Here is a 65,707-nt window from a genome sequence, read left to right on the forward strand (position 1 = left end):
TATGGTGCTGAACATTTATTTTTGTCTTTGCTTATTCTGTAGGTTACATATGGCTGAAGTACCGCTAAAAGAAAGAATATTTTATAGCCGTACTAAGAAAGCTGCGACTGTATGTGAAGTTAACTCAAAAAATCGCCCACCCTCATATACAAGCATTGGGATTTGAAAACCGTAAGCACTGCTTGTTCAGCTATTAGAAATGGTACGTTGAGTCAACGACGTGCTGCTGAAGAATATGGTATTCCTAGGTCCACACTGGGCGATTACTATCGAGGAAGCACTCTTCCTGGTGCCAAAAGTGGCCCAAACAAGTATCTCTCTGATGCAGAAGAAGCAGAACTGACCAGGTTCTTGATTAGATGTGCCTCTGTTGGCTTTCTTAAAACCAGAAGTAATGTAATTGCAATTGTGCAAAGAGTGTGCGACCGTAAAGGAGTCAAGACAGTCACTCATGGTTGGTATGAAAGCTTCACAAAGCGACACTCAGAACTAGTTTTGCGAATTCCTGCTAAATTGTCTGTAGCAAGAGCAAAAGCCACGGATCCAGAAGTTATTTCGAGTTACTTTGACATGTTGGAGAAGGTTCTAGTAGAGTATGACCTTCTAGACACACCAGCACATATTTTTAATGTTGACGAGACAGGCATGCCTCTGGACCACCATCCTCCAAAAGTTGTTTGCAAAAAAAAGGAATGAAAAATCCTTCATGTATCACGAGTGGAAAAAAGACCCAAATAACTGTAGTTGCATGTGTCAGTGCTGCTGGTTACTGTACCCCCGATGGTTATCTGGAATGGGAAGTCCATGCACCCTGACATGGCAGCTGGTGAAGTTCATGGGACGTTGCATGCTTTCTCTGATAATGGGTGGATTGACACTGAGCTTTTCGACGTCTGGTTTAATAACTTATTTCTACGTTATGCCCCTGCTGTTCGTCGCTATTGATGGATGGACACAGCACACACTATTCACCTGAAACCATCCGTATTGCAGCAAAGCAAAAAGTTATTCTCTTTATTCTTCCCCCTAATACTACGCACCTGTTGCAGCCACTTGATAGGGGATTTTCGGTCCCCTTAAAATTCGCTATAGTCATAAATATTTGGCCCAAAATCCAGGCAAGGTGCTCAGCAGATTCCCGTTTAGCAGTCTGTTTAAGAAGGCGTGGGTTCAGGCACTAACAATGGTAAATGTTCAGTCCGGATTTGAAACAACAGGAGTGTATCCACTTGACAGGAGTAAAATCATGCCACCTGAGTATCTTGAGGAAAGCGTTTTGGAAGAAGATGTGGATGGGTTGCCATTTCTGCCATTGTTGACTCCGTCACGAAAGTCGTACTCCCGAAAAGAAACTGATGTTCCTAGAAAAGAAACTGATGCTTCCAGAAACTACACATATCCAACTGCTGGAAGACCCCTTAAAGAAATTTTAACTTACCCTGAGCCAAGCTTCCAACAATCAAGCCGAGAAAGACATCTAGAGTGGCAACATCTTCAGAAGAAAGACAAAAAATGGAATTAAAGGAAGTGGATAAAACAAGAGAAATTCCGAAAAAAGCAAAATAAGTACATCAGAGAATTAAAGAAAAGTAAGTCCGAATATTACACGTAGATATATTATTATGATTGCTGTCACAATACAAATTGTCGTGTTCCTTTATACGTCATGCAGTCGTGTACATGTACATAGATCCTCCGGATAACTGGTCAGATACCCTATGTGATACGTATACATTCAGTGGCGGTGGTTTTGAGAGTTCTCCTCTTAGTACATGTGAGTTGTCACAATGTATACATGTATATCTACACATGTGGATTGACCTTCTCAATTAATTAGTCCAAGCTCACCCAGTGAAAAGCAGTGGAAAAAGTTCTACAACCACCATCAAATCTACACCGTTTAGGACACATGCTGGTGAGTAATGTGCATGTGCATGTACATGTATATGTGTGAGTCTCATTGTTGTGTTACTACGTGATTCTGGTGTGCATTTATAGGAGTGAGTGTTCAGACTGGGAGAAAGAAGACAGGTTTGTATTGTGTACATGCATGTATTGTACTTACTGTGTAAAATGCAGCTCCAGACGACCAAGCTCCTGTCGTTGTCGTTGACCCTAAGAGCCTATAGTGAAAAGCAGTGAGAAAAATGCTACAAGGAACGTAAAATGTATGCGCGTTGAGATACCTACTGGTGAGTGATGCACATGTATGTGTCTCATTGTTGTATTATTACGTGAAAAGAAGGCAGGATTGTATTGTGTACATACATGTTATTGCACCAATAAAATGCAGCTCCAGACGACCAAGCTCCTGTCGTTGTCGTTGACCCTAAGAGCCCAGTGAAAAGCAGCAGGGAAAGTGCTACATGTACAAGGAATGTCAAATCTACGCGCTCTAGAACACGTGCTGGTGAGTAATGTGCATGTGCATGTACTTGTATATGTGTGGGTCTCATTGTTTTGTTACCACGTGATTCTGGTGTGCATTTATAGGAGTGAGTGTTCAGACTGGGAGAAAGAAGACAGGTTTGTATTGTGTACATGCATGTATTGTACTGACTGTATAAAATGCAGCTCCAGACGACCAAGCTCCTGTTGTTGTCATTGATCCTGAGAGCCCAGTGAAAAGCAGCGGGGAAAGTGCTGCAAGGAATGTCAAATCTACGCCCTTTAGTACACGTGCTGGTGACTCAAAGGCATATAAGGTAAATAATGTATTACTTGTGCAGTTACACTCCAGAGGATAATATCATAGAGTTGTATATCATACAGCGGGTAATTTTCGTGGGGTAAGATATTTGTTATGATCGATGCTCTATGAGCATCTTGTTATGTATGTCATTGTATCTGTAGGTACACTTTCAAGTATCCAATGAATCATTGCTTGATGACTCAGAAACAAATCCGTGCATTGGGTTAGTGATCTTGGTCTCTCTCTTTATGCCCTTCAACGTAATGCTTGGCTGTCAGCAAATCATATTTCTGCTGCAAATATGCTGCTCAGAAGAGAATTCCCTCATCAAAACGGACTTCAAGATACTATGTACTTGCTCGAAAATCTCCAGTGGAGATCGTCAGCTCATGAATTTGTGCAAATAATTCATATTGAAGGATTTCATTGGCCGTGCTTATCAAATAAATTATCATCTGATGCAAGTGAAATACAGCTGTATGACAGTCTTCACATAGAACCTGGCCCTACCATTATTGAACAGTCTTGCACGATTCTCCATTGTATGAAAGACCTTTTCACAATCCAAGTTGTGAATGTTCAACTTCAGTATACTGGTGATTCTTGTGGTTTGTTTGCCATCGCTATGGCTTATGATTTATGTTCTGGTCGAAACCCTTTGAAAATCAGCTACGATGATGAGAGTTCATCTGGAGCGTTGCTTCAACAATCGTGAACTGTCACGCTTCCCACGAGCTGCAAAAAAAGGGATTGCCCCAAGACAATAGTCGCAAAACGCAGGTTCCTGTATACTGTAGTTGCCGATATTCTGATGTGGAAGTCACATCGAGGTTTGGGGATATGGCGTCATGTGACAGTTGCAGTAAATGGTACCACCAGGATTGCTCAAAAAACATGGTTTTGTATGTCGTGAGCCAGTAGTAATAATATATTGTTTTTATGTTCTTTTTGTAGTCTATTTTGTCTATTTTGTCTGTGTTACCATATAATCGTTGAGGATTAATTGCTCTTATAATAGTTGGAGCGGTTTGGAATCGAGGCTAATGATGTTGTAACCTGCAATGGGGCGTGGCCGAATTTCAATCCGGTAGATTTGTGAGAAAAAAGCGTGGCTAGAAGCGGAAGAGCTGCACCACAGAGTTTCATATTTTGCATGCAGCTATAGTAGACATAGCGCTAGTTAGCTACTACTAGAAGTTAATCTTAGCTGGATCGTGCCTCCATACTCTAGAGAAGATCGTTGTGCCGGAAATACATGCAATTGGCTGAATATATGTACTTTCGGCAGCGCTGGAAAGTTAACTCTAACTCCGGAACACAACGTTGGTTGCAAGTCTTGTTTGGCTCATAGGAACATCACATCAAGAGCTCTATATAGTAGCAAAAATAAATCAATTTGCAAGTGCTGTGTTGGCGTACAAGCGGCCGATTTATCATGGTGGCTGATCTTCAGTGGTTTACTCTAGCAGTGTAAAACGTGTGCACTGCTTCATAATATATAATGCTCTAGCTAGTATAGATCTAGTATGGATAATTATCAAGTAATGGTTAGGACTAGGGCCTAGGGGGGGACAAGTTTAAATCGTGGGAGCATCAGTCTATTATTAGTAACCCCTCTCCACTTCTGAATCTAGTCTCGCGAGCCACGTCTGCTCGGAGACTACACTTAATCATAGATACTATAAATTCTATGACTTAATTAATCCTCCGACAGGGGTTATAAAAGTTTTTGCAAACAGTGGCCTAAGTATAGGATAGACTACACCTAAGAGTAGAATAATTATGCGTCTATGTAACCTCCGCGGTTGCGGTTAGCCCGAGGCGCATGGTCTATCTAACTTTTTTTTTTTTTTTTTTTTTTTTTTTTTTTTTGGTAAGTATTATAATACTTATTGCAAGTGAGAAGATAAAAGACAAAAGACAAAACAAAAAAACAAACCAAGAAAAAACAACAAAAACATGTGACATAATTTTATAAAGTTCCTGGGTGAAAACACATGTTTCAGACCGATAGCACCCGGCCTTCTTGAGTTGCTAGGTCAATAGTGCCAGTGTCTAAGGCCTTCCATGGTGTGGTGGTGGTGAATGACTTCCTAGAGCCTCTGATGCACATAATCTCTGATCTTATGAGGGAGAAATTTAGCCTACATCTCATCCAATTCAGAGTTGTGCTGTATGTTTTGTCCTGTTTCTCTGCCAGCATTGAAGCTAGTTTCTTGTAGACAATATGTGGTCTATCTAACTTGGACTTCTGCGCATGCGCGAGGCGTGGTTATAAAAAGCCAGGTTTGGTGCGTAGCAACAGAAATTGAATTTGTGCGAGCTGGACGAGCTGGAGAGCTGTGAGAGACACCAGTTGACAGAAAAAGACAAGAAGACGGCTTCAAAACAACGAAAAAACTTAGTAGAGCTTGTGAAACGCTTGTTGAAGATACTGGAAAGAACAGACAAGTAAAAAGAACCTAGAACTGACTGCAACACTACAAGAAGAAGAATGAAGCTCTGTGGTGGAGTGGAGGGGGGTATAGAGCAGACTGGACCGGCATGGAACCTTAAAAAAAACTCAATAAAAAGTGTCAAGTGATTGCTGAAGTGTTTTTGATGCTTCCTGGCCCCCCTTGCCCATGCCCAACTGGAAAAAGCAATACAAAGCAACAGTGGACATGGAAAGAATGGATATTGACTGAACAAACTATTGCATTCTGTGTTTTTTATAATGTTTTTGTCATCTTCTTGTCACTTTCACTAAAAATGTCATTCCAACTTTTGAGAACTTCCTGCAAATTATTTGTCACTTCCTGTAGAATATGCGCCCATTTCCTGTAGAATTGGCGCCCATTTCCTGTAGAAATGTAATCTAATGTTTTTAGCCAATCAGACCAATTACAGATGATGTAATGTAGTCTAATATTAGATGTGCTAGACTTATGTGTAGACCTACGTCTCCAGCTAGCTAGTGCAGTCAATCTAGTATTAAAGATGGTGCCGGTGGTAAGTGGCCTATTTTGGGCTAAAATTCGTATAGATTATTTAATGTTCCACAGGTAATCACCTACTTACTGTTCATGTTAGGGACATTCTTCCTCGTTCTACAGCCAGGTATGTTGGATGCTGTTTGTGTGTGGTGGTATCAAATTTCATGGTGATCAGCATAAGCAACTGCCTTTTTTGTATAGAATCTGTCTAGTTTATAGGCTGAAGTAGCGTTATCCCTAGGCCGAGTTGTATCAAAATAACGCTAGGTCGCCAACTAGGCGCTAGGTGTGGGGAAGGTTGTATCTTGGCATGGTTGGAATTCGCTCTTTTTTGCTTTTTTGGCGATTTCTAATCGCCAGTAAAATGAACGTGGTGTACGTGTGGATATTTCTCCGTAATCTACCGTAAGCACAAATAGCTGTGTGTATAATAATAATACTTGTAGAAAGCTAGCTAGCTAGTAGCCTCGGTCCCAGGCCGATTTTTTTTAATAGAACAAAGTTGAAAAATACGGCCTGGTATTGATTGTATCTGGGCGTGGCAGGAACCGGAAACCAAAGCAAAGATTCTTCATACTTTGTTTCCTGTCATATTTCCCCGTATAAGTTTAATACCGTAATTTTGCTCCGCGTATGCTCTTAAGTAACTGAAATCTAGCCATCGATTATCTAGCTAGCTAGCTACTGCAAGTTTAAGTTATTCAGATTAACGTATACATTGTCTGCTTCACAAGAAGGCCCCACTCTCATTACAGAACAGGCCCAGCTCTTGTCAGAAGGAAGAAACGTCTTTGCCATGGTTTTCAACACGGTATGGCAAGTCTCTTGCTTTCACTCACTGCCCTTTGTGATGGACTACAAACTAGTAGGTAGACCAACACTGCCGGCCCTTGTTGACAGGTGTGTTGTTCTTGCAAATCTCTCTGCTTCTTGTTTTTTGGTTCCTAACCACGCCCAGATACAATCAACACCAGGCCTAGTTGTCAGCCTAGCTAGAAACAACTCGGTCTGGAATCGAGGCTAGCTAGCTAGGTACTTAGATCTAGGCGGTAACTATCAAACAAGAAGGCCTCCCTCAATGAGCATCGACTCCTTCAATACAGCCTCGTGGAATGGCTACTATTACTCTACATTACCAAGAGTAGGTACGAAGAGAAGATCAATAGCTGTACACAAACACAATCGCACGTGATAAAGTATTGTGCTAGTAAATGTTGTTTTTAGGGGTTTGGGAATTGATAGTTGCGAACAATGACATCATGAGGCTAGCTAGTCGTTCGCGTTTGGCGTTCAAAGTTGCTCACTGCCCACTGATAGCAGGGGACATTACTTCAATCTAATCACAACGATTACAAATAGTCGAGTTGATCCTCTTCACTTGCACTCTTTACTCACAGTATAGATTTTTATGTACAGCTATCTGTAGTTAGACACTCTTCTCTTATCAGACGATACAGTCATACTGGTGAATTAAAAGCCAAATATTTGCTAAACCAAAAATTTTAATTTCCTACATTGTCTCGCAACCGTAGTATTCAATATGTGAAGTGAAATGGTGGTTGGAGTCTTTCAATTCACATATCTCTAATTTACATGAAACCAGGTGAAGGTACCTTAGTGCTCCCCACCCTCCCCATTGGAAGAGAGTGTTTCTGTCCTGGGGATGTGGAGACGTACACTTGTACTGTATCTGGTGGAGGAATCACTGAATGGACAGGGACTAGCTTTGACTGTCCAGCAAATGGAGGTATTGTTACATTGACCCACAGTCGCTTTACATCCATAAGATCCTGTAACAATGGAGCTATAGAAGGTGTTGGTACTTTAGTGAACACCAGTGTTACCCCAAACTGTTTTACATCTCAGTTGTCAATTAATATCAGCTCGACCATGAATGGTCAAACTGTTCAATGTTTCAGAGATGGTCCGCTTGATACGATTGGAAACCATACATTAAGAGTAGCAGGTAAACAGTGTTACTATACATAATAACAGGAGTGCATGAATATTCATGCACTCGAGTCCTGATAATAATTATGTACATGTAATCCCTATTAGTTGCCTAACTTGCGGTACACACACACCCCCACAGATCCGCCCCCTCCCCCCACTAGCCTGGTAGTAACTGACGTTGGTTTGTCCACATTCACTTTAACCTGGGAGAAGCCAACTAGCGACTGTGGAACCTCCTTCTCATATGATGTCGTCTCAGATTGTGGAGGCTCTTGTTCCAGCATGTCAGGAGTGTGCTCTGATTGGACTGCCGCTGGACAAAACTGCTCCGTTATGGTGAGGGCTGCCTTGTGTACTGGACAACCTGGAAGCTTCAGCACTCCCGTCATGCTAAGTTTAACAGGTGAGTAAGGGCTATATATAATTATGGGATGAGTGTGGCATTGTGACTCTCCAGAACCACCCCCCCCTCTTGCTAGTGATGTCAGTGGACAGGTAGTGTATTCTGGTGACAGCCTCGACTCTCTTACTATCACATTCCCAACAGTGGTAAGTGATTGTCAAACCCCATGCGACTATATAGGATTTTAAGTACTTGAGAACCCCTCCCCACATGCAGAGTCCTGTCGATGTTGCTCCTGCTTTGTCTCCTGTAGTTACTTACTTTGTACAAACCGTCGGTGATCCACAAGGGGTCAGCTGTAATGCCACCCTGTGTCAGTACCAGACTATCTTCGCACGTGATAGTCTTCCCAGCAATGACTTAAACGTGACTGTGACAGTTTCCAACGGAATAGGAAGTGGACGATCTGTGACACCCTTCAAATGTGAGTTGGATTGTTTTGAAACAAAAAATAATTGTTGTTTTGTTTTTATAGTGCCAGCCAGTATTTCTTCGTTGGTGACTGTGACAGTTGTTATAGTGGGCTCTAATGCTAGTGTGTCCGCTCATCTCCCGGACCCTAGTAGTTTCCAAGATCTGGCTGTGACCGCAGGAGTTTGTAACACCAGCACTTGGATGTCAGCTAATGGTATGGCTAGAGATACTCTGACAGTTACACTAACGTCCATACAGCCTGAAACCAATTATTGTTATTCTATTCATTTCAACCAAGGAGGGCTAACATTTGATGTGATGGGAACGTTCCGCTCAAGTGAGTTATGTATATCAGGAGTGCATGATTGCACTCCTGTGTATATGTATCCGACTAGAAAAACATTTGCAATGTGAAAAATTGCTAGGATTGGCCAGGGGTAGGGCTGGTAGATGAATCTGGAACACAGTCTATACTATGTATTGTACATGTTCATGACGTTGTAACGGACACTGCACAAACGTTATGTAACCAAGGTTACCAGGTCTCATCCACCTCCTTTCCATCCCGAGTATGTCAGAGCGACAGTAGCTGGAGTGGAACTATTGTTGAGTGTATAGATTACCCCCGTCAGTGTATAAGTTTATTAAATGATTATGTTCTCTCGGGTGTACTTGTATAATTATATTAATTGTTACTCCATGTCTTGTAGCCCTTATAGTTCCGACTTGGGTTATTGTTGTCACTGTATGTGTGGTTATCTTCTTTGCTGTTGGAATTATCGTGGGAATTTTGCTTACTCTATTCTGTCGGATTTGTGTACATGGAATTCAACAAAGTAAGTTTGTTTGGTAGTCCTACAGACTGCAAGAGTTAAACTACATGGTGATTATTCATTGCAGGAAAGTGCGGCACTCTACTGCTGGTTATTCTTCTTATAATCGTGTTTGGCCTTGGAATTGGTATTCTCATTGGCTACTGCTGTGTGAAGAACAAGAAAGGTACATTGTGTACCCATACAACTGGTCTGCCTAGCTACTACTCAGAGAAAGATGGCAAGGAGCACTTGGAGTCTCAAGAAATAAAGTGAGTAACTATATTTTTCTTACTCCTTCAATTTTTGTTACTATAGTCCACCTCCCGTCGACTCCCTGTATGCCGACCCCAACACCATTGAGCATCAGTCAGCCCCGGGCACTGAGGACCAGTACGCCATGGTCGATAGAAAGGTCAAAAAGAACACAAAGCCAAAACCAACTCCACCAGAGGCTCTGTATCAGGTACTACTGTTTGCAGTATAAAATGCATGCACTTGCTGTACCTTCTAGTTGTAGACTGATGTGTTTGTGTTCATCCTAAAATGTAAATTACCTGATGCTACCCTTAGTGCCTTGACTCTGTACAGCACTAACATGTACCAACATGTACCAGCCTCACAGCACCAGTATTATGTGTTCCGATGCTTGCTTCGGTCACTACTATTGTATATTATGCACTACTGTTTTGTCTTCCTTATCTAGGACCCTAACAAGATTGAGCACGAGACCGCTGCCTCCGGAGATACTTACGCTGTGGTGGACAAGGCCAAGAAGTCCTCCAAGAAAGAAGGAGGGCCGGACGTGGTTCCACCAGCCAGCGAAGGGGTGAGTAGAGATGGTCTTGTCTGGTATGCAGTTGCTATTTCTATTGTAATGTGCATGTACCTTGAATGTGTATGTGTCTAGGAAAGATTAGAGTAGTATGTACATGTAGCTTTCTGTATCCTTTGCATTGTGTGTACATGTAATTGCATGGATAGATTATTTTTCTCTTTGTCAACTTACATGTACACACATGGGATGAAGTATCATTAGAGTAAAACTTAAAGAGTTCAAGTACTTGTGAGTACTAGTTGAGTCAGCTGTGTACTATTGTAACAGCACGACTGTTCCCAGTACCTCTTTAGAGGTCAACAGAAGCCTTACTAAACACAATACTGTGATTATTACCCGAGGCCGTGCCGCGGCCAGCGGGTATAGTAGTCTGTTGGTTTGTTTGTTTGTTTGTTTGTTTGTGATGGGGTTTTCTACTCACCTGGATGCCATAGCGCTGCGTTTGCAGCATAGATAGCCTTCACACAACAATATCTTGATTTAAATAGTGGCAGATTTTGATGTTAAAGTTTCTTTGTCGAATAAAAGCGAGCAAAAGCTAAACTTGCCCGTTGGCAGCTGCTAACTACACGCGGCCTTTATTCGAGATACCCTATGTTACATTGTGATTTTTCCACATGGGTTACTTACAGCTGACGTGATCCTGTACCAGAAACAATGGAACAGGGTCACTAAAGTAGAAAGCTAGAATTACTACCTCTGCTGACTAGGTATTTGCAGCTGATTGATCCCGTAACATGAATAAGGGCCAAGAAAGTAGAATTGTGACTGGTTGTTGACTGACTCTGGATCCTATACTCTAGCCTGGAAGGAGCCATACTTCTCTTAGTCTAAGACTCAAGGCTTCTTTGCTGTGATCCCAGTCCACAGTGCATGTCTCATGTGACATACTCAATGTTTCAGCATCCCTACAGTCTGGTTTAGTTTTATTGCTCTTGAGTTGCTATGCTAGTCATACATGCTACATGCACTGCATTATCACTCTTCTGGTTTCTTTATTATCATGTCACCAGCCGAGGGTTTGCACTTTAGTGCTCTAGTGAACATAGTACTGCCCTTTGCAGCTCACTTGGAAGTTTAGGGCAAATAGTAAATTGCAAAAAACCACTTAAGATAAGTGTAACAGTTTACGTAAGTAAACCACAATACTATAGAGCAAGGGACCAAGTTTGGAATAGACCAGATCTTTATGTTTTGTTGTTGTAGTTTTTCACGCTATTTGTTATAGCTCACGTAAGCTCACGTGAAGTTTTGGCAAATAGTATTACAAAAAACCACTTGAGGTACTAAGTGTAACAGTTTACAGCTAAACCACAACTTGGCCAAATCTCTATCTATAAGTACTAAGTTTGGGCTGTAGGAGTAGCTTGATTACGACATAACTACCTGTTCGTCTAGCTATTTTTAAAATTGTTGACTGAGAAACAGCCTGCTGCTGAACCAGTCTCCAATTCTCTGCCACAATGACATAGTACGCCACTTAACTCCTCTTGATAAGGATTAGTTTTTCATGGTTACCCAACTAGTAGTTTATGCTGAATACTGTACTAGGTATAGCTAGATCTATATATCCACATAGAGATCTGAATCTTCTGTTCCAAAATTTAAACTTGGTCCCTTGCTCTATAGTATTGTGGTTTACTTGTGTAAACTGTTACACTTGTCTCAAGTGGTTTTTTGCAATTTACTATTTGCTCCAAACTTCCAAGTGAGCTGCAAAGGGCAGTACTGTACATGTACACAATACAAACGTGCATGTTATCAGTGACCTTATCTTCCCCAATGCTCATATTGGTGTACGTGTTTAGGAAGGAAGGGAAACCATAGTTTTTCTCTGGGTACTATGTTATGGTTAGAACATGGGCATGAGGTATCTATGTATTATAGTGTCCCAAAGCTCGAGGGCTTTAGCCCGAGGGATGAGGGACACTATAACCATAGATACCGAATGCACATGTTCTAACTGATTTAGATCCCAAAACCTATTGGCTACTAGAAATGCACTAGCTTAGCAACAGTCAACCTATATAAACAGCCAACCTAGCAACTGCATCATTATTCTTTTGAAAACTAATATCTGAAGTTGGCATCTCTGTGTCTCTACTAAATCTGTGGTCTCTATTCAAGTCAACCGGCCTGTTCCTTCACCTAAGTTTGCAGGATGGACAAAATTATAGTCCTAGCTCCACCCACAAAACTTAAACATCCAGCTCCTCCCCCAGTTTTGCAGCAAACAAGCCCAGCACACTTCCCAAGAAACGAGCGGCTCGTACTACTCGAAAGGAAGACACCTAAGCTATAATTTGCAGCAAACAAGCCCAGCAAACGAGCGGCTCCTATACTACTCTTGAACAAACCGAAAGGAACTTTAGGAAGAAGCCAAAGCTGAATCCCAGCACTTCCATACATCCAGCTCCTCCCCCATGCAGCCTTGCAGCAAAAAAGCACAGCACACTGCCCAAAAAACGAGCGTCTCCTACTACTCTCGAACAAAGTCAAAAAAAGAAACTAGAGCTTCTCTCTTTCATTCTAGTTCTGTTATTATATTACTAGACAAAGCATCTAGCTACAATAATTTTTATGTTATTACATGTATCTTCTTGTAAATCACAATACAATGTGCAATGTTGTAGTTGTAGTTTGTAGCCCAGAGCAATCTATAGTACCGGTACTATAGCTCATAGTTCCCTGCTAAATACCCTCAAATGGGATCTAATAATTTTGGTAGTTTATATTCAATAAGTTTATTGCCATCTTGTGAATGCTCATGTGCTAGGAAAACATGGCATGCCCAGCACAAAGTTACCATTTATAGCCAGCTAGTGCGGTATAGCAACTGTTCCTAATAAGTAACTCTCTGATCATACAACTCTTTCCCTATTGATTGTGCACGTGCCCCTTTCAAAGAATATTCATTCTCAATCTAATGACATGGTGTTTGTCTTGACCACTGTCTAATGGATGAATGTTTGTGTGTTCATGAGAGGATCCAGTAGCACAAACAGTGCGACTAGAGTCACTTTCACTTTCCTGCTGTTGAATACAGCTGTTTTCTTGTTAGCAACACCACTGTGAATTGAGATACACGGTTACCATTGAGTGAATTTCCCGCCTAGCTGACCTTAATACAATTAACCTATTGTCATAATGACGTGCTTTCTCACCTGCCAATTGCGGGTGTGTGTGTGTGTGTGTGTGTGTGTCTATTGCCTTAGTAGCGTTTGTTTTTTATTGTGAATTTACGTTAATAATAGTACACGTAAGACATTCCTCTATGGCGCATAGTATTGGTTGCTAATCAGCCCTGTTAGTAAGTGTGTGTCCTCTTGTGCGTTGTCTGCCGCTCTCTTTTTGCATTAGGTTGCATAGAATACCTTCAGTTTCAGTGATAGTGGCTCTGGTGTTCCCTGGTGTGCATGTTTGTTGTCATGTAAACAGCTTTATTCATAGAATGTACTCATAAATCCACCCCTAATGTTTGTGTGTACATGATTTAGGGGTAGATTTAAGAGAACGTGATAAAACCTTCCGTTGCTCCTTGATAGCGGTACCATTGTGAATTGCAGTTGTCATAACTAGCCTCTGACCTTCATTTCCAAAGAAAGTGATCATGCTTTCTGGTTTTTGATACAACACTGATTTCTCTGTATACATGTACATGACTTAGATAGTGAAAAGTTAGCGTAATAGAACCATAAATTGAAGCATCAACTCATAATTATGATTTAACACATTTTTGCTAAAAGGTGACTATGAGTGGTTACTTGCCAACCATTTGACACTACTGTGAGATGTATAAACACCCACTTTAGTAGTGGTACCCTAAGTACTTGGTTGTCATGTGCAATTGTTAATCATGGGTCAGCAGTTATTTACTAGCACCTTTACTGTATCGTATACAATGTGTACTGCGTGCCATTCACATGTACATTGTACAGTACTACCCCAGCCCACGTTAGTCAGCACACAGCTGTGGTAATATCCCTGCTTTCTTATAGTTATGGTCATGAATCAGGTATCATATTTCATGTGCAAATGTGTAGGGTGTGGCTGGCCAATATTCATAGCCATATAGAGCTGACCTTTGACAATAACACTCTTACAGTGCTTTTCAATCACAGTTGAATGTTGAAATGAGTACTCACAATACAAGCCACTAAACCATAAAGCTGTGACAGCCACACCTAGACTCATGCAGCTTTGTGGTTTAGTGGCTTGTCATAGAGTGTACTCATTTCAACATAGAATGATCTTCAACCTACTTGAATACATAACATTCATACACACATGTGTTGCACCCAATAGCCAGCCAGTGGCTGTGCAATGTTCCTTACCGTATAGCGGGTAATTTTCAGGGGACAAAATATTCGTGGTTCAGCAATATTGAGACATTTCGTGGGTAATATTTCCGTGGTTGCTGCTTGCACTACAGGTAAAGGTAGGCAAGGTCGCTTCATTCGTGGGTAAAATATTTGTGGTCAGACCTCCAACCACGAAAACAACGAATATTTTGTCCCACGAAAATGACACGCTATAATTATGTAGTTTAATGCAATTAAACGTAGTTAACGCCAAGTATGAGCCGCGGGTTAAGTCGAGTGTTGAGCATGCACGTGGTGGACCACGTGGTAGTATCAGTCGCATGTGTCAGAAAAGAAGGCAAACTGATATTTCCCGCCCACCCGCCCCTTTAGTTGAGTGTTTATAGTGTGCTTTAAGTTTTCCTCCGGCTAGGTCTCCTAGCCATGATCAGCGTTCTTCCGCAGGGGGGGATTAATTAAGGGGAGCTGTTATGAATACCCAGCTTCCTTGTGATCACCCTATACATAGCTATGAATAAGATTTGCCCTAAACAGGGTAAACATGAATAACCATCTGTCTACTTATGTTCATGTTTTCATTTCTTATGCTGAAAGCTAACATTCAAGTTTGCTTAACAGATGTCCATTGTCTAAATAGCAATGGTAAACAAGTTCTGTTATTATGTCTGATCATAATAACATTCATTCTGACATTATACAGCTACCATTACACTAATCATTACACTGTAGTGTACTGTATAGTAAAGGGCCACACTTGAAATATCTATGTATAGCTGGGTATCCAACTTCTGCGCTTTTACAATAGTTATCGTTGTTAATGGACTTGCTAATGTGTTTATGCAAAAAAATTATTGTATAAACCATTATTTTACTATAATTATTGCCTATGCACACACACACATACACATTCACCACTTAGCTGACCTATGCTCTGAGCAGCAAACGTCCAAAGCCAGGCAGTGGTCGACAGGCACCCCAACAACCCGGAGAATATCCAAAAGAACATCCTGTGGAGTATTGAAGCGTGGATCATGGCAACACCTCTCAGCTGTAAACAAGAGAACATCGATTTAAGAAACGAACAAAAGAGTAACTCTGTTGCTAGGTTATATTTGACTTGATTGTAGGTGTGTATAGTGTAGCTAGTTAGCGTTGTAGTAATAAGCACGAGATGCTGAAAATAAAATTACGTGTGAACACAGTCATCCCCTACCCCTAACCCTCCTTTATAACCTCTCATTACTAGTATGGGTGTTTTTGTACCGTCATGCAGAGTAGACAATTTATTTACTGATTTATAACAGTCCTGGGGGACATTAAAAATGTTATTGAATGTCAATTTCCGTGGATCATAGCATGCTGGGTTGAGGATAGGCATGGCTTTACTAGAATATTATATGTTATAGGTAAAGATCATTCAGAGTCAAAGTCAAATTATTGTAGCAGGTATTAATGGGTAAAGATCAACATTGTTAGATGCTCCTATTAAATGATCATGAGCACATGCACCAGCATGCATGCTCTTTTCATGCAGCATCACATCCATAAGTGTTATATAGTGTGGTGAGTTGTTCTGTACACATTTATATATATACACTTGTATGTACATAATTATATATCCCTCAATCATGATGCAACTTTACATGTATACGCTGATACTGGCATGACTCAGGTTAAGGTGTTGTTGTGATGATGGGATGAAAAGAACAACCTAAAAAAAGCTAGCCAGATTTCGTCGTGATCACGATGAAAAACAACAAACGTCTATACCTGCTTAGCTAGCGCCAGGCCTCTGCACCCTACCATGCATTGGGATATTTGATTGAGGTGAGTGATTATCAATTGTAATGGATGCTTTGTGTCAATTGTAAATTCAGAGGTGATAATCGAGATACATGATCTTCAGTAAGACAGATTCCCTGCATGTCATTCAACATTTCCCGGACCCCCTTGTCACTATCCCTAAATCGACATGTATAGGCATTGGCGGATTATGCTAGCATAATTATTATTTAAATATATACTCCTGAGCATTGAGAATAATGCTCGGCTTTAACGAGAAAAACGAGAAGTTTGAAAGCAAAAAACTGCCAAAAGTTTTGTTTTATCAACAGATCGAATATTGTAGAAGACTTGCCTGTACAGCTGGCTGCTATGTAATACAATTAGTGAACATAACATATTGACGATGTAACTAATCATACATGCTTAGTTTTTTGTGTACTTCATTAATTCCTGAAATTCTGTTTTATATGCTGTGACTCTGACTCTTCATTAGACTCCTAAACTCAATGTGAATTACTTCATGCAGAATCAATCTATACATTGAGGAGAATAACTAAAGAATATAAATACGTAGGTCACCACCAATTCAGCAAGGCCTATCGATGTGCATACCCATCTACAGTACAACCTCGATTATCCGGCCCTCCATTATCCGGAACCTCGATTATCCGGCTTGGCAGTTTTATTTTTATCAGATTAGAAAATGGGCGTGTCCCTTAAATGCGCATGCGCGTTACAGCTGTTACCATGGAGACATGCCTGCTTATCTTCTACGCATGCGCAGATATAACCATGTGGCACTGCTGTTTATTAATAAAGTGGGTGGATCAAGGCGTGGTTTATCTATTCGATTATCCGACATATTCACTTATCCGGCCTGCTTCTGGAACCAAGGTGTCCGGATAATCAAGGTTCTACAGTACTAAACTTTATTGTAAAGTAATCAAAACACTTACAGTGGAATCCATATTGCTTACACAAATTCCAAAACACTGAAAAATTAACTTAGCATTGAATCATTAATTTAAAATCATTTTCCTATAATTTTAGTGCCTACGGTATATAAAGGTTTTATTTGCCTTTTATAAGCTATAAGGTGAACAGGTTAAGAAAATACATGCTCCCGCGGCAAAAATGTAATGTACCTAGCAAGAACATTTTTAATAACCGACAGTTGAATGCATAATTATAGTCTTTACAGAAAGACTCCAGCCAGCTGCTCAAGGATTACTTAAGGGCTTCCATTGGTTTCTAGTGCAAAATACAGATTGTGGTGAAAATAATGACTCACAAGCTGGAAATACCAGGCACGTATAAATTTCCAACCAAAGTTGTCTCATTGCTAATAATTATTCTACCAATTTTGAGCATTATGGACGTGGCCTAATTTTAGTCGTCCTCACTTAATGATGATTGCAACGTAGTGCGCAGTGTAGTAATTATAATTATGCACTTTTATGAGCTAAAAGTTAATACTTGCACCAGCACACAGCAAGTATATTTATCACTGAATGATAAATGGACCCATTAAATGCAACTTTAAGTACAAATGCATTGTACAGAATCAGCCTAACACATATGAGGGGTGAGTAGTGCCAAAAGGAGGATGTTTTTAGGAGGGGGGTGTTTGTTTGGTGGCGGCGGCTTAACCTCGAAGGTGTCGGCGGGTGTTTACTTGCTGGCGGCGGCTTAATTTCGAAGGTGGCGGCGGGTATTTAATAGGTGGCGGCAGCTTAACCTCGAATGTGGCGGAGGCTGTTTCCTTCTTCTATCTATGGTGGCGGCATGGAGTGTAGAGACTCTATCTACGGTGGCGGCGGCTTAACCTCGAGGTTACGTCGGGTTTTACTTGGTGGAGGCGGCTTAGCCTCGAATATATTAATGTGGATGTGAATAAGATAATGTTGGACCACTTGACCTTTAACTAATTAAAGTTATCTTGGCAGACTACTTCTCAAGCTTGTTTTTAGTGTCTGGGAGGGATTGTGGAGTGGTCAAGACCAGTCCAGACAGTTGCTCTAGCGCTGACCTGATATCAGGCTGCTCATGGTCTCGAGGCTAGCTAGCACAGGAGCAACCCTCTGTTTCTCTATTAGCTAAGGTCAAGTGGTTCTAACCTCATCTATATTCACGGCTGGCCTTTACATTTTCGAGGCTAAGCCGCCGCCACCAACCACATTGCCGTCACCAACTGACACTCGCCGCCACCCTGGAGGTTAAGCCGCCGCCAACAACTGACACCTGCCGCCACCCTCGAGGTTAAGCCGCCACCACCAAGTAAACACCGCCGCCTCCTAATGCACCTATCAATGTCAAGCCCCACCCCTGACATACGGGCAGTATAGGGGCATTAGTAGGGGGTTATACTGCTTTTAGCACTCACTTTCCCCCCAACACAGGGGCTTTTGCATCAACATTTTTCCCAGCAATTTTGAGGGCGGGGCCAATGTTTGCGCATGCGCATCATAAAGTTGCCATGTGTTAGATTAGCTGACAAAAAAATCTAAATCCCCTGTTAATCCCCAGTGTACCCCCACCATATATACAAGGGATTGATAGGGGATTATACACATGAGGAACCCCCACCCATTGGGCATTCATTAATTGAAAATGTATAATCCCCACCCAATCCCCTATACTGCCCGTATATCAGGGGTGGGGCTTGACATTGATAGGTGCATAACACAGCAAATTCGTTTTCTTTTGGCACTATTCACCTCTCATAAACACATAGCTCACAATCATGTACATATACCTAACCAACCTTTGCAGTCTGTGAACTCTCAGTATTCTGGCTAGGCCTTATCTTGTCACTCTTTGTTATGATGTGCAAATCCCAATTTTTGTTAATTGTTTGCGGCCCCAATTTTATATACATAATACTCCGGAAGTGAATTTATGGCTGTGGTTACCAAATTATACCACAATACTATTTATTGTTATAGTAGCCTCAATAATTTTCGTGGGAAGAGATTATATGCATGGTTGCATTTAGCAGCCAGGTTGTGTATTGATTGATAAGACGAATTCTTATAATTATTGTGTCTACATGCATGCATGTCTGTTCTTCATAATTAAAGAGAGTAACAAGCACTAAGGTTGTGTATGCGCAAGTAAGGTATACGGTTAGTGTGTTTGTGTAGAATTGCTATACAGCTGCTCCAGGGTCAATGAAGTGAAAGTAAGAGCTTTTATTGGCTTCTAGTAATTATGTTTTCAATTTTGTGGGTTTGCAAAATACAGCTTCGTTCTTAATACTTTGAGGCCATTGCAGTCTTTTCAGAGTTGTGCGTAGCAAAATCTGTTGCCTAAGTAGGCTTGCACTAGCGAAATAGCTAGGGCAGAGTAGTAGCTGCAAGAGTGGGCGGAATTGACTTAGCCCACTAATTAGCGTTTCTTTCAAGGATACAATCCAAAAGTGAGAGAGAGAGTATCGAAAAAGTAGATTACACTTGGATTGGTGAGTGTGCAAATTCCAAGCCCATGACAGATACAGGAAGTCACGTTGCTCTCTGCATACATCTGATGCACAGTACGCCTACGTTCGATATACTCTTGATACATCTCAATGCTGTAGTGCGCACTTCGTCTTGTGATAAGTAAGACGCATGGAATGCAATAAAATTAATGCATATGCAAAATGTTACAGTAGGTCCGGCTCTCTGAAAAATCAGTCACCTCGACATACCGGTTGTTTCGTTTGGCACTGATTGCTAGCTTGATCTTTACTGCACAAAACTCGCTCGGCCACTCGCTAGCTCCTTCGTATAGGTAATTTTACATGTTTATTACGGCCGGATATGACGTTTTGGGTGTGATTTGGCAGATAAATTGGATTGCACTTTAAATAAGGAGCATTAGATTCAGGGTAGGGTCATTTTTTAACTGTGGCTATTTTCTGAAAAGCAGCCACCTCGCTATTGCAACCAAACTGCACTGTCCCAATTGCAAGGGTTACCATGCAGAGTAGCAAGTGTCTACTATATTATAAGATACCAATTTATAAGCCTGAAGAGTCAAAATGTCTCGTGTTAAAGTGACTTTTATCACACTGCACTGGTATAGCCGTCATGAGATAGGCCATTCTTTTTTCTCCCCATTATATTGTATTCTTGAAACATGTACCGTAAATATCCGATTATTCTCATCAAATATCCGACATAATAATTTAAGACGTAAACACAACACAAACTGACACAAAACTAGTGACTCTCAGTGTTATTTTGCTGACTTGGTAATATTCTCCTTCAGCCATTGTCTTGCTGTGAGGACGTCGTTATGCAATTAAAATACGGCCAAAAATCGACATTGATGCCTACTATTAATTCCCACTTATTCTAAAATTATTCCCGCACAATTGATCAGGGCCTAGTATGGGTTATTCAATTGTTCTCACCTGTCCATAAACATTTATATCACCTGTGTTTCCAAAGCCTGCCTATTATTCTCGTGATAGATATAGCATGAGACAGAGTAATTTATGAAATATGCAGGCACAAGCACAATTGAGGGTGAAGCCCCTGATGAATTATGCTCGGAATAATTTTAAATAGCATAATAGGAATGATATTCATTTTGGTAAAGATCATTACATTAAGTTTTGCATAACGACGTTTTCATGACAAAAATTCTGAAGGTCAATATTCAGTTCAAGCATGGATAAAAAAAACATATAGGGGGAAGCTTCCTTCTCAAACTGCTCAGTTTCCCCTAAGCGAAAAAAATGACATTATTAGAAGCTGTTAGTTTTCTTCGCATTGCAACCGTTGAGCAGTTATAGCTGGAAAACACAGACACACAGCTTTACCATATCCCTCGTGCGGCTACACCTCGGGGCATAATTATGAATACCATAATTATGCTTACATACATGTATAATTATATATGCATCCACTTTGTTGTTACGATTGATATATGCTGTTAGTCCTTTAGCATGTGGAAGAAATGCTGTTCCCGGTATTATAAGAATGGGTGACAGGTGCATGTGCTGAGAAAACGTGACCTAAATTCTGCATGACTTCCTGTTATAACAGGTGGAACAAATTCACAATGCAAAGTGCGCAATAGATTGCTGTTGTGTTATTTAATCTGATTCATAAGGCTGTGTGCTTTGTGGAGACCATTCACCATTATACTAACTATTCACCAGTACTATAAGTGTGTGTATATTCTAGCTATGAAGTAATGCACATAATTATATAGCTGACCATGCACATTAATTGTATATAAGGCATGTTATAATGCGTATGAAATATTGCCTATATAATAGTAATTATTTTTTATCCTTATCAGTGTTTATCTCTCATTGGAGCTCAATTAATTGGACTACTTCTATAATGGGTATGTTTCTTCTTATGTTGTATAACTGTTGCATGCGCTACATGTATGTAATAGCATAGATTGATTGGCGTGGTATAGTAGATTGTGGTCAAGGGCCGTTATAAATAGGCCTGAGATCACTACAAGGGCCAATATAAGCTGACCATACAATCTATAATAGTCGATCATAATTTCTCCTTTTAATCTGCTGAAAAGCATTGAAGCACATAATTATATATATTCTTTCTCATTCAGCATATTCTTTTTATCCCTGTTATAACTTGATTATCGTGCATGTCTAATTGTGCTCAGTGACTACTATTTGATTATAACGTAATAGTGTAGTGCATGCATGCATGCACTACACTGCATGGCTGTACATGTGCCCAGAGGAGTTGGACTGGGTCAAAAGGTCACTGAATTAATCACTGAGCTTATGTTTTGGCAGTAATTTGCAAGTGTGACTGCTTGTCGCACCCTGATTCTTGTGATAAATTAGCCTTTTCATGTTACTGCTGCTGCAAATTAGTTAACTTTTAGCTACTGCGCCCCTACAAGAGAAAGCGTGCAGTCTAGGGGTGACCTCACACAAAGGTCGTTGTTCTGTCATGTCAAACTTGTAGTATTATTAGACAGTTTACAGTAAGCTTATGTAATAGATAGCTCATGTGATGTATGATGTCATTATTGATTTTACCCATGCATGTGTTGAATAGTAAAAACTAGCTAATCTTATCTAGATACATCGAAGCTCTAGATCATAAGAACCACACATTACAAAACTAACCTCTGACCTTTAGAAAGTAAAGAGCTACAGCGGTTTTCAGAGTTATTGCATCTCTATTGAAGCCCATTAGGGCAATTCACTTCCTAGGTAAAGGTCACCACTAAGTCGGAAGTGAGGCCTCGTGGAAGTATCGAAGTGAAGGCGATCGGGAATCCATATCTATATGTATCTTGTTCCCAGAATGAAAAGGTGGCCTGCTAGCTAGAAAAGAGCTTGGTAAATAGGTTCAAGGTTCAAGTATTTCTTAATAAAGGCTTCGTGACCAACCTCCTCTGGGCTGTGTCTTTGGGACACCAGCACATGGTATTTTGTATCGCCATGCATTTTGAATTAAAAGGCTCACCATAGTGTCAGTCTGTACACAGCTGCATGCACGTTGATCCTCCACATGCATGCAGGGTCTGGAGGCAGTTCATCAAGAAGCTATATTAGTGTAAATTTCCTGGTATATGGTGGCTGTGCTTTAATTATACGAACAACGTATTTATGTATATAACTATTATGCATTCACTTTGGTGATACGAGATTGATGCTGTTAGAATCGTTTAGCATGCATGCATGGGGAAGAAATGCTGTTCCTAGTGTCAACATAAGAATGTGTGCGTATAATTATACTGAGAAAACTTAACCTAAATTCTGCATGACTTCCTGCTATAAACAGGTGTGACAAATCTACAATGCAAAGTGCGCAATAATAGATACTGTTGTGTTAGTTAATCTGATTCATAGAAACATGTCTGTACAGACTGGAAGCGACTTGGCCTATCCAAGTTTTCGCTGGATAATAGGCCCATGGCCATCTGTTAGTGTGTGTAATTAGTTTGAATCAGTCTCCTTGTTTGTTCATGCGTTACACACCCTTTTACCTGACGCACTTTGATGTCTGACGGAGTTCGGCGACTTACTATATATACATATAGCTATAATTATTACATGGCTAATATAAACATGCAGTTTATAGACTGGAAACCACGTTCCTTTCTTTTGGGAATTCGAAAGAGGACTGGCCAGCTAGGTGACTATCAATGACTCGTCCCAAAGGAATGTTTGGAATGTAACTACCGTGACACAGGAAACCACACCCTTTTCACTGGACCACTTCCGCAAAATTTAGTACAAAGAAGAGTTGTTGATAGTCACCTGGCCAGTTCGCTTTCCGAAAATAAATGGGCGTGGTTTTCAGTCTACGCTATTCAGTCTATTTATTGGCCCGGTATAGTAGCAAAGGTCATTATGCCAGAGATCACTATCTACTAAAAGGGTTGATACCAGGAGCACATGATGGGAAGGAGCATTCAACTGTGTAGAATAGCTTGTTGTCTAAGTGACCAAATAATTAGTTAATGCCCAGCCAGAGTGCAATATATGGCATGTTGCACGAGGGCGCCTGCAATAACTATAGCTTGTTGCCCAATGACGTTAAACTCGTCTGACTGGTCATATAAATCGTAATAAAAGACATGTGTTTTGAAGGAATTTAGTGTATTCATTATAGTTTGCTGAATTCCATAGTAAATTTTTAGGTTTTCTTACCACTTCTAGTTTTACTAGTGTTCAAGCTGGCGCTGTGCTAATGCCTCTCGCCATGTTTTTGCTTTCGCTGAAAAGTATTAGAGTGTTATATTAGTTTCTATAATGAATTTTATATTAAAGTTAGCTTATCTATATAAAGTCACTGAGAAGAAAAGACTTATTTACATGCATCTATTGTTGTATTATGTGGCTTACCAGGACCTCAAGAAAGAAGAAAATTGATTCTTCCAGGATCTGTGTAGTTCAGTGTATATAATATCTAAGAAGAAAAGACCTGTGCACATGCATATTGTTATCTATATTGTTATATGGTAGTGTTTTGTGGCTTACCAGGCCTTCAAGACAAAGATGATTCTGCCAGGAGGTCTTGGATATTATTTCTCACACATGGGGAATGAGCGCGCATGCGCATTACATCCACAGGAATAATTAAAGGGTGTGTCCAAAGAGATCAATTTTCACAATTAATGGCTACTGCTAGCTAGCTGTTTTAACAGATATTTTCTGAGTATTGTAGCTAACAAAAAGCTAGCGCTTTAGTGCAAGGCTAACTCATATGTTGAATAGAAAGTTTTTGCCGACAGATGATGCTATGAAAGATTCTGAAGAGACTGCAACAGCCTTCAATGTGAGTCAAACTAGCCATAACTCGAGAAAGAAGCTTTAGTTTGCTAATCCACGAATCAAAATCCAAGAGAACGTGGCTAGAAGCCTATAGAAGCTGTTAGCTTTCGTCGCATTGCAACCGTTGAGCAGTTACAGCTGGAACAGACACACACACAGACACACACACACTCAGCTTGTATCCCTCGTGCGGCTACGCCTCGAGGCATAAAAAGTAGTAACCTATAAAAGGGACCAAATGAGTTATTGGGTGGGATGGTGGCAAAAACGAAAAGCAATTTGGCCTGGAATGTCATTAAAAGGTCATAATTAGGGAAAGTTCAAGTGATGTCCGACCTCCTCTGGGATGGTGGGGCATAAGTCCCAAATGGACATCTACTGCATTTACACACAGTGCAAGTGCATATAATAGCAATATATGGTTGCCATGGTAGTGATGCAACATGCCATATACTGAGCACTGGATTGCTTTGATCTGCCCACTCACTATAGTTACATGTAGTTGTAAACTATGAATATATTATTGCCAATATACTTACATTCAGAGAAATGCTGCTGTGTTGTCAGCTTAATTGTTGTTACTACACCGCTTAGACAACAGCTATTCTGAGTAACTGTCGATACATAGCATGCATGTTTGTGTGTTCTTTATCAATTTCCATATAAATGGCTAAATTTTTGTAATTATATCTATTCAGTTATACCTTAATTGATTGTCTCTAATCGTGTTCAGTGACTACATGTAATTATGATTATAACGTAATAGATAAATGTAGTGCAGGCACCTATACACTGCATACCATGGTTGCATGTGTCTGTCCACGTATACTGCACATTGATCCCTCCATGCATGCAGGAATCTCATCAAGCGCACCAAATGGAAAAACGATACTTCTTGATATGGCATTGTGGGATATTTGGAAAGACTACTCCGGGAAACTTGAAGGCTACATCTACACAGGAAAAAATCACCACAAGGGTATTTGCATCCGAAAAATGGGAGAAATGAACAACGAAAATATTCTCAACTTTGATCTTTCCGTGAATAACAAGGCTAAATGGGAAGTAAAGGTGACTTCTAGATCTAGTGACTTGTGGAATCCAACAGATGACCATACTTTTAAAACTACCAACACTTGGGCATTGACACTACTAGTACTGGCCTTGATTAAGTTTGGGAATTCTTTTGGTGGTTGGCATCTTTGCTGTAACAATTGCCGCAAATGGTCCAGTGGCTTTGTCGAGTTTATTCAAGACCCTAAAGAGTACAAACACTTGAATCTAGAAAACCCTCCAACTGGGAATATGATTGAATTTAAGGAGTACTATAAAGAAAAGCATAATTGCTCCATACTATTTTCTTGATCAAAAACAACTGGAATGTGTTGATGAACTATGAACTATGAACTATATAATTACGTATGAATATAATCATGTGTTATCCGGAAGTACATCCGGTAGCTTGAGTTGTGCTAATTACTGTCCCGTGTCTGATGATTCTTAACTGAACATTGAGCTAGCTAGTCACTACAGAATTAATTGTGTTCTAATTATACAAGTACAAAAAACATTTTGAAAAAATGAAGAAAGAACAAAACAAGATTGTGGGTTGCTATATAGGTTCCAACTAGTTGGTTTGCCATTTGGGTCCAGCACTATATACTTCTCGTTATGTCTTTCTTTATGCGAGATACTCGATCCGGCCCCTATTATTTTGATTTGACCATCAACCTGCATGTGTATACTGTTCCTATAGAATGATTCATTCAAAAATGGTGTTTTACATAATTTTTTATATGTATAGTTTTTAAGGTATACACTGTTGGGTTCGTCTTGAACCAACCATGCGAAAGAGTATAATTATAGCTAAATAGCTGGACTATTTGTTTCAAGTTCAAAGATTGATTGACAAATTAATATCATTCTTACTTCAATAAAATAATATAGCAAATTCACAGTAAGGCAAACTGTAAACTATTATATATGGCAATAACTAAAAGAGTAATGAATGGACAACTATATATAGGAGTCAGATCCCAGGGGGCTGATCCAAAATAATCCAGAAAGAAGGCATGATATATCGTGAGAATAATCGAACCAAAGGAAAACTGTCACAATCATAGATATAGGTACAACAAATGTAATAATAATTATCATATCGACAACACATCAGTACACGTATACCAACATACTGCCGGCCGGCCAAGACCTTTCAAAACAGTTACTTGCATGTGAGCTCATTGTTGTTGTTCTTCACTCGAAGCTTATTAATCGGGCATTTGAGGTTAGCCCATACTTTTCCGAACATTTCGCGTAATACAATTAGAGAGAGCAAACCCTCGGCTGTTAACATGAATTAAAGATCTATAACAGCCAAAAAATTGTTATAACAATAAAATTTAATGCTGGCAATAGCAAAATGTACGCCCTAGATCTAGCAGGGTGCATGGGATTTGTACCCCTGGAGTATCCTGAGAGATATTCCTTAGTGTCAGAGCACATCATGGTACAAATACTTATGAATGTCAATACCTGCATGTAGCCAGGATCATGCACACTCTAGAACGAACTGAAGCTATAATATAGAAAAAGCAGTATATGTGGCAGCTTTCTTTCTACACCGGGTGTCTCAATTTACAAGTTGTAAATATGGTTTGTCAAGCAAGCACATGCACACAATGTTGCAGAGCAACTATACAATGCCGTAGCATAAGCTAGTTCAAGAACTTTAAGTTGCATCAAAAGAAAAATGCACCAGACTAAAAAACATGTGACAGAACAGAACCATTATATAGAATAAGACACTAAACATATACCTAAACATGGTCACCTATACAGTTATGTCTATAGCACACCATAAATAGTACAGGCACAGTTCTATTAAATTTAATTAGTATAGGTACAGATACAGTTCCATTAAGATAAAGCGTAGTATATATAGTTCCAAAAACAACAACATTCCTCCTCGCTTTAATCAAAATGTTCAGGTATGATTCTATGTCCCTGCCATGTTTCAGCTGTAAACAAGAGAACATCGATTTAAAAAACGAACAAAGAGTAACTCTGTTGCTATTGTAGGTGTGTATAGTGTAGCTAGTTAGCGTTGTAGTAATGAGCACGAGATGCTGAAAATAATAATACGTGTGAACACAGTCACCCTCTCATCACTAGAATGGTTTTTGTACTGTCATGCAGAGTAGACAATTTATTATTGTTATGATTATAGTCCTGTGGGACATTAAAATGTTATCGAATGTCAATTTCCGTGGATCATTTCTGCATGCATGCTGGTTGAGGACATGGCTTTACTAGAATAATAATTATGTCATAGGTAAAGATCATTGAGAGTCAAAGTCAAATTATTGTATTAATGGGTAAAGATCAACATTGCTAGATGCTCCTATTAAATGCATGTTCTTTTCTAGCCTCGAATCCATGCCGTTAATCGGCGTGGATTCGAGGCTAGTTCTTTTCATGTAGTTTAAAGACGTTAATAGCTATAGTATTACATGGCTAATGGCTATAAGTTAGCCTATATTAACTTACAGTGATCTAGATTTAGCAGTAGTACCCATGCCAAAAGCACAATCTAGTGATGTTAAAGAAAGTCATTAGCATTCTATTATAACTTTTAACTCACAACTTTATTTTTCAGCTTAGTAGACATAGTTTAAAACCATAGATCAGTAGTGCTATACACGTTGCAATAAGTTTAAAGCCATACAAGTCTGGCACATGTTGTGCCACAAATCCGAAAAGAAGGTGTGGCCATACATTCCATTGTTAACTGCATGTAAAGGCAAAGGCACCGGTGATGGATCGACCTAGTTGGGCGGAGCCCGACCGTCCCTGACGGGAGGTCGAGGGACACGCTTATATAGGATTTGTACTTGTGTGTTATGTAATACTGCTTGGAGCATCATGAATATAATCATTTTAAGTGGGTGTTAAACGCAATATGCACCGCACTGCACCACACTGGCTGGCACTGAACAACATGACTGTGCTACTAAATTAGTATTGAGCAAGAATGGCCCAAGTGCTACAATGTTTTGGATGTGGGGATGAGCTATCAAGGCCTGGTGATAGGAGAGCTCTTGATGTTCCAGCTGGAAAGGAAGTGTTGGACCTGTGGACAATGCTACTGGAGAATGAGGAAGAACAGATGTGTGCTGATGTCGACATTAACAGTATTGTAAATGGCAGTGATAAAAACAGATTGCCCAAAATGTGCAGGAAATGTTTCGGTAGATATAGCAGCTTTCTTGAAGCACAGGTAATAATGAAAATAAAAATTGTAATTAGCTGAAAGAAGTAACAAATAACCTAAGTCTTAGGTCCACTGTCCACATAAACATGACTTAGAACAAATATCACAGCACAAGCAATTGAAACCGAGATCAAAATGTTTGTAATTGTCAATATTTCGGAAAAGACTATCCCTTCTACAATCTGTAGTGTTTGAAGCATATTCATTATCAACTTGATGGTAAATTATTGCCTTCAAAAGGGTTACATGCACGTGATGGTTTACCATCTCGACCTGCTCTACCAGTCTCTTGTACATAGCTACTGATATCGTCTGGCAGGCCAACATGAATGATTTGCCGAATGTTGGGACAATCAACACCCATGCCAAATGCCATAGTAGCTACAACAATGCGAAGATTGCCATCACCCTTAAATAAACGAATGATTTAAGATTTATGGGCTGGATCAGTGACACTTGTAAACATGTCCACGAGGTGAAATTCAGGAAGATCAGGAAACTTGTTTCTCTCGATTACCAATTTCTGGGCCAAGTTTTGGAATGTCTCTGGTATACTTTTGAACAATCCAACAGCATACATCAAATTTGGGATTACTGGGACTCTCGTAATGACAAATGGGTTTCTTAGGCCAACAATACGAGAAATGAATGAAATGTCACTTCGGGTAGCTGTTGCTGTTAGCGGCATCACATGAGCTGATGTTGGAATGAGGCTGCGCACTTCTCCAATTCTCAACAGCATTTGCCTGAAAGTCTCACCCCTGCAATAATATTATTGGTATAAAAAACGATGAGTCAAATACATAGTGATACCATTTCTTCACACAATGAGCTTCATCGATTATCAAAGCCTTGAGTCTATTAGCATACACATCTCCCCCCAGAAGTCTTCTCCAATGCTTCTTGCTGATGATCATTTCAGGTGTAAAGAATACTAGCTGGTACTTTCCGTGGAAGATCGCATCCATTGTAGCTGCATCAGACATCTCGCCCGAGACATAATTATGTGCTAGAGATGCCTTTAGAACAATAGATGGCTACCTATATATAGAATAAAAGCATCCAGTTTAGTTACGTGTAAACAGCTCATATGCACATGTACGTATAATTATATGTATGTTCTATCTAGCCTTACATACCTGATCATGAATGATGGCCAGCAGAGGAGTGACTACTACTACAATAGAATGACCTTTCTCCTTCTCCAATATTTTGTCAAATGCTGCAGGCAAACAAGAGCAAAGGCTCTTTCCAAATCCAGTAGGCAATACAGCAAAGACATCTCTGCCTCTCAGAAAAGAAGTGACTACTTCCAAGCTCCTTAGCAGCTTCTGTGACAGCTTGTGTAACTTTCTCCATTTTGCTCAAGGCAGCTCTGCCCAGCTAACGTTGCATGGCTGCACACCCACCTAGCTAAGTGGGTGTTAACCAACCACTTGCAATACTGCAATCTGATTGGGCTGCACTCCTCAGTGCAGCAGTACAAATCCTATATAAACGTGTCACCTGGCCACCCGTTGGGAACGGGTGCCGGGCTCCGCCCAGCTAGGATCGACCCACCAGGTACGTCACTGTTATCCACTCTAAATATACCTTTGACCTACCTATTTGCATTGTTTGTTGTTTTTAGAGTGTCTTTATCACAATGCTCATTCCCTGAATCCTACCTGCCGACTAAACAGAAAATGAATATCCATCAAGTTTATCACCTTTCGTGCAACAATTACTTGTTTTGCAATGGTTTGGTGCTTACAGAGGAGGCCGCTGGTAGCACTGAAGCACAGCCAAATGAGAGGGAGGTGAGTCAGAGTTTGCAGGAAGGTGAAGTGAAGGAGGCAGAGGATAGACTTGATCGTAAACATGAGGTGAGCAGAACGATATATATCGTAAGTTTTGAATGTGTATAGTTAATCATTTCGAATGACACTATACAAGTCTGATTGCACTAAACTATTGCATATGCCCTCATCTTATCATGCATACCCTTGAAGTTGTTTTACGCTCTAAGGTACTTACTATAGTGCATATCCTCCCCCAATAGTTCTATGCATAATTGGTGCAATACACATAAAGTTGTACCAAGGGCGTATAAAAGAAGAGAGGGCATGCAACTCCTATATGAGCAGGTTCAAACGTGGGCGGATGAATGTGCAATGACTGTGCATGAAATGCTAAAAATAGAAATTTCTATTTTTAGCACTTCATGTAAATGCACACATTCCTCCGCCCACGTTTGAACTCTGCTAGCTACGTGTACTGATAGTGGAGTTGCATGCCCTCTCTTCTTTTATACGCCCTTGGTCAGGGGCATAGGCAGGAATTTGAGGAAGGGGGGGGCTGAGCTGAAAGGGTGTGAAGCACCTGGTTTCTGGCGCGGAGCGCCGGAAATTTTTGTCGACAGGAAACCATACCTCCTAATTAATGACTCATTTCCGGGAATAGTTGTTGTACCAGGCGTGTCTGGTTGTACTTAACGATTTATGATGTTACAATTTTGTTGTACTTGTACAATTAATATGCATGAAACAATAATTATATGCTATGCTAAACTACATGTACAATGTTGTATATGATAATGTAGCTGATCAGTTACTTTGCTGGCTCTTTCATCAGTACTCAGGCTGGCAGTACTAGAGCTTGGCAAGTTGGCACTAGATCTTGGCCTTGACTCACGCTTGAGAAATAATGTTTCTGCGACATAGTTGCTGCTCTCAATCAACCTCTGTGGTAGCCTCGATTTAAGGCCGCTTTAGAAGCGGCCTGGTATACCTTGTATGCGCATGCGCTTACATTACCCCAAAAAGGGGGTAATCCGTGTATTTGTGGATACTGTCAGTAAAATAAACACGTATACTATTTTGTATTCTAATTTTAGTGGTCCGTGTTACACACTTTACATATAGCAAAGATGACTAGCTCGACTGACACTGAGTTCTCTTCCGCTTTGGCTTATGCCCTTTCTTGTGTGAAGAGAAGTCATTTAGTTCTGAGGGATAAACAGCTTGACACTCTACGGATGCTGTTGGATATGGAAAGTCTATCTGCTACCAAACTTTGCCTTTTTTATTCGACAAGAAGCTGGATAGAATTAGTTCTCCTCCTAGTGAGCGTAGTATTGTGTTAGTTGTGTCTCCCCTAGTGTCTCTAATGGTAGATCAAGTGACTAGTCTACATGATCGTGGTGTTCCTGCTGGTATACTCAGTGGAAACAAAGGGGTCGATAAGAAGTTCCTTGCTAACGAGAAAGATGTGCTTGAAGGAAAATGTTGCCTCTTGTATAGTGCTCCTGAAGCAATTGTTGGTAGCCATCGTTGGAAACAACTTTTACTGGTCCCTCCGTTGTGTACATCGATGGTGGCTGTGGCAGTGGATGAGGCCCATTGTGTGCATAAGTGGTAGGTATTAATTGTGACTGTTTGATATATATGATTGCATTAACACTGAGTATTTGTTGTAGGAGTGCAGACTTTCGACCATGTTATGGTCGTATCAACGAATTACGTGCCTTCCTTCCTGCTGGACTGCCGATGTTATAGCATCAACTGCCACCGTTACTGACGTTATGCGACAAGAAGTGATTGAGAAGCTTGAGATGGAAGGCTGTAAGATTGTAACTGTATCTCCAAACAAGCCGAATATTTTTTATTCCGTTCAAAAACGTTCCGGTGATATAGAACACGATCTTTCTTTCATAGTTGATGATATAGCGACTCATTCCATCAAGGCCAGGCGTGTGATTGTTTACTGCCGTTCCCTAGATATGTGTGCAGATTTATACGCTCATTTTTTGTTCACCCTTGGAGATATGGCGTATTACCCCACTGGTGCTAAGGAAGTAAGTGACAATAGAACATTTGGTATGTATCATTCGAAAACAGACGATCACAATAAGCATGTTATTATGCAAGGTATGGCAAAGACTGATGGAACGATCCAAGTTGTGTTTGCAACTATGGCCCTTGGAATGGGAGTGAACTTTATAGGCCTTACCAGTACGATACACTACGGTGCTCCTAGATGTATTGATGACTACTTCCAGGAAAGCGGCCGAGCTGGAAGAGGAGGTGAATTGTGTACTTCGACTATCTTCTGGCGTCCATCTGATGCCCCTGTGCGGAAAGACCTGAATAACCCTCGTAATGCTGAAATAGTTGCAGTTAGAAGGTATATTGAGAACTGTTCAGACTGTCGCCGCTATCTTTTGCTGAAATATTTTGATTTGACTATAGCTGCTAATCTAAAAAGGTGTGACCCTTTGTTGTGTTGTGACAATTGCGTAAGTGCATAAGGCTGCTGAGTAAGGCAAAGTGGAAAAGTTAGTCAGAAGGTAAGTATTTTTTTATACTAAATAGCGGGTAATTTTCGTGTTGTAAAAATTATTATTATTCGTGGGCAAGCTGACCTATAGGAAAACTTTCTCCGCGCGTGGTTTACAGGAACGCTAGCAGTACTTGCAGCGCACGTAAATAAATCAAGGAAAATAATCACTCTATGTAATACATGAAAATTAGCTATTGTCATAATCTGCTTTAGAGATTCAATTACCATACGGGTAGAAAATTTCGAGGTGTTTTTAATTTCGCGTCTTTCGTGGGTGGCTGCAGAACACGAAAATTAAAACCCGCGAAAGGCTTTGTTTATGCCATGCGAGATAGTGACACACCCTAACTCCACGAAATTTACTACCCGCGAAATTTTCCAAATAAGACAGAATATTGAATTGCACGAAAATTTACACCCTCGAAATTTTCTACCCGTACGGTATTTACATCAATCTCTTCAGTTTTCATCATCAGAAGCTTCTTGATCAGATGTGTTTCCTTCTGTTAACTGTCTATGCTTTTCATGTTGTTTAATTTTCTCCTTTATCCACAGATGAAGTTTCTCTCTATCCAAAGCCTTAAGAGGATTGCCTGACATTTCTGGGAACTTTCTGTAACATCGTCCTTCTTGAATCGTGTGTGGTTTAACTTGTTGCAGCACTTCCATAACACGGTTAACGTCATTTTCGTCGGACTTTGCGAGTGTGCTGATAGCTCAGGATGTATACCAGTTTCATGATCAAACTTCTTCGACATTTTCTCGAGAGTGGTCACAGATCGTGCAGCTCGTGTACTTGATTCAGGTGTAAAGTTTGCTCCCATGTTACCAACCATCTCTTTGAACAGCCGATTGATGTGTTCATTGTGCAGATCGCATGGGATGTTACGGCCAGGTCCTCCATGTGTATTGACGAACCTACCCCAAGTCAGCTGATGAACTAGATCCGGTGGGAGTGATGCAAGCTGGAACTGCAACACTAATGCCTCGAGTGAGTACTTTGTTCGTCTTTCAGCGTGGAAATGAAGCATGAAAATCTTCCAACATCTCAGTATCCGTGGCCCGTCTCCCTCATATATATAATAGTTATAGACTGAGTCCAAGGTCTCTATGGGGTTTTGAGACCTGAAGGCCCGAGGCTGTAGCATCTCGAGCGTAGCGAGGGTGCTACTAAGGGCCTGAGGGTCTCAAAACTCCATAGTGACCGTTGACGAGGCCTATAACTGGTTTAGAATAGTGCTAAGCAAGCTAGGCTATATTAACACAAAGAAGACTCTGAAACCAAGAGTTTTCTACAAGCCTCAAGCAACGTTAAAGCTTTGCTCTGGCTAGTCTACATAAAAAAACTCACATTGATGAAGGCAGTTTCTGTTTCTTGAGAATCACGCATTGCAAATAAAAAGTTGCTATTGTCATAGTAGTTAGCTCTGCACTAGAGCACTAGCTATTGTAGCTGCAAGAGAGAGATAAAAGCTGCAAAGCGGCACTGCAGAACGCAAAACTTTAAAAAAAATTAATTTTTAATGATGCACTGTATCATCGTTACTATGACTTCAACATAAACTGTGTGATGTTGCCATGTTCCATACAAGTTAATCTTGACATCATCTTGCCTGTAGGCATAATCAGTATAATAGACCTACTTAGAAGACCTCAGGTCCATAAGTGAAATAATGGACCTCTCAGTGACCTATCAGATTGCAGTATTACTACAAGTATTTTCTAAACCAAGCATCTGTGAACTCTGTTACCAGTGCGGCATAGTGACACAGAACTCTAGTGTAGTTGTACACACCATCCTTGCTATCCTCAAGTGGCTCTCCAAGAATTGCTTCTGACACTATAGTGTGCTGTTTCACTATCTTCCTTGCTAATTCCGACACATCTATACTCTTGCGTTGGCCATCTTCTTGTGTTGGCATATCTACATCCAATCCAAGTTCCTTGCGTGCTATCGTGATGACATGAGCCTTAAACACCACGCGAAGAGCATCGAGACAAGCATGAAGGTCTTTCTTCGGGATTCTGGCTTGAGATAGTCTGCCAATCTGTGTGAAGAGATGTGCCAGTGAGCCAGGGTCCTTCGAGTATGGGGTGTAGAGTCGCTTCCATATGATCTGCAAAAGAATAAAAGGTTAGTTAGTACTTAACGTTTTAATGGGCTTTTCACAGAATATTGTACATAATTATATCACATGCATGTTTGTTTAGATTTTTAGCCAAACATGTACATAAAATATTATGTCCAAGTGAGTGCTTCACCTACCCCCAGAATACTCATAAGGCAGTGCCAGTCCTCTATACAAGGCTCTAACTGCTCCAATCGTCCACTGCGAGTGTCCGCATCTCGCATATGTTTTTTGCTACATCGCTGTCTTTCACATGTCATCTGATCGCCACCTGACATAACAGTAAGTTCAATAGAATCTTTCAAGTATGAATGTTTCTCGATCATTATGTCTATCATGTCTGCGGCCTTTGCCTCATTCTTGTGTAGAACATCAAGGACTACAACCTCAGATTTTTTGGCCATCTCTGTGCTGTGGGGGTGCTTAATGTGACTGACAACACACCGTTTGTACCGTTGGAGGGGCTTGATGTACTCGCACAGTATTCGACCGACTAGAACGACCAAATTTTCTTGGATGCCCTCAATGTCGGTCTTTGTAGGAAGGAAGTGAGTTATTTTTAGGGAACCCAGGTTAGGGGGGGAAAAGGTTGAGACTGGAGATGGTCCTTTCACACGACCCTTCACTGCCAACAAACTGTACATTTGCACTAGCTCACCATGATGGTCACTACGTATGTCTCTAACGCCCTTTGTTTTAGCAACGTTGTCCCCCACGAACTTGAAACATGCACCCTCATCAATCCAGGCATCGATAGGACGTTGGTGCAGCTTGCTGATTTTCGTGACCAACTTCAACACGGCACAGTAACTGATAGTGACACTAAGATGATTCAGCCTGGAGTATACCTGTGAGTAATTCAATGTAATCATAATTATATAAGAGGAGATGGATTGAAAACGGAGGTAGCATCGCGTTACATTAATTTTTAAATCTGTGTACGGTTGTGCAGCACTTGGGGAAACGATGTTTCTGGAATTAAGACCACTGCAATTAATGCATTCAAAGCCCCCCTAAAACAACATGCATTCTCATGCCCTCTATAATGGTGAGCATCCTTTGGAAAAAATACGTTTTTCAAAATAGCTACAAAGAGTGTCATGCTCTGAGATCTTTATGAGTATGCTTCTAGCTAATGGTAATACTTAATTATCAGTGTACTGCACGTGTCAATCCATACGTTCCTCAGGTGACAGTTGGGAGTATACTGCAGGCACTATCTAGTCTAGATTTTACTAACGTTACAATCATACATACATTTTGTAGCCTCGATTAAACCCTGGCCTAACGCGGCAAGGTAACTTCCGTTTCCAATCCCTCTCTGTGATATAATAATTATACCTGTATCTGAAAATACGTAGTGGACACACATCATACATGTACATGTACATGTACAAACCTTTTTATTTACTCTACAGTTGAAGAGTACGAGAGACAGAAACGACTGAATACCACACATTCTTGTGTTATGCTCTTTCAAGAGAATTGCTGTGGCCATACACATCCCAGGGTAGTGACTCTCTCCGCGTTTATGCAAGTTCCTATCATCTGAACGTCCTACGATCGTCTGGATAAGCCTAAATAGAATCGGAGACTTTCGCTGTAGTTCAGACACAGCCTGTTTCCACGATAACGCTTCCACATTGTCAATTGGAACCCGGTGAAATAGAGAGACAAACTCCCCAGAGTTACGACATAGAGTGGAACATTCGTCGTCAAGAATTTTCATCACACCCTCTACCAATTGGTCCTTCAGTGAAGGGCAAGAAAATGCTGCCTTGGCAATAGACTGAATGTTGCCACTATTCAGTGCCTGGCGTAATTTCTGGAGACTTTCATCTACTTCCGCAGTCACTGTACTGGGTGAGCTCACTGTGATCTGTATATTGTTTAATTAATTAGTGTGATTTTGGTGTGTTTACAGTATCAGATCTGTTATCCTCACCATAACTGTTTCAGTCGAACCAGGCTTGGAAATATCTCTTGCAACACCTTCTGAACCTTTAAGTTAATGGCTATATATTAATTTACGTTCATTTCGTTTGTAGGTGGTTTAACATACCGTCAACAGGAAGAAAACTGCTCGAGATTGGTCAATTCTAACAGCGGTGGCTGACGAGGACAGTCTGTGTGCGCTATGAAAAAGAGATGATTCCTGTATTCTACATATATGATTTGTTGCAATCAACCTACGTTCCTCCCTGGTTGAGAAAGCAAGCCTTCTTCCAGGTGCTCCTACTGTTAGACGTTTTGCTAGAGGTCTAGCATGGACAGTGTGAGGTGATGCTTCAAGCCCACTGGTGTCTTTAGTTCTCTTCCTACCTGATACCATAGGACTACAGATGGAAGCCTTATTTCGACCCTGCTCAAAACCACACTTAGCCATACTTCTAAAGGCTTTAAGTTTAGACTCCAGAGACTGGAATTTGTTTGTGCAAGCTCTACAAATGTATGAAGATAGCCCATCACACTCACTAATTGGCAGCTCTAGCAGTTTGCCAAGTCTGTCTGGAAGGCATCTTTGAACAGACTCTTTGCTGAACAGAGCTGAGCAGCGAGTAGAAGTAACAATGTTGCAGCACAATCTGCATATTCTGGTGGCTGCCATTGCATTGTGGGCTTGAACTAGCTGGGCGGAGCCCGGCACCCGTTCCCAACGGGTGGCCGGGTGACACGCTTATATAGGATTTGTACTGCTGCACTGAGGAGTGCAGCCCAATCAGATTGCAGTATTGCAAGTGGTTGGTTAACACCCACTTAGCTAGGTGGGTGTGCAGCTGGGCGGAGCTGCCATGAGCAAAATGGAGAAAGTTACACAAGCTGTCACAGAAGCTGCTAAGGAGCTTGGAAGTAGTCACTTCTTTTCTGAGAGGCAGAGATGTCTTGCTGTATTGCCTACTGGATTTGGAAAGAGCCTTTGCTATGCTTGTTTGCCTGCAGCATTTGACAAAATATTAGAGAAGGATCTATTGTAGTAAGTAGTCACTCCTCTGCTGGCCATCATTCATGATCAGGTATGTAAGGCTAGATAGAACATACATATAATTATACGTACATGTGAATATGAGCTGTTTACACGTAACTAGATCATTCTAAGCTGGATGCTTTATTCTATATATAGGTAGCCATCTATTGTTCTAAAGGCATCTAGCACATATGTCTCGGGCGAGATGTCTGATGCAGCTACAATGGATGCGATCTTCCATGGAAAGTATCAGCTAGTATTCTTTACACCTGAAATGATCATCAGCAAGAAGCATTGGAGAAGACTTCTGGGGGGAGATGTGTATGCTAATAGACTCAAGGCTTTGATAATCGATGAAGTTCATTGTGTGAAGAAATGGTATGTATTTGACTCATTGTTTTTTATTAACATGTGTACCAATAATATTATTGCAGGGGTGAGACTTTCAGGCAAATGCTGTTGAGAATTAGAGAAGTGCGCAGCCTCATTCCAACATCAGTTCATGTGATGGCGCTAACAGCAACAGCTACCCGAAGTGACATTTCATTCATTTCTCGTATTGTTGGCCTAAGAAACCCATTTGTCATTACGAGAGTCCCAGTAATCCCAAATTTGATTTATGCTGTTGGATTGTTCAAAAGTATACCAGAGACATTCCAAAACTTGGCCCAGAAATTGGTAATCGAGAGAAACAAGTTTCCCAAAACAATCATATATGGACGTTCTTTTGGAGTGTGTGGTGACATGTACCTCTTCTTTAAGGATTACCTTGGAGCTGCATTCACAAATCCTGATGATGCACCTGATCTTCCTGAATTTCACCTCGTGGACATGTTTACAAGTGTCACTGATCCAGCCCATAAATCTGAAATCATTCGTTTATTTAAGGGTGATGGCAATCTTCGCATTGTTGTAGCTACTATGGCATTTGGTATGGGTGTTGATTGTCCCAACATTCGGTAAATCATTCATGTTGGCCTGTCAGACGATATCAGTAGCTATGTGCAAGAGACTGGTAGAGCAGGTCGAGATGGTAAACCATCACGTGTAACCCTTTTAAAGGCAAGAATTTACCATCAAGTTAATAATGAGATTAAAGAATATGCTTCAAACTTCAACACTACAGATTGTAGAAGGGATAGTCTTTTCCGAAATATTGACAATTACAAACATGTTGATCTCGGTTTCAATTGCTTGTGCTGTGATATTTGTTCTAAGTCATGTTTATGTGGACAGTGTGACCTAAGACTTAGTTACTTCTTTCAGCTAATTACAAATTTTATTTTCATTATTACCTGTGCTTCAAGAAAGCTGCTATATCTACCGAAACATTTCCTGCACATTTTGGGCAATCTGTTTTTATCACTGCCATTTACAATACTGTTAATGTCGACATCAGTTCTTCCTCATTTTCCAGTAGCATTGTCCACAGGTCCAACACTTCCTTTCCAGCTGGACCATCAAGAGCTCTCCTGTTACCAAGCCTTGATAGCTCATCCCCACATCCAAAACATTGTAGCACTTGGGCCATTCTTGCTCTTTTAATTTAGTAGCAAAGTCATGTTGTTTTCAGTGCCAGCCAGTGTGTTGCAGTGCGGTGCATATTGCGTTTAACACCCACTTAAAATGATTATATTCATGATGCTCCAAGCAGTATTACATAATACACAAGTACAAATCCCGTCAGGGACGGTCGGGCTCCGCCCAACTAGGCTTGAACATTCTACCATCAACCACGCGGTCTTACGTATTTTTCCTTTGTGTACTTTGTCTGATTTTATCACTTGCGTAATACTGATAAATATACGAATTATTTCGCGCATGCGCATACAAGGTATACCAGGCCGCTGTAAAGCGGAGGCTACCTCTGTGGTAGATTATTGATCAGTTGCACAGTGCATTGTGGTAGATTATTGATCAGTTGCACAGTGCATTGCGCATGTGCAAGAAATAGTTTATAGCCACACCTGCTTCAATTAGGTGCATGCTAAAATTAATTAAAGAAGGAAGCTAGCTTAGTTACACTGAAGAATCAAAGTTACTAGTATAGTATAGAGCTAGCTCTTGGACATGCTGTTTGTCTGCCACTAACCTATATACCAGTAATTCCCAGGCTGAAGACAGTCATCAGAGAAGGTGGGGCTCTTAGTGTGGTTTTTGCAGAGGAAGGGGGGGCTCCAGCCCCCAAAGCCCTGCCCCTCCCTACGCCCCTGCATTGGTTGTACGGTGTAGGAAGCTGCTTTGATGTGGGGGCTAAGTTTTAACAAGAGCATTCAAGCACATACTTGCATATTGATAATGTGTGTTGTCTACAGGATGTGCATGTGGGTGCCTCAGTAACATCTCGAGAAAAAGTTGTACCACTCTATGATGTCGCCCGCCCTGGGAATATGTCTCAGAAACGCAACACAGCTGACACTGACGATACACTTCTATCAGGTAGGTTATGATGTCGTGTGTATAGAGAACATGCAAGCTGAATACAAAACTGTACCATTAGTTCTGGCAGGCAAAGCTACACCCACCACTAGTGAGAACCCTCCACCCCTTTCTCCTCCCATGATACAAGGAGATGAGGGTTTGGACACCAATGGAGTGCTTACAGAGGAGGCCACTGACAGTACTGCACAAGCAAAAGACGAGCCTACAGAGGATGGAGGTGACAGCAGTGGATATGAGGCAAAGATTGCTACACAGGTGAGAGCTACGTTGTATATACAGTGTGTAGACCAAATAATGCTGTCTGTGATATTTTCATGTACCTTAAACTTAACCCAAGTGGAGACGGTTGACAGTTTCGTGTGTGTACATGTAGTGTAACTCCAAAACTTTGCTGTTAGTTTTCGTAACTAGTTGGACTACTTTCATCATAATTATGAGAGGCCCAGATATCTCAATAACTTGTACATGTGTTATGCACTGTCCTAGCACTGTCCTATAGTTACCAGTCGACCCAAACAACCCACCAGGTACGTCACTGTTATCCACTCCTTCCGACCTACCTAATTAGTATGCCTCGAGGTGTAGCCGCACGAAGATACAGTAAAGCTGACTGTGTGTGTGTGTGCGTGCGTGCATGCGTGCGTGTGTGTGTTCCAGCTGTACTGCTGAACGGTTGCAATGTGACGAAAACTAACAGCTTCTATAGGCTTCTAGTTACGTTCTCTTGGATTTTGATTCGTGGATTTGCAAACTAAAGCTTTGTTCTCCAGTTATGGCTAGTTTGACTCACAGTGAAGGCTGCAGGGTTCTCCAAAGAAGTTTTGTCAGGGTGGTATTGTGCAGCGTGTGGAGCCAAAAGAGATCAACATGTCAGAGATCACTCCTGGTGCATTTCAAACAAAAATGTTTAATGATAACTGTCAACAATAATTATTCTATTTTTGAATCTTGTTTTTAGTTCAGCATGGCATCATGGTCTTCTGGGCACTGAAGTTTATCTTCTGAGGAGTTTAGGGGATGCTTCCCTAGTGAAAAGCTGTAGTTTGAACTTGGAAGCTTTGTCTGCTTCAGCCTTCTATCTAGATTAATAATCTGCCACGTACAAATAATTATTATTGCTGGGCTTCAATTGAAGCAGCTAGTAGCTAGCATGCAGCTGAGTTTAGTTATAGTATAGCTAGTTAGTTATGAGCTAGCTGCTGATAGCTGCCTCAGTACCACTCTACCATGCTTTAGGGAAAACCCTGGGCTGTTGCAGTCTCTTTCGAATCTTTTGTAGCATCATCTGTTCGCACAAAGTTTCTATTCAACTTATGAGGTATAGCCTTGCACTAAAGCGTTCTTTGGAAGTGTTTGTTGTTTTGGGTGTCTTATCAATAAAATTTTTCCTCAGCATCAATGTTATCCCTTGTATGGGCGTGAGAATTTGCCTCCACGTTGAAATCAGTTTTCATTTGCAATAGTATTGAATCCGATATGTCCTGTAATCTTGTATTTAAGACTGTGATTCGGTCCTTTATAGATTCACTGTTGTTTAAATGTTAGATGACCGGTAATTGTTAGAATCGTTCAAGTTATAGTTATTGACTGGTTGACTAGTAATTATGGTTTATAACCAACCTCAGCCTCGGGCTACTAGTAATTATGGCTTATAACCATAATTACTAGGCAACCATGCAGTCAACAACTGATTTATTAGCAAAACAGTCATTTGAACATCAATGGAGACAGTTAAGCTTGCTCTCACAGTCACTTGTGCCTCAGAATATGCAGTTAGAACAGTTACAGCTGTCAAGTATGACTCAGTGTAAATTGCTTCATGTATAGAATTAATATTCTATAGCATGCAAGAATAGTCCCTTACATATGATCTTCTGAAAATAAAGCATTATTCATTATTATATTATTATTAAGGCCCTGGAACATTAATCATGCTGAAATTTACCATCTATTCTTTTTGGCCCGAAATTCTAATGACAAGCAGACTGTACAATTCGTATTGTCCCGTGTCCCTAACTTCCTATTTTTTGCTGTATTTATTTTAATGACTGACAGTTGAATGCATAATTATAGTCTTTACGGGAAGAGTCCGGCCTACTTTTACAAAATACGGATTGTGGTAAAATGACTCACAAGCTGGAAATAATTATAAAAATTGTCTCTTTTTCTTGATTGCCTAATTTCAGTCATCCTCACTTAATGATGATTGCAACGTAGTGTGCAGTGCACACATGTACATAAACATTATAATTATGCACTTTTGTGAGCTAAAAATTTTATTTACGCCTGCAGGTACATTATCACTGAATGATGAGCGGGCACAGTAAACGCACATTCATCAACCTTAAGTACAAGTGCACTAAAGAATCAGCGTAACACATAACTGACTTGCAATCATGTATATCATCGAACTAAAAAAACATTTGCAATGTTAACGTTGCTAGGATTGCCAGGAAAAGCGCGAAAAATGAAGAAACAAGAAATTCGTCGAGTGCATAACTCCAATCTGTTACAAAGTCATTCACATGTACAAATGGTTTTTACGCTATTTATACATACATTTGTGAGAATATTTTTGTGACATAGATGTTAGCAGAGTTGAGTGCTAGGTGCTAGAACTAGCTAAGCGGCAGAGTCAGCTTAAGATTTTACAAGGGTTTAACACTATAACAACGATAGACAAAAGTAACAACTGACAAAACAGAGATCACATATGCACCAAAAACAAGAGAGACGCGCAGGGCCTCTTTACAACAAAGAATCTATTGTTAACACAAAAGGAGGCTCTTGCTCCACAGGAAATAATTAACCTACTTAACATTCCTAACAGAAATTATAGCTACAGTACAATTTAACTAAGTAAACAATGTACACATTAGTCAAGTGCACACACATGCACATAATAATAGACCATGTTGATAATGTTCCCTTGTAGTTTTTTTGTACAAAGATCAAAGGAAAAACTATAATTATGCTAACAAATGCCATAGACTGGATCTACAACTGTAGTAAACACAGTCTATTATTCTGTGGTTGGCATTTTTGGAACAGTTTGGTAGTTAGAGCACGGCTGGGTAGTTAGGGCTGGGTAGTTAGAGCACGGCTGGGTAATTAGACGGTTCGGTTGGTAGTCAAAATAATATATTTAAACCATAGAATTTTATAATAGCTACAACTGCTCCATGGTTGCAATGCGAGTACAGCTAAGTGATTCTATGAGCTTCTAGCAATGCTATCTTGCCAACAAAGGCTTTATTCTCGAGTAAAGGCTACTTTTGCTTACCAGTACGTTGAAGGCCATTGCAGTCTCTCCAGAATCAGGAATAGCAAAATCTTTTCGTAGAAGGTTGCTATTCTACTTAGTAGTTTGCTCTATACTAGAGCCGATAGCTATTGGTAGCTGCAAGAAGCTAAAAACTACGAACCAGTTAATGCACTGTTTTACGCTCGTGCTCTATTCGCCTCGAGCTACATGAGCTTCTCGAACTTCCGCTTGGCCAATAATATCCATAGAACACTCGCAACCGTATTAACTAGTACTAATACAGTGTTTAGCACAGCTAGTCCATCCATGTGTGGTGACATTAAAGTGTTGTGGATGGAAGCTTGGAACCGGCACTGTCTCAATTCCTTATAAGTTAAATTGTGCTAATGTAATATCAACACTGACTGTACATGTTCATGGCGTTGTAACGGATTGGAGTTATGCACTCGCCGAAATTCTTGTTTCTTCGCCTTTTCGCACTTTTCCTGGCAATCCTAGCAACGTTACACGTTGCATATTTTAGTTCGATTCCCTTTCTTTTTTCAGTACAGAAGTATATTATAAATAATGAAAGTGAAATGCCTAAGAGGAATATCAAGAAGCAAGAGAAGTTCAAGAAGAGAAGACAGGGCTGGAATACTTCATTTATCTATGTAATAAAATGACATCCATGTTTATACTGTAGATGTACTTCCAAGTGCAAAAGCATGGAGGCCTATGGTAGATCTAGTCAGTGCATGCATACGTCTATAATTATAGCATAAATAGCATACCTGAGGTGAGAGAATGGAGAGCTGTATCGATGTCACAGCCACGTCAATCTCATAAGTTTCCATGTGCATTGCTGTGGCAGTCATTTAAAGATGGCGGAATTGCGTAGGTAAGAAAAGTAGAGCCTGAGAGGTCATCTGCCTCTTGGAAGTGAACGCAATTCTGAGAAAAACGTCCATGCTCCGGTTTGTAGTCGACTAGAGGCTGTATCCAGAATCTCCTGAACATGTCTGTGCAATGAGGAAATGCTTTTCAAGAAAGTTACTTATTTGTCAGACGAAACATGGTGAAATATGAAATAGTGCAATTTTTCAAATATCAATAGTATTATGCATGAGAACAATTTTTTATTCACAGACTATAATATCACACCATTATACAGATAAAAGGCTAACTAAGCTACGTATATTATATCTGTCCAGTTAGTTTCTTGGTGTGGCCTTTCCCTGTAGAAATAGAGCAGTCTAAACACAAGTCAAAATTTGTGCAATTAATTGAAAACACATCTCTAGTATATACATTGTCAACTACACTGTCAATCTACTGGTTGTTAACTCTCACTATAAATTATCCTTAACTTGTCACTCTTTGTTTGCAAAATAATTGTATGCAACTCTCAAATTGTTCTCGGTCCTCCCAATTTTATATACTGTAATAGCGCGAAATTTTCATGGGACTTTGTACGAAAATTGTTTTTACTGCTATAACGTGCAAAGATTAAAGTCGTGGCTTCCAGTATGCAGTCAACCCACGAACCTTATGCAACAAACTGCTTTTAGAAGCCATTCCACGAAATATAAGTGCCTCAAAAATTACGCGCCATGCCATGCATTACGGTACATAATACTGCCGGAAATGAATTTATGGCTGTACCACAATACTATTTACTGTAGCCTCGATACTATTACCGTGAAAATACGCCCACCCTTTTCTGCAAGAAGTCTAGACTTATTAGGGGACTGGGCGTTTAATCGCGAACGGCGAGTTTTCATTCGAATATACGCCCATCTGCGGCCTCAAATCGAGGTTTACACTTTGCTCTAAGACAATTCTTTATTTGTATTTTCATTTTAATACATAGTATGAACATTTCATGGACAACAACAATGTTATAAACTAATGAATGAGTATGATAAAGCATGACAAGAGAATTAACATGAAGAAGTGGACTCTGACACTATTCGTTGCTTGTTGATGTCAGATGTTAGCAGAAATTCCCCGAAGGATGGTAGGTCATACTCCTACAGAGCAGCTATCAGGTACTTTCAGAAAACCAAGGCAAGGTAACCTGCAAAATTAGCCTGTGTGATAACTTTCTTGGACTTTGTGTTTTCCTTTCAGCATATAGGACTACTTGCTCCCTGCATATACATCTTCAAGGGCAAACTGATCCATACAGAGAAAGTTATATGTCTGATCTTGGTCCAGCATGGAGTATAGTCTTACTATAGCTGCTACATAAAACTTCCTTTCTTCACTAAAATTTAGTGGTTAACATGTGGCATTCAGCTACTGCGCGTGCTCAACTGGATGGGCTTATAACCGAGTGAAAATACCCTCGTGCAAGAACTTCGAAGCAAAAGAGGGGATGGGCGTTTATTCAAGATGGGCTTATTTTCGCAAGGGTACGGTATACTGAAACACATTTTCGTGGGAAGATTATATGCAATGACGTACAGCATGGTCGCATATAGCAGCCAGGTTGTGACTATTATGTCTGCATGTCTGTTCTTCATAATTAAGGAGTAACAATTATATGCCTCAGTTTGCGCATGCGCATGTGCAAGCGAGGTATACGGTTGTGTCTGTCTGTGTAGGCTGCATGCTACAGCTGCTCACTGATCAATGAAAGTGCAAGTAAGAGCTTCTATACACCACCGTAAGATAATTATTGGAATTATAATTATATGGCGCTATATTAGTGCCATAATTCAAAGGGGTATACTTTTTCATTAGGGGGTATACTTTTTTATTAGGGGGTATACTTTTTCATTAGGGTATATACTCTTTTCATTAGGGGGTATACATTTTCATTAGGGTATACTTTTTCATTAGGGGGTACACTTTTTCATTAGGGTATATATACTCTTTTCATACGTTTTCTCATTGGTATAATTATACTTGTATCTTGTGAGACTTGTATCGCAAAGTCAAAGCCAGTTGTGCGTTGACCTCGAGAAAACAAGCCGCTCACGATATCGAGGCTAGTACAAGAGCTGACTTTTGATTGTATCTCTGCTTTTGAACAAAATTGGCGAAATAAAAATTGATCCCCCCCTGTAGAATAACATTTTAAAAGTTACAGACACTAAAAAACTAGTCTTAAAGTAGTCTGAAAGAGAAGTTTGAAGAAATCCTATTTAGTGACCTTAACTAACTAAGGTCAAGTGGTTCCAGCCTCTGAATTTCTTTTGTGTTCAGGTCAAAGGTCGATCAATAAGTCAAACATCTTCTGGAAATGGTCATCGATTTATCAGGAGCCCATAAATAAGGGCTCCATTATTTTCAGTGAAAAGTATATTGAATAATGTTCTCCTATACTGCACTGCTCTCATGAAAAAAATATATAACCTAGAAAAAAGTGTACCCCCTAATGAAAAGAGTACACCCTAATGAAAAAGTGTACCCACTCCAAGTGACACTCTGGTTTCTGGTCCTGAAGTTTTTCTAATTGCATGCGGGCGGGCGGCTTTTCTTATTATGTCATTATCAATTTCACCTTATGAATCTCATTATTTTGCAAATGAATATCATTATCACACTATTTTGTACCACATGGTAGCGATGTCAGACCGATTTTCATTTTTGCTATTTCTAACTCCTATGTATTACTATCTCTTTTGAACACTCTAGGCAAACCAGAAAAACTTTACTGCACTGGATTTGGTCAAGCGAATGCAGAGATACAGAGTTTTGAAGAACACTAGTCAGGGAAAAATTCGTACAAAAATTTACCGCATTTTAATGTACTTGGGCGGGACTTATGAAATTTGTTGTTAATACCGGAAATGATCTTAAAGTTAGCATATCTGCTGAACCGCTTGGTCTATTCTCTTTTAAAAAAGTATGAAATGGACACTCAGGATTCAGGAGTTGACATTGTAACCATTTGATATCTATTATGAAGTTTATAATGTTTCTGTAATGTATATCTTTATGATGTCCCTATAATAGTATGATGTCTCCTGCTTCAGAGAGTTCTTTTGGATTTAAAGTAACCATGCTATCTTTTCTTTCATACAGTATATTGTATCATGTTTCAGAACTCTCATCAATGTCCACCTTACGCTTGTATCTGTTTCTTGATCTTTATAAGCAATTTTTCTGTCAATTTCATTTGGTCTAAATAATTCGTTTTTAGTGTGATGTAGATTTAAGGCCATACAACTATAAATCTATGATACAACTCTGTTGACAGCTTCTAATTAATACAGTAGATTACTCTTGTCTTTTTTGTGTGCAAATTGAATCAGTTCTTGCAATTTAATAGTTTTGGTAGATTACATTGTTGTCCCTGGAATTCTCTCCAATCTTTCTTGTTTCTTTTCAACAGAGGCTTTCAGATTGCTTCAATAATTACTTTCAGTAACTTCTAAGAACTTCTAAGAAATAAATACAGCTATTGGTACACTTGGCTTGATTTTACTGCATTTCTATTCTCAGCTCCACCCATCTATCCATGCAATATGTGATTCCGCAAGAAATAAAAGCTTATTGTAGCAACTTTTTGCATAATCTGGAGAGAGTTAGAGATGAAAGACATGCTCACTTGTGTTTTTGTTCATTTTCATGTTTGGTTGCCAAAATGATGATCACCTTTGAGAAAAAATCACACACAAAACAAGCATCAAATGCTAAAATCATAAAAAACTGTTATAAAAATCAAATTCTACGCTATTTTTTACCCCTGGGAACAGCTGTTGTTTGCTAGACTCTTCCAGGGCTTGCGGAAAGCCCTTCTTGTTCACTCACTTTCTGGTCCCGTTTTTTACCATTGAATTACTGTACGAAAATACGCCCACGCACTACTTCCGGTCTGACATCTCTACACATGGACCATTATGCGCATGCGTAGTAGAAATAATGGGATAGAAATCCAAGAATAAAATCTGATGCGGGCGGTGGACCAGAAACCAGAGTATCACTTGGAGTGGCCTAATGAAAAGAATAAAAAAGTACACCCCTAATGAAAAGAGTATACCCTAATAAAAGTATACCCCCTAATAAAAAAAAGTATACCCCCTAATGAAAAGTATACCCCCTAATGCAAAAAGTATACCCCCCTTGAATTATGGCACTAATAATTATAGTGCCATAGAATTAGGATAATAATTTGGCTATAAATTATTATGTACACCTGGGTGTATATCACTCTAGTCACTTTTTATCTCTCATGCATGAATATTTTTTGACTTTGCGATTTACCCCTTGAAATCCTGAAATTCGTAATGGTGTGCATGCATATACAGTGCTTGTAGCTATAGTGTTAACTATTTTCAGTAGCAATTACCAGTACCCTAAAGACCATGCAGCTGTGTATATTTCGCCCCTCCTGCTGGAGCTGAAACACTAGGTAGAATGAATATTATTATAGTTACTCTGCATGCGATAAACTAGCCTCGATCCCAGGCCGAGTTTTCGCTTTTATAACGGTTAGGCGAACAACTGGGCCTGGTACTAGTTGTCTGCGCATGTGTCAAATTTTCATTGTATATTTGTGGTCGGCAAAAATATTTAATAAATCAATAATCGAAATTTGTACACAGAAAATGCACAGAGTGAGTACACAAAAGATGCACATAGGGAGCTGCTTCACAAAGGCCTGGGGAGTTGCCAGTTGTGCTGCAGCACAATTACAGTGACCCAGGGCAACTTCAGGATGATTGAATGCCTTCAAATTACGTTTCAAAAAGATTTAGCAGGCTGCTGGACTTCTCTGATTCTAGGCCCCAACTCGTAACTCATTGCTTGAGAAAACGTAGATTCTCTTGATGTCTCTGAGCTACCCAGCAACGCTCGAATGAGCAGGTCATACTCCAGTCCTGTGTCTGTGAGTATAGGACAATATTAAAAGAAACCAAAGACGGTTAAACCCTTACCTCAAACTGTCCAGTCTCGTCCGTTAGTATAGCCAAGAGGAGCACTGTTGGGATAGCTGGATATTAGCCATTGCTCCTGTACAGAGAAGTAGACATTTTAAATACGTGTAGATCTATACATATTAAATTTCTCGGTTATAGTGTCATTGTCGACGAGCTGATGATGGCAGCACCAAGTTCTCTAGCTCACACTCTTCACTTGATCCACCATATTAATAATGAAACTATAGTCTACCTACATTCTTGCCAAACATGAACAAGACTTGATAGCATAGCCGGCCATAGGGCCCACACAAAAATATCTGACCTTAACAAGCTTGACAAAGCTTTATACCTCTTCCCTTGTTGTTCAGTCTTCAGAATAAGCTTCAGAGAAGAGAGAAGCTTCAGCTAAGAGCCATTCCAATCGATTCCAATAATGATAAAACGGGAACTGACTTCTAGATAATAGTTATAGACTGAGTCCAAGGTCTCTATGGGGTTTTGAGACCTGAAGGCCCGAGGCTGTAGCATCTCGAGCGTAGCGAGGGTGCTACTAAGGGCCTGAGGGTCTCAAAACCCCATAGTGACCGTTGACGAGGCCTATAACTGGTTTAGAATAGTGCTAAGCAAGCTAGGCTATATTAACACAAAGAAGACTCTGAAACCAAGAGTTTCTACAAGCCTCAAGCAACGTTAAAGCTTTGCTCTGGCTAGTCTACATAAAAAAACTCACATTGATGAAGGCAGTTTCTGTTTCTTGAGAATCACGCATTGCAAATAAAAAGTTGCTATTGTCATAGTAGTTAGCTCTGCACTAGAGCACTAGCTATTGTAGCTGCAAGAGAGAGATAAAAGCTGCAAAGCGGCACTGCAGAACGCAAAACTTTAAAAAAATTAATTTTTAATGATGCACTGTATCATCGTTACTATGACTTCAACATAAACTGTGTGATGTTGCCATGTTCCATACAAGTTAATCTTGACATCATCTTGCCTGTAGGCATAATCAGTATAATAGACCTACTTAGAAGACCTCAGGTCCATAAGTGAAATAATGGACCTCTCGGTGACCTATCAGATTGCAGTATTACTACAAGCATTTTCTAATACACGATAGTACACGAATATAAATGTCACGAAAGTGAACGAGAATATCCATTCGTCAGAATCTGACGAACGATTGACGCATGCGCAGACAACTAGTACCAGGCCCAGTTGTTCGCCTAACCGTTATAAAAGCGAAAACTCGGCCTGGGATCGAGGCTAGCGATAAACCTAACTGCTTATGCATGCATGGCTAGCATAATTGTTCCCTGTCTGTTGATAGTGAATTTGATATGTAAAAATGTATAATTTATAGTTAATGAAAATCATCATCATAAGTAGACCGATTACTTACAATAAACATTGAGTTATAGAATTCTAGTTTATCTCACTCGACCATATAGTCCTTATAGGCCTGCGTGCATGCATGGTTGGATTGCAACTTTGTAGACTACTTCAAAGGACGGAGTACCTGTGTTAATTTGTTAGTAGGCTTTGTATAGATCGATCCTAATTTCTTGGCCCAAATATCACTAATTGGCGTTTCTTTCAAGGATATACATCTCAATGCTGTAAGCTCGTCTTGTAATAAGTCACACGCATGGAATGCAACAAAATAATGCTATAGTATTACCCAAGGTGCGTAGGCGGGTACGGGTATAGTAGTCGTTTTGTTTGCTTGTCTGTGTAATTTCTGAGTCTGCTCACCTGGATGCCATATCACTGGGTTTACACTATAATAACCTTTGTATTATACTCGAACCAATAATATTATGCGATACCAAAGTATATGTATGTGATAATAATTATGATAGCCGCTCGCATAAACATAGGATTATAGTAATAGCATCCGCAAATTAATATGTATAGCACTACGGTATATAGCAGATTTTCAAACAAACCTTCTAATTTATTCCCTGCTAAACCAGGATGCGGGCAGGCGGTAAAAGAAACCAGTAAAATGATGCAAATGTGCGAAGCTAATCAGACGTGGCTTCATAAGATCAGCATAATGAATGTGAAAGCAGTGGTATCAAGTATATAAGCGGGCGGGGACGAGAACTAACTTAATTATAATTTGACAGCCCATTTTGCTTTAATAGCAAATTCTTATTGCTTTCAATTCCCCCTATAGTTCTGGTAAGGATTGTAATGTCATACAAGTATACTGGTATAATGAGTGTTGCAAGCGCACGCTTGCTAATGCCTCTTGCCATGTTATGCTTTCGCTCAAAAAGTATTAGTGTTATACTAGTTTCTATAATGAATTTTACATTAAAGTTAGCTTATCTATATAAACTCACTGAGAAGAAAAGACATATTTACACGCATCTATTGTTGTTATCTATTGTAATTGTATTTATGTGGCTTACCAGAACCTCAAGAAAGAAGATTCTTCCAAGATCAGTTAATATCTATTGAGAATAAAAGGCTTGTGTACATGCATATTGTGTTATATGGTATAGGGTTTTGTGGCTAACCAGGCCCTCAAGAAAAGATGACTCTGCCATGTGAATCTGAATTCTGGATGTTATTTTATCACACGTGGGGAATGAGCGCGCATGCACATTACATCGCACAGGAATAATTAAAGGGTGTGTCCAAAGAGATCAATTCTATTCAGAGGAGGGTGGACAGGGTCAAAAGGTCACTAATGAATCATCACGTGAGCTTATGTTTTGTGCAGTAAATTTGCAAGTTTGACTGCACATCGCGCCCTGATTCTTGTGATAAAGTAGCCCCTTCATGTTACTGCTGCTGCAAATTAGTGAACTTTTAGCTACTGCGCCCCTCCAGAGAAACAGATATTTTTTGACTTTTAGTTGTAGCTAACAAAAAGCTAGCGCTTTAGTGCAAGGCTAACTCATAATAATTATGTTGAATAGAAAGTTTGTACGAACATATGATGCTATGAAAGATTCTGAAGAGACTGCAACAGCCTTCAATTAATGTGAGTCAAACTAGTAGCCATAACTCGAGAAAGAAGCTTTAGTTTGCTAATCCACGAATCAAAATCCAAGAAAACGTGGCTAGAAGCCTAAGAAGCTGTTAGTTTCGTCGCATTGCAACCGTTGAGCAGTTACAGCTGGAACAGACACACATAAGGGCAGCACACACGTCGTATACCTAGATTTCTCAAAAGCATTCGACACTGTACCGCATGGACGTCTACTACTCAAACTGGACCACATTGGTATAAGGGGTGACCTACTTGAATGGATCAGAGGTTTCCTGCTTAATCGCAAGCAGCGGGTCCTATGTGACGGGGTCACATCTGATTGGGACAATGTTCCTTCAGGGGTGCCACAGGGCTCTATACTTGGCCCCCTATTGTTCATCATCTACGTCAATGACATTGGAAATACCCTCTCCTCTCAAGCTAGACTATATGCAGATAACTGTACAATTTTTAGGAATGTTTCCTCACAACAAGATCAGATATCGCTACAAAGAGACTGAACCAGCTATTTGAGTGGACTCAGAAGTGGCATTTGGCACTGAACATTACTAAATGCAAAGCAATGATTATCTCCAACAAAAGGATAAATATAACACCATTGAAAGCATATTCCATCAACAGCAACCAACTTGATTGGGTGGAGACGTATAAATACCTGGGTGTGATCATACAAGAAACTATCCTGGAGTAACCACATCCTTCAAGGGTCCTCCAAAGCCATGAAAGTGTTAAACCTTCTACGTAGAACCATGCATGGCACCAGCAACACCTCAAAAGAATTGGCATACATTGCTTTGGTAAGACCTCACTTGGAGTACTGCTCACCAGTCTGGAATCCCCACCAAAAGAAATACATCCAAGATTTAGAAAAGGTACAGAAAAGAGCTGCAAGGTGGGTGGGTGGTGTTCGCTGGGATAGCTCGACTAAAAGCTGGACAGAATCATACAACACAACATACCTCAAACTTAGATGGCTATCACTCGTAAACAGAAGGACGTACTTGGACTGTTATCAGACATTTAAAATAATCAATGGTTTGGACTGCATTAGTTTTAAAGACTACTTCAAACAGAACAAGGGTAACCTCAGATCCAACTCTCATAATCTTTTTATTCCTCAATCAAGTATCAATGCCTTCAGATACTCCTACTTTGTTAATGCCACCCATGCATGGAATAAGTTACCAATTTCAGTTGTACAATCACAAGGACCTAGCTTTAAACAAAATTTATTAAGTCATTTGTCATTAGGTTCTTTTAATTACAGTACTTAAAACTTCTCTTAATTATGTTATATGTTATGGGAAGCACCTAGATAGGACTACCTTTTGTGTAACCCTTTCCATGCATGTACGTATACATGCATGGATAAAATTATTTCAATTCAATTCAATTCAGACAGACAGACAGACAGACAGACACACACACACACACACACACAGTCAGCTTTAGATCCCTCGTGCGGCTACGCCTCGAGGCATAAGAGGCATATAATTATAAGATTTGCTATTTTATTTTTGCAAAAATACTAATGCTCAAAAATCGCAAAACCTTCTAGTAATACCAAGGGCGTACGTACGCCTGCAAATATATTTTGCACTATTTTAACTATGGTTTGTGCATTCTATTGTGAAGCACGTGCTGCTTTTGCATCTTGCACATATATACCTCGTCTCCCAGGCTGATTTTGAAAATTTGGCCTGGGAACGAGGTCACTTGCATATTTCCTGGCGTACGTGTAGTTTATGTTACTTGTAAATTGAGTTGTACATGTATCTAACCCTTATATACATGTACATGCATGCATACCGGCCCCTAAGAAAACAAATTGGGTAGAAAATTTGAGAGCAAAAATTAATCGGTAAAATTTGGAAAGGCCTATAATTATAGCCAGAACGCAAAGGTTCATTCTAGCAAGAACGCTTAGGTTAGATCGCAAAGTCTCGCTCATTCACACAACTTTTCACCCAAAAAATATTCATGAAGGGATTAGCTGTTGCTAAATTTCTTGTCCTAACAACATTTCACCTTGCAAAATGTTTTTAGTCTGATATAAAATTATAATAATTATGCAGGGACTCAAACTAGTTGATGGTTTGGTATAATAATATCTACCGTATAGCAGGTAATTTTCGTGGGGTAAAAAATTCGTTTATTGGAAAACGGTGATTTTCGTGAGTATAAATTTCGTTTAGTCTCGCTGCCTGCACTGCATTCATACGTTATGGTAAGCCAAGCCTATACGTTAAAATTTCGTGGAGGTCAGCTTGACCACAAAAATAACAAATTTTTTACCCCACGAAAATTACCTGCTATACGGTAATTTTGCAGCTCTGTTTCGAGGATAATGAATCATTGCTTTCTATATACAATTTTATCTGCCAAACCACACCCAAAAAGTCATATCCGGCCGTAAAAAACCTACTCTGGGGCAGCCATACAACCATGCAACCTGTTTATGGAATAGCGAGTGGCCGCAGAAAGTTTTGTGTAGTAAATATCTGGCTAACAATCACTAAATGGCTGTACTTTAGAGAGCGAGAGTCTACTGTATTCGTACACCTCAGGATAGTGACGTTAAGCATTATAATTATTGTGCCAGAACAATTTGCTGTTTTAATTTTTGTACGTTCCCTACTGATACCCGCTATAATTATTGCGTGCACAATTCAATACAGAGACAAATCAATTTATCTGAGGTGTAAAACTTCACTAAGTTGAAAAGGTTTATATAATTACGGGCGAGCATAAATAATATTCCTAAACAGTCAACACACACTCGCGCACTTTCTTAGCGATCTCGAGTCACTTCACTTTATTTTCAAACTTGGCCGACTGTATCTGTACAGGGTTAGAATGGGATGAGGGACATTCAAAGCATTTACAATTATTAACCCCACTCATTAATTTTGTTATAATAACATACATTTAGAATAGACTACTACGCAGGATTGAAGGATGAGAATAGACTAGAGTAAACAATGGAACTTCGCACAACACGTATTTTCGAACGATTTAGCACTACGGTAAGCAAAAACAAACAGCGATATGCAGAATCTGACCCTACACAAGCCGACTTACATGCCTTAGGAACAAGCTGGGTTGAATAGCAACGTCGTAGCTCTTGCAATGATGACGTAATAATCCAGAAAACAAAAGTGTGCGATAGTTGGAATTTCGAAAAAAGTAATGTATCCCCGAACCGAGGTACTTGCCGCTTTAATTAGCTAATATCGAGCTTCCCATCAGCTTTAGTACGTCCTATTTAGTACGTAGTGAACATAAGCAACACTAAAATTACTTCACTGCTACTCAAAACACAATAAACTTTCGAACAGTAAGTGCTGAATCAGCACTTACTGTTCGAAAGTTTATTGTGTTTTTAAGTGTTATTAAGTTCCATTGTTTACTCTACTAGGCTATAAAATGAAAATACCGTGGGTGCTGATCTATCGATACATCATAACATGGATCCGAACAAATTACTTTCTGCTTGCACGAAGGTAACGATGCAAAAGAGTGGGAAAAGATTGACCATGAAAAGAATTTGAAAAAGTTCAAAGTACAAAATTTAGCAGCTTTATTCACTTTGCAGCCACAAGTAGTTAGTGCTAATGGTACAGAGAGCAAATTACCAATTTTTATACGTGAAAGTGAAGTTAGGAATCAAAAACGCTAATAATTATAATGAAAGCACTGTGGGCTCGGTGGAGGTGTCAAAGCTACTTACCCTTTCCCCGCCTATAGGCTATACTGCTAATGCACTTGCCAAAGTAATGCCCCACCTCCCCCCTACCGGGGATAAGTTGGGGATTAGACTTGAATTTGCTCCCCTACCTAGGGGACTTAGACAGATCACTTAGAGATCACCTGATGCATGCATTGGGTCAAAGGTCAATTAAAGATCACATGATATCTGCCCACACTCTTCCTTCCAACACGTATACAGACAGCAAAATTTCGTCCTGAAGCAATCTCTGCCTTGACTTCACTAGCTCTATATAGGAGTAAGCTTATAGCTGTCAATGTAAGAACATAATTATTTATATAGTGATTCTGTACTTGTTATCTTCTCGCTACAGTGAAACCATGAAGAAATAGCTATAGTGTGATACAACGCAGGTCTAATCCACACATAACCCCCATGTTGCACCAGGGGCTATCAGGGGATTAGACCAAATAAACATGCCCAACGGTAGGGGTATTAAATCATGTGATTGGTCTAATCACCACCTATCCCCGGTAGGGGGGGAGTGGGGCATTAGATTGACAAGTGCATAATTTAAACACTAGAGCACTAAAGTGCAAACCCTCGGCTGGCGACATGATTATGAAGAAACCAGAAGATTGATATAATGCAGTGCTGATACCTCAGGGGGTGATGAAGAACATGAGATACTGGAATACTTCCCTCCGTGGAAACTTCAGGACTTTGGCCTTGGACGTGGTATTAATGCCTGATCCACAAAGCTAGATGTACTATTTATTCTAGATCCATAGCCATAGGCAGGCTATAGACTATAGACATCTAGTATGAGCACTTATTATTATAATTATATCTGAATTGAAATAATTTTATAAAGACTAGACTATACGTCTTGTTGGCTATAAAGTCATTGATTCTAACTACTTTATCGACACTTGGTTGCAATAATTATATTACAAGCAAGTTAGCTTTTGCCTGCATGGGGTTCTGAGCTATAGACCATTAATGCCTAGCTTATTGTACACATGCGCAATAACTCACGTAAAGTTGGTAAGGGATCATTATTTTGTGAGTACAAAAAACAAATATCGTGAAGGATGTGACGGTCCATGCATACATACAAAATTGCAACATTAAGCACTAGGTAGGGACTCGTTTTGCTCGTGAGCCACAGCAACTTTTACGGAGTAAACACCCACACATTTAGTTTTACGCAAAAAAGCGATTCTAACCACACCCAGGTACAGTCTTCCCGAGCCCTACTCTATAGCGTGCCAGTATAGAAAAAATCAGCCTGGTGGTGAGGCTAGCATAATTATCAAGTAAGCGGCTAATAATCCAGTAGACTAGTAGGTCACTGTTTAGTTTCTGTCTTTTCTCTACTATTGGACGACTGAAATTGGTCGTGACCACATAATCTCTGCTTCTAGTTAACGTATGATAGCTATAAAGCGCAGCAATCAATAGTTACTTATGAGTAGTGACAGTAGACACATACATAAAAGTCTCTCAAAAACATAATTCATGAGCAAAAACTATATCATAATACCTCGGATTTAACTGATGACTGAACCAAGTGTTACTGTTGTGAGTTTGTATATTATACTGAGGAAGTCAAATTCCCACCCCATCTCACACACCGGGCTCCCTAAAAAAAACACGACGGGTAGTGGGGACTGATGTATTCATACACCGTATAGCGCGACATTTTCGAGGAGCTTAATTTTTGCTGATTTCATGGGTTAGCAATCCTACACGAAAATTATTATTTATCTGCTATTAATAACGTGCAAAGAGTGAAGGCATGGTTTCTGGTAAGCAGTCATTCCATGAACAACGTGCAACGAAATGCTTTTAGTTCCACGAAATATAAGTGCCTCGAAAATTTCTCGCTATACCGGAAGAGAGGGGTTGGCAACGGATCACGTACCACATAAGCTACACATAAAATCAATACAGAGGCTTGACGAGCCATCCGTGTTTCCCTCACCCACGCAGTAAAACAACCTCTTATGGCTGTTTTACATACCTTGGCTGTAAATACAGACTTTTTTCCAAGCCCTCCCTCGAAATTTCGATTCGATGCCCCTTGCTGGTAGTCATCGTTCAGATATAACAAAAACATAATTTCAAGTAGCTAGAGGTTGTCTAACCCATAGCTACAGTCAACAAGAGCACTAAAGTGCACACCCTTGGCTGGTGACATGAATATAAAGAAATCAGAGGAGTGATATAAGGCAGTGCATGTAGTACCGTCAAGGGCGTATGAAGAGAAGAGGGCATGCAACTACTATCTATCAGAAAACAAATGGGTGGGGTCTTATATCTAAAAATAGTAAAGAATGCATTGCACGTGCACTGTTTTTGTGCGTGCACGGTGAAGATATACGGAAACTTACAGAGAAAGTAGCTATTTTAGCTAAGCTAGCTAGCTAACATACTGCAGATGATTGTAGCTCTCTATACTAGTAGTAAATGATGCTAACAATGCTCAGTGACAATAGAAAGTGAGTAGCATAGTCGTACTAGAAGCAACAAGCCAGAAACCACAAACTTTGAGTTGTTGCCTCAAATCCTTGGTTTCTTTGACTCCTGTCTTGATGTAGCAGGTATAGCAATCATAGTGTTAAACTACTACGACTTATAAACTAACAGGATATGTTATACAAGAGAGATAAACAAGCTAATGGAAGAAAGTAGATAAAATGTGCCGACTCAGCAGCTTGGATGAGTTTTTACATAGAAAACATAAGCTCACGTGAATCTTAATTAATCGTGACCAACCTCCTCTAGTGGGTGGTTGGCTAAATATAGCATATCCTGCTGACTCATCAGTTTTTTGACGCATACGCAGTTTACATTGTGAGTTGCATGCCCTCTTCTCTTCATACGCCCTTGGTACCGTATAGTGGTGCATTTTCCTTATTTGGCTCCAGCTCCAGGGCTTTCAGCAGAAATTTTCGTGGTTCAATGCCAGGAAACCACACCGACCAATAGCTTTGCATGTGAAATACCAGTGCATGGGAGTTTATCCTGGTTTTAATTTTCGCGTTGACTGCTCTGCCCTCGAAAAACACGAAAGTTTGCATCCCACGAAAATTTCCCATATGTATCACTGAGCTGTGTAGGAATAAAACCAGACTGGCGCTGAGAACAGTGGTACATGAAGCATGCACTGTAGACTAGGATCACAGCAAGAAGCCGGCTCCAGGAGTAGGATCCAGAGTCAGCCAAGAAACCTCCAGAGACAAAAAATCAGTCACAATTATAGCTTTCTATTGTAGTGACCCTTTTCCATTGTTCCTGGTACGGGAGCACTTCGGCTGCAAATAAGTGCCAAGAATAAAGGCCACGTGTAGCTCTAGTTCAACGTGCAAGTTTATAGGCTTCTTAGCTTTTATACAACAACGAAGCTTTAACATTGAAATCTGCCACCTAATAACTTGTCGTGTGGAGGCAGTGCTATGGCACCTAGGTGAGTAGACTCACATGTCACACACAAACAAACAAATCAACGGACTATTATACCGCCCATGCGCACCTTAGGTACTAAATGTTGTTTACGAGTCTCAGCTCTCAACGGTGCAGCTAGCAAGCTAGATAACGCTCATTTTCTCCAGCTGTATAGAAAGTAAGCGGCACCATAATTAAAGGCGCCACATTAAAATAATTAGGTTGGTAAAGGTAGCTCTATTAGGAGGTTGGTAAATTAGTTTTGAGGCTGGATGGCGCATCTTTAGAGGGGCGCCTTCTAATTAAACAGTTTTGCAAATGGACTGTGCATGTGGCACCTGCAAACGTTTTTCTTGGTCTTCCAACAGGCCTGTGTGTAGGTTGCAGTTTGTTTTGGCTTGGGGCTGCCCAAATGTGGAAGGAATAATTCTGTGATCTGCTAGTTCATTTTACCTCTATTTACCACTTCATGGCGCATCTTTAGAGGGGTGCCTAAAAAGAGCTTATATGGTAGGCGCCAGCTGGGCTAAACGCACATTTTGTGTTCTAAAAGATGCGCCACTCAAGTAAATTATTTTTTTGGGCGCTCTACTGAATTACATTATGGTATGGTAGTGCTACATAGACTGACATGCATGCATCACAATTAATGGACTCTAGTAAGGCAATGTATTGTATAGCACAACAGACTTCAAAAACAGGCCTTGCAGCTGTTACCTTTTTTGAATTCCTAGCCAAGTGTCTACATATGTCTTTGCTTTGCTCTTAATTGTGATGTATCATCCATAGTGAGAGATCTAGTGTCTCTATGCTGTCCTCCGTCAAACGTACGTACACACAGCCGGCCACAGCAGAGCCACGAGTAATTAATTCTTGCACATGCCCATGAATGAAAACATGGCGTCTATGGATAGGCTTGTGAGTAAGCACCACCAGGAGATAGCTGAACTTTATAATGATAGAAGTGATCTGAGTGGATGATTATAACTGGAAAGTGCAGTGTGAGAGTATTAAATACTAAGGTTTGGCAAATCTGGTGTTGACTAGACTATGTCTTGTTCTAGATGATTATTAACTTTCACATTCTTTCATTCCAGAATCCTTGCTATTAAGATATGAAAACGAAGGACGGCTATAAAGTGTCAGACGTACACTGAGTGGTCAACTCATCACAGGCATGCAGAGATCACGGAATGCATGGGAGCTGTATAGATCTACTAACTACAGTATTGTGGATATTGAGTTCAAGAAATTATTTTGGAGGATGAGGCTTAGCCTCTAGCCTCGATCATCGACACCATGGAAGACAGTCTTTTGGTGAAGGTAAAACAACTGTAGGTATATACAAAAAGGTGCATGGGCTGTAATTATTATTTTTGTCATTCTTATCGTCCCCCAACACATGCATGCACTGAATTCTATTTGCGTTGAGAATGGCCCCAGGAGTTATGTGGTCAATTATGGCTTCATTTAGTCTTTTTCTGGTTCACTGGTATATGCCATGGACTTTTAACGTAGCTGGTTCTATGATATGCATACAGTAAACTATGACAAAGTTGTAGCATCATTAAAAGGACCATTCTTTAGTGCGGTACATTGTCTTGTACACAACTTTGTTGTTTCATTATTCATTTTTGGGTTGTGCGTAATTATATAATTGGGTACAAGTTCTGTTCACATGTTGTTTACATTAGAGCCGTACTGCTGGTTGGGTTATACTGTGAGTGTCATGCATAATTATATTTGTCCCATAATTAAACACTTATAGAGCTGCATGGAATAGTTTAAATTCAAGTTGAGCAGTGAGTCCTAGCTATAATGTCTATATAATTATGGGCATGCATGTAAACTGGTTTGAAGGTTTTGACTGTTGCACTCTGTGTGTCTCATGTGAATAGCATTTTGTAAGACATCTACTTGCAAAACATGTCATTTACTGATTGGCGTGCATGTGAGTTATTCACATGCATAATATAGCTGACGGTTCGAACCGTCAAGTGAATTGGTAGTGACAAATTGCAATTATTATAACTTTTTCTCCTGACAACAAATGCTGCATGCATGGTGATCTGCCACACAGGTCTAAGTAGTACAAGGATTCCATGCAAAGGTCCTCATTTTATTAACCTGAGGCTATACATAATTATCATAAAGCATACACCAGATTGCAAAATTGCAATAATTATAGTCACACTATAACAATGTATCTCTGATTGGCTGCTTCCATAACTTGGCCCTTGGTCAAAAACATTCACTATGTATCATGCACAGCATGCAGACACACTAAGTTTACACCCATATATAAACTATCCATATCAAGACTTTCATGCTGAGTGTTTGTTCATTTTAAGAGGATGTACAAAAGGTATCACTATAAATTATGGGGGGGGGGGAGTTTGGCTTTTCACCTCTCATTCTATCACACTCAATGAAAGCACCACGGGTGGTGATGCCTCGGTGGAAGCTTTTTCGACATATAAAGCTATAAAACAATGATTGTTGCTTAAAAGGACGTTATACAGTTACTGTACAGCTATAGTTTAATTTTCAAACTTATAATAATAATTATAATAGGGGCCAAAAAGTAAAGCCGACAGCCTTCAATTTTGCCAATATTCATGCAGATCAGATGCGATACTTACATTATGTAAGATGACTCCTACTGGACTACATGCATGTACACAAGTTGCATGAATGATACCTTATTTCATCGTGCCATAGTGATACAATTCAATTAAACTTGTTTTGAATGAACTGTATAGACAGAACAGGAACCAACTATACCATTTTGGAGTCCTAAACATAATATTATTATTGTGGTGGCACTGCATGTAAACACATACAACTTCAACTACTGTAAACACAACATAATGCGTACTAATTACAACGCCACTAACAATTTATTATGATTTTCCAGTGGCACACAAAACCTATCAAATTCCAGTTTGGCGTTTATAATTATTACAGTGATGCTTAGCAATAGAACGTATAGAATACTAGTTGCTGGTTATTATAGATCAGTTGTACATGCATGTGACCTCGATTTAAGGCTGGGTTACAATTTCACCTACATCAGCAAATAATAATTTATACTTTTCTTTGCGCTCAATTAGTGTTTGCGATTATACGCCCAGTTCCCTAATAATCTTAAACTTCTTGCAGAAAAGCTAGGGTGGGCGTATTTATTAGTTTTAACACTTAGACTTAATTACTGGTCATTGTTTAGTTACAATAGTTTGTGTTAGGAATGTTTATTAGTAATTATCTCTGTTGAGTTTCCTGGAGCAGAGCCTCCCTTAGTAGTCTTTTGTTTTGTACTATAGTTCTTTGTTGTAAAGAAGCCCTACGCGTCTCTGTGCACTATACCCTGCATGCATGTTCTGTTTTGTCAGTGTGTCTTTCTGTGATCTCTATTGTTACCTGAAACTCTGTCTAGTTCAACTTGCTCGTCGCTTACTAGCTATAGCTCAAACTGCTGTGCATCAGATCTCTTGCCAATAGTATTTTCTCGAGGGTACGGTGTGTGCTATGTGTGCTTGTCATGTTTGTGGTTTTATTGCATCTGGTGTGGTTGGTTTTATAAAAGGAAATGAGATTTACAGGAAGTGGTGTCACTTTAAAATTTCCCTCAGTGACAAACCAGAAACATGAATTTCATTAATAGTGGGCCTCAATACTAGGAAACTTGAAAAGCAATAAGTTTGGCCAGTTGCTGGTGTTTTTTTGCTGCACAGGTGAGCCTTGATTCCAGGCCTATATACTCTATAAGTAGATCCAATTATAGCCGGAACAATTATATTTTAGCTGCATGTGTTAAGTTGTATTTATATTATAGCTATAGCATCTGTAGTTGAGTTTGTGCCATTCAGTGCCTCCCCTCATTCTTATCTCTTTAATGTCCACAGGTTGTTAATGACATGAGGCTATTAATAGGTGCCATAATATGTCTACTTGCAACGCTCCAGGAAGCCGTCTCCCAAGACGTACGTTGCAGCCACTGTATACTACAACCTCGATTATCCGGCCCTCCATTATCTGGAACCTCGATTATCCGGCTTGAAAATATTCTTTTTTTTAATGGGCGTGTCCCTTAAATGCGCGCATGCGCATTGCAGCTGTTACCATGGAGATAGGCCTGCTTATCTTCTGCGCGTGCGTAGACAACCATGCGGCACTGCTGTTTATCAATTAAGGGGGTGGATCAAGGTATGGTTTATCTATTCGATTATCCGTTATCCAGCCTGCCTCTGGAACGAAGGTGTCTGGATAATCGAGGTTTTACTGTATTGAGCTATAAGGCCACACCAAATTAATCTTATGTTGTAGTAGTCATGATCAGAGTTCAAATTGGCCACGTGATCTATCAAAACGTAGTGAGGCAGTGACTTGTTATGGTGTTGTGTGACTCTGTTAGTGGGTTTTTATAATGAATTTAATTTCTACCGGGTCTATTATTGGTGATAGTTTGTGGCTTCACTAATCTAAGGCCTTAGGCTAAATTCCCAATTATTATACTAAGGCGTAGCTGCACGAGGAATACGGTAAAGCTGTTCATGTGTGTGCATAATTATAGCCTCGTTTGATGACTACTATGAATCTATGTGCTAATTATTGTTGTTGGCAGTAGGTGAGGCAGCTTGGCAGCCAACACAGGAAGATGCATCACACACACTGCACCTAATCCAGGTCACGTGCACTGAGTAGTAAGCATAATAAAACGACCACTAATTCCATTTGCGCAAACATTGGCGGATAGGAAGCAATCTAGGAACACGAACAAACATGCACAACACCTCAGAATTAGCCCTTTGTTTACTCACAGCTAAATCGCTTCTGACCTAATCTGAACCACCTGGGTTAATTGGCTAATCCGGATTACAACCCAGTTTACTCGAACGCGGATAGATTTAATCTGAATTTCAACTCAGATTAAAGGCCTCGTGTAAACCGGGTGTGCATTTGTGTCTGTTCCCGACCTAAATTGCCGACACCCTTAACCTCCGCAAGCATCCTGTTTGTTGAAGAATGTCTATGGCCCAGTCCACACTCTTAGCTGAAACCTGTGTTGTCAACCCAGGGTTTAATAGTAATATATATTATCCTGGTCTTCGTCTGTTTATCCTTGCGGATCTCTGATTCCGTCTCAATTTCTAAAACTACCTCTTGAGGTCTGTGGTCTCACCACATTGAAGGTAGAACCTCCTGACCTTTTTGCCAATCTAACGGCTGATGTCCACCTAATCGCCACCAAGTCACGAAAGTAAAGTTAAAAGTGCAACGTCTACTTGGTGAAAGAATTATCAAATCCAGCAAACCTCCCTGGAGGGCTCAAGTTGTGGTTACCCACAATGAAAACCACAAGAATTAAGAGAATAGTTATTGACTACTCGCAAACTATTTCACTCTTCTGTATGCTTTTCCCTTACCCCAAATTGACGACACTGTCTATTCTATAGCCCAATATCGTGGTTTTTAGCACCATCGATCTACGCAGTGCATAGCATTAGGTAAGGAAAATGAAAAACCTTGCACGGCCTTCCAAGCTGGTGATGCATTGTATTAGCTCACATGTATCATTAAGTACCCTTTGGGGTAATGAACGGAGTGAAGTGTTTTCAAAGAATCGTGGCTGATGAAAGTGAAACGCCTACCTTTACAACCGTAACCATAATTATGTGGAAAGACTCAAGAAGAGCACTACGAAAATATAAAATGTACCCACCTAGCCAAAAATGCCAAAAGTGTTTTAAAACTGGCTATATTTAGTTACATAGTCAAGGAAGGAGAAGCCAGATCAGACCCTGAACCCCTATAGTTACAACCCCTTTTGTAGCTCTCTCGGCT

The 65,707-nt window shown here is 40.1% G+C and overlaps 6 protein-coding genes and 3 long non-coding RNA genes across 11 annotated transcripts; 5 read left to right on the plus strand and 4 right to left on the minus strand.

The window, feature by feature from the left end:
* Positions 1-1,183: 1,183 nt before the first annotated feature.
* On the plus strand, positions 1,184-5,465 carry LOC135352505 (uncharacterized). The gene is made up of 9 exons (XM_064551680.1): positions 1,184-1,482; positions 1,525-1,589; positions 1,691-1,774; positions 1,838-1,915; positions 1,999-2,031; positions 2,294-2,410; positions 2,494-2,526; positions 2,575-2,705; positions 2,854-5,465. The coding sequence occupies exons 1-9, from the start codon at positions 1,184-1,186 to the stop codon at positions 3,097-3,099; spliced, it is 1,086 nt and encodes a 361-aa protein (XP_064407750.1). The 3' UTR covers positions 3,100-5,465.
* A 108-nt stretch (positions 5,466-5,573) lies between these two features.
* On the plus strand, positions 5,574-15,748 carry LOC135344412 (uncharacterized). Its single transcript, XM_064541612.1, has 13 exons — positions 5,574-5,676; positions 5,736-5,791; positions 7,271-7,414; positions 7,534-7,633; positions 7,760-8,023; positions 8,078-8,169; positions 8,240-8,447; positions 8,499-8,774; positions 9,148-9,273; positions 9,338-9,521; positions 9,568-9,715; positions 9,956-10,078; positions 15,329-15,748. The coding sequence occupies exons 3-13, from the start codon at positions 7,331-7,333 to the stop codon at positions 15,428-15,430; spliced, it is 1,707 nt and encodes a 568-aa protein (XP_064397682.1). The 5' UTR covers positions 5,574-5,676; positions 5,736-5,791; positions 7,271-7,330; the 3' UTR covers positions 15,431-15,748.
* Positions 15,749-21,421: 5,673 nt separating this feature from the next.
* Positions 21,422-25,972, plus strand: LOC135344746 (uncharacterized). The gene is made up of 2 exons (XR_010397516.1): positions 21,422-21,534; positions 25,314-25,972. It is a non-coding gene; the product is annotated as an uncharacterized LOC135344746 (long non-coding RNA).
* Positions 25,973-27,184: 1,212 nt separating this feature from the next.
* Positions 27,185-28,208, minus strand: LOC135344749 (uncharacterized). Its single transcript, XR_010397518.1, has 3 exons — positions 28,098-28,208; positions 28,004-28,046; positions 27,185-27,474 (listed from the first exon to the last, which is right to left on the minus strand). It is a non-coding gene; the product is annotated as an uncharacterized LOC135344749 (long non-coding RNA).
* Positions 28,209-28,270: 62 nt separating this feature from the next.
* LOC135330748 (ATP-dependent DNA helicase RecQ-like) lies at positions 28,271-30,341 on the minus strand. Its single transcript, XM_064525695.1, has 4 exons — positions 30,332-30,341; positions 29,863-30,090; positions 29,554-29,700; positions 28,271-29,153 (listed from the first exon to the last, which is right to left on the minus strand). Exons 1-4 carry the CDS (start codon positions 30,339-30,341, stop codon positions 28,936-28,938), a joined length of 603 nt encoding a protein of 200 aa, XP_064381765.1. The 3' UTR covers positions 28,271-28,935.
* LOC135344708 (uncharacterized) lies at positions 30,340-47,985 on the plus strand. 3 transcript variants are annotated; one of them, XM_064541966.1, is made up of 4 exons: positions 30,340-30,592; positions 40,457-40,580; positions 40,642-40,838; positions 42,876-43,984. In XM_064541966.1, exons 1-4 carry the CDS (start codon positions 30,413-30,415, stop codon positions 42,888-42,890), a joined length of 516 nt encoding a protein of 171 aa, XP_064398036.1. In that variant the 5' UTR covers positions 30,340-30,412; the 3' UTR covers positions 42,891-43,984. The 3 variants fall into 3 exon arrangements, with proteins under 3 accessions (XP_064398036.1, XP_064398018.1, XP_064398025.1); XM_064541948.1 differs by lacking the exon at positions 42,876-43,984 and adding an exon at positions 47,473-47,985 and having other exon boundaries at positions 30,344-30,592; XM_064541955.1 differs by lacking the exon at positions 42,876-43,984 and adding an exon at positions 47,473-47,985 and having other exon boundaries at positions 30,344-30,592; positions 40,711-40,838.
* LOC135342746 (bifunctional 3'-5' exonuclease/ATP-dependent helicase WRN-like) lies at positions 31,737-39,519 on the plus strand (the record flags this gene model as incomplete). The annotated part of the gene is made up of 9 exons (XM_064539588.1): positions 31,737-32,111; positions 32,185-33,054; positions 33,603-35,181; positions 35,320-35,458; positions 35,545-35,724; positions 35,924-36,026; positions 36,595-38,190; positions 38,298-38,519; positions 38,576-39,519. Coding segments are annotated over 2 exons (1,206 nt in total), but the record flags the coding sequence as incomplete, so codon positions are not given.
* On the minus strand, positions 34,755-36,088 carry LOC135344595 (uncharacterized). Its single transcript, XM_064541831.1, has 2 exons — positions 35,314-36,088; positions 34,755-35,164 (listed from the first exon to the last, which is right to left on the minus strand). Exons 1-2 carry the CDS (start codon positions 36,046-36,048, stop codon positions 34,757-34,759), a joined length of 1,143 nt encoding a protein of 380 aa, XP_064397901.1. The 5' UTR covers positions 36,049-36,088; the 3' UTR covers positions 34,755-34,756.
* A 1,348-nt stretch (positions 47,986-49,333) lies between the features above and the next one.
* Positions 49,334-60,708, minus strand: LOC135344770 (uncharacterized). Its single transcript, XR_010397530.1, has 3 exons — positions 60,581-60,708; positions 49,719-50,158; positions 49,334-49,667 (listed from the first exon to the last, which is right to left on the minus strand). It is a non-coding gene; the product is annotated as an uncharacterized LOC135344770 (long non-coding RNA).
* Between the last annotated feature and the right edge of the window lie 4,999 nt (positions 60,709-65,707).

The sequence above is a fragment of the Halichondria panicea genome, chromosome 1 (assembly GCF_963675165.1).
Source record: "Halichondria panicea chromosome 1, odHalPani1.1, whole genome shotgun sequence".
In the NCBI taxonomy this organism is placed as follows: Eukaryota; Metazoa; Porifera; class Demospongiae; order Suberitida; family Halichondriidae; genus Halichondria; species Halichondria panicea.

Coding starts and splice junctions, on each gene's coding strand:
- LOC135352505 (XM_064551680.1), top strand. CDS start 1,184: ATGGTAAATGTTCAGTCCGGATTTGAAACAACAGGAGTGTATCCACTT. Junction 1,916..1,998: donor ACCGTTTAGGACACATGCTG/GTGAGTAATGTG, acceptor GTGCATTTATAG/GAGTGAGTGTTCAGACTGGG. Junction 2,527..2,574: donor GACTGGGAGAAAGAAGACAG/GTTTGTATTGTG, acceptor TATAAAATGCAG/CTCCAGACGACCAAGCTCCT.
- LOC135344595 (XM_064541831.1), bottom strand. CDS start 36,048: ATGATTACATTGAATTACTCACAGGTATACTCCAGGCTGAATCATCTT. Junction 35,165..35,313: donor GCCTTATGAGTATTCTGGGG/GTAGGTGAAGCA, acceptor ATTCTTTTGCAG/ATCATATGGAAGCGACTCTA.
- LOC135330748 (XM_064525695.1), bottom strand. Junction 29,701..29,862: donor CATCATTCATGATCAGGTAT/GTAAGGCTAGAT, acceptor TGTCTGATGCAG/CTACAATGGATGCGATCTTC. Junction 29,154..29,553: donor GATAATCGATGAAGCTCATT/GTGTGAAGAAAT, acceptor ATAAATCTTAAA/TCATTCGTTTATTTAAGGGT.
- LOC135344412 (XM_064541612.1), top strand. CDS start 7,331: ATGTGGAGACGTACACTTGTACTGTATCTGGTGGAGGAATCACTGAAT. Junction 7,415..7,533: donor TGACTGTCCAGCAAATGGAG/GTATTGTTACAT, acceptor TTTACATCTCAG/TTGTCAATTAATATCAGCTC. Junction 9,522..9,567: donor TTGGAGTCTCAAGAAATAAA/GTGAGTAACTAT, acceptor TTGTTACTATAG/TCCACCTCCCGTCGACTCCC.
- LOC135344708 (XM_064541948.1), top strand. CDS start 30,413: ATGAATATCCATCAAGTTTATCACCTTTCGTGCAACAATTACTTGTTT. Junction 30,593..40,456: donor GACTTGATCGTAAACATGAG/GTGAGCAGAACG, acceptor TGTTGTCTACAG/GATGTGCATGTGGGTGCCTC. Junction 40,839..47,472: donor AGGCAAAGATTGCTACACAG/GTGAGAGCTACG, acceptor TGAACACTCTAG/GCAAACCAGAAAAACTTTAC.